This window comes from Schistosoma haematobium, chromosome 1 (genome assembly GCF_000699445.3).
Source record: "Schistosoma haematobium chromosome 1, whole genome shotgun sequence".
In the NCBI taxonomy this organism is placed as follows: Eukaryota; Metazoa; Platyhelminthes; class Trematoda; order Strigeidida; family Schistosomatidae; genus Schistosoma; species Schistosoma haematobium.
This window is the reverse complement of record NC_067196.1, coordinates 86661786-86733874: the sequence shown is the minus strand read 5'-3', so window position 1 is coordinate 86733874 and position 72089 is coordinate 86661786. Positions and strand designations below refer to the sequence as shown.

At 33.6% G+C, this 72089-nt stretch overlaps 2 protein-coding genes across 4 annotated transcripts in view; both read right to left on the bottom strand.

The window, feature by feature from the left end:
* Window positions 1-22176, bottom strand: part of RIMS2_1 (Regulating synaptic membrane exocytosis protein 2) — a 26932-nt gene extending 4756 nt beyond the window's left edge. Inside the window, exons 1-9 of the mRNA XM_051208521.1 lie at window positions 21388-22176; window positions 19878-20014; window positions 17347-17524; window positions 15216-15317; window positions 14475-14526; window positions 13023-13272; window positions 11653-12230; window positions 8087-8294; window positions 896-1241 (exon numbers count right to left, since the gene is read on the bottom strand). Coding sequence (XP_051075405.1) covers window positions 896-1241; window positions 8087-8294; window positions 11653-12230; window positions 13023-13272; window positions 14475-14526; window positions 15216-15317; window positions 17347-17524; window positions 19878-20014; window positions 21388-21465 — 1929 coding nt within the window. The 5' untranslated portion in view covers window positions 21466-22176. The remainder of the gene's footprint in view (window positions 1-895; window positions 1242-8086; window positions 8295-11652; window positions 12231-13022; window positions 13273-14474; window positions 14527-15215; window positions 15318-17346; window positions 17525-19877; window positions 20015-21387) is intronic.
* A 1819-nt stretch (window positions 22177-23995) lies between these two features.
* On the bottom strand, window positions 23996-68650 carry RIMS2_2 (Regulating synaptic membrane exocytosis protein 2). 3 transcript variants are annotated; one of them, XM_051208522.1, is made up of 9 exons: window positions 67742-68650; window positions 50025-50409; window positions 47752-47930; window positions 40390-40578; window positions 34923-35311; window positions 32677-33117; window positions 30688-30752; window positions 26727-26829; window positions 23996-24610 (listed from the first exon to the last, which is right to left on the bottom strand). In XM_051208522.1, the coding sequence occupies exons 1-9, from the start codon at window positions 67849-67851 to the stop codon at window positions 24375-24377; spliced, it is 2097 nt and encodes a 698-aa protein (XP_051075402.1). In that variant the 5' UTR covers window positions 67852-68650; the 3' UTR covers window positions 23996-24374. The 3 variants fall into 3 exon arrangements, with proteins under 3 accessions (XP_051075402.1, XP_051075403.1, XP_051075404.1); XM_051208523.1 differs by lacking the exons at window positions 30688-30752; window positions 67742-68650 and having other exon boundaries at window positions 50025-50657; XM_051208524.1 differs by lacking the exons at window positions 34923-35311; window positions 40390-40578; window positions 47752-47930; window positions 50025-50409; window positions 67742-68650 and adding an exon at window positions 33784-34308.
* Window positions 68651-72089: the final 3439 nt, after the last annotated feature.

Sequence of the window (72089 nt, the reverse complement as noted above, 5' to 3'; positions counted from 1 at the left end):
TTTTTTGTGAGCTGCGACATATTACTTATTGATAACAAGTAGTTTGAGTCATATTCAAGCTCACTTACCTACTTACGCCTGTTATTCCTAATGGAGCATAGGCCGCAGACCAGCATTCTCCAACCCACTCTGTCCTGGGCCTTCTTTTCTAGTTCCATCCAATATTCAAGCAGTCCCAGTGATTTATTGTAAACAATGATATTCACTTACCTATATACTCTTAATTCAATATCAGCTGAATTCTTGTAATTCTCTTTCCCTAAATTCGATTTAACTGTGCATAATGCCTCTTAAAACAATAACAAACCTGAAAGATTTGTTTATTTATGAAAAATAATGTTGAATTTATTTCCGTTCATTACTGATGTAACCTTCTGATTTGAATTATATGTAATTTTAGTCTTATTTACGATACATTTTCCTCTTGATTGTGCTTTACATGGCATAACTAACTTTCATGAACTTACCAATTTGAGATCGAAAAAATTCTTGATATTTACCCTGTTTTACATTACAGAACCTTACTCTTGATCATATTTTCTTGGTTAGAGGATTTATATACGAAATTCAGTCACTGAATTAGAATATTCACACTAATTCTAAATACATAGTATTAATTTCAATAGTTGAGATCATGAGTCAATTGAAGCAAGACCGCTATGGAAAACCTGGAAGCCCTGAACGGCCGTTTCGTCCTATTGTGGGACTCCTCAGCAGTCTGTACCCAATACCCCGCCTCGCGGGATTCGAACTCAGTGCTTCCAGGTTTTCCATGGTGGTCTAGCTTCAATTGATTCATAATCTCAACTATTGAAATTACTAGAATCTCCACAAAACACCTTCTGATACATGGTATTAAGTAAAAAATAATAAGAAAAGGAAATTTGTTGCTCACTTGAAGAATTTTTCCATGATAGGGAACTGAGAAACATAATTGTTGTTGATAAAGTGGATCCAATGTACGTCTTGGAGGATACATTGTTCGTAATTTTTCTACAGATTGTTTACCTTCCAATAAATGTAGTTTAACATATGGAGCTGGTAATGGCTTAGCTGTATTTTTTTGTTGTAAACCTCTAGCACGAATTACTTCAACTTCTAAATGACCTTTTCGATCATAAAAGCTTAATTGTATTTCTCCAAGACAGGGCATTCCAAGTACTTGTCGTCCAACTAATTGTCCTGGACCAAGACCTTCAACAAATTCTCCAACGTGAGATTCATTACGACCCATATAAACACTGAGGAAAAAAGAATATGTATCCAGAAAGATATTCATTTATCAACTAGTCATATCATGTAACACGGCCTATATTCAAGCGTTTTAATTTTATCACTTTATATTCAAAATAAACTAAGCTGGTTTACATTGAATGAGTAGGGAGTAGTTACTCGTGTCACGGTTGCTTAGTCATCAGTAGTGATTGAATTCTATCAATTCAGTTTAAATATGGCCACTACCGTAAGTTATTTAACATTGTATGTACTATGTTTTGATGTCGTATTTTTGGAAACCTCAGATCTAGGTTTCGTACTATTCTGCATTCGTCCTTAAGGTTTATCTGAGATCTTAATGGAATTGATGATCTATTGCTGACAAGGCCTAACTAACATGAAACGTAAGATTAAAGCTTTTTAACGATTCCCTCGAACTACTTAACCTAAAACTAAGGTAGTTTTGTATTTGTTCCTATACTACTTACAATATGTCCACTAATTCATTTACTGTACTGGTCGGTAGGTCAAACTGATTTTCATTATTACAAGTTTCCAATGCTAACAGTAAATATGTAGTCCTAAGTACTCTTAATTATTTAGATTAATAATTAATGTGATTACATAAGTGAAATAATTAATATGTAAAATGATAACACACTATTACAATCATACTTAAATAGCACACAACAATAGTTTGATATATACGTAATAAAAACATGCTAATTAGTTAACCAAAAGAAGAACAACTACCCAGGATTCAAATGTAACCCATTTTATGTTTCTTCTTAGTATGTGTAGCTTTTAAATTTTAATCAAATTAATGTTTTTCTTTAAGCAATAACTCGTGTAGCAGCAGCCTTTGCATCAGTAGGCCTCAACATACACAAAGGGAAAATCAAGGTCCACAAATACAACACGGTGAAGACTAACTCAATCACACTTGATGGAGGAGCTGTGGAACAGGTGTAAAGTTTCATGTATCTGCGTAGCATCATTAATGAGCAAGGAGAATTCGATGCAGACGGGAAGGTGAGGATTGGCAAAGAAAGGACAGTGTTCCTACGGTTGAAGAACATATGGAACTCAAAACAACTGTCAACCAATATCAAAATCAGGATCTTCGATACGAACGTCCAGACGTTTCTACTGTACGGGTGTTGGTGGGAGGCCTATGCTCCTCCATGAGGAGTAACAGACGTAAGTAAGTAAATAATAACTTAATTCCACATAGCCTTTATCCGAAATTCATCAGCTCTCTAGGTTTAGTCTATTCACAAACAATATACAACTACCAAATGTATCTGTTAAATTGTAAAGATCACTTTCGAAATATTATTATCGTGGATGCGCACGGCTGAGGAGTCCCACAATAGGATGAAACGGCCGTCTAGTGCTTCCAGGTTTTCAATGGTGATCTGACATCAATCGGTTCATGATCTCAATCAAAAACTTAAAAATCTCCACAACCCCTAAACTGATATTATTAGCAAGTAAATTTAAGGATTTATAAAATCAACAATTTTCTTATTGAACTCTTCAGTTAAGGCAGTTTTATTGTAAAAAACCATAGAGAATTATAGAAAATAAAATTTAGCGAGATTAGAATTTATGGAAAAATTAATCAGGTATAAGATAACAGGTCATGGAATTTGGCTCAAAATTCACTCATTCATTTGGTTAAATACAGTTTCAGCATTCTAGTTGATATCAGTTCGTGTTGTAAACTTTAAATCTAATTCCTAACCCTAACCATCAACTGTAAATCATAATCCTTATTCTTCAAACTGCTTTATAACCCTCATTTAACCCTGGTAAGTAGGTAGATACTTTCAAGGTCAGTCCAGAGTCGCTCAAAGGTAGTTCATAAATTATGATCTTACCGTATATTGTACTGGTGACCTTGAGCAATTTATTAACCAATCGAGAAATAGTGAGTAGTGATAAAACAATTAACAATAAAAAGTAATAAAACTACTGTGGAATAATGTTTTGGATATAAATAAATAATTCATACATGTTAAATTATTCAAATGCCCTGGTACTACCGAGGGTGGGGAGAGTCAGTTCTCCCTCTCGAAATGCTCTCACATGGCCACGTGCATACAACCACTGTCAGGGAAGTCCTATTCACTGCCCTCTCACTGCATTACTATTGTTTACGAAATTGAGAGGACGAAAAGCGAATGTCTGGCGCTTTAACTGGGTTGGTGGATATGGAGGATCCACCTAGGGAAGTTGAAAACCCTGATTCCAAACTAATGGCGCACATGGACTCCAGGATCCTGAAGGAATAAATGGCGTATGAACCAATCATTGGTCGCCAGCTACCATGACCATGGGACTGCATCTCCTTACGTTGCTCCACTGCCTGGTGGGTCAGACATTTAGGTCGAAGGCTCTGGGTATGACCCTCTAAGAAAACCACCTGCTCCAGTTTGGTCACATGGGCAGTATCACAGCGCACACACAAATCATGTTAGTTGTGTGACACATATGTACCAATATTTATGTGTTCAAATGAATAAATAAATAAAAGTTCATTATAGTAATGAAAAAAAATTAATTTTACATATTTTGACTTAGGCTAACGTTGTGAGTTAGGAATATAAACCTAGAGGGTGTTCTTCACCGAATGGAATTAAATAAAGTACGGAAAATTAGGGTTAAATAATAAGTTCATGATTTTAATGAAATTCAACAATCTTCACAACCTCAGACCTAAAATTATCATATGTTCACTAAAGACTAGCATCGAGAAGGAATTCTTAAGGTTCTAGTGAGAAGCTGTGATAAATGGAATTCAACCGTATCGGGTGGGAGGCAGTTACCCACCGAAGACAATAGAATGTGGTCGATCAATATCGTGGATTGATTGAAAGTAGACATTAACACCATTAGATGCCGGTTTAGTGGTATAGGGTTTTAACGTTCATGCGCAACTGAATGTCCTGGGTTTGGATCCCATGTGCGGGGTCGTGGATGCACACTGCTAGAGAGTCCCATACTAGTAAGAAATAGCCGTCCATTTCTTTAGTTTTCAATGGTGGTTTTATACTGATCGGTTCATGATTTCAATGAAATTAAATTATAGAAATCAAAATAGGGCTGTGTATTTGAATTACAAATCGAGTTTAGGGTACTTATCATGAACTGAAATCAGCTATAATGCAATAATGCTTTGCCACCCTTTTGTTTACAGACTTAAAAAAACTTGGGGTTGATAGTGATAGTCAAGAGACAGAACAAGAAAATGCTTACTAATTACACAAACACCCTTGATTATGCACTGAAACACACCTAGTACTTTAACACACAATCTACATCAGAACCAAGTATTTTTTATGATCTAACTCAAGCATTATTTCATATTTACTTTTTAGTTGGATTGTATATATGTTTTTTTATCAATTTCAAGAATTTTAGTGACCAACTATTAATATTTCTATTTAGTTAGTCACAACATATAAGCATGCAGAACTGTGATTTTAATTTCGCGCAGAAATATACATAGCATGGCCTTAGTTTTGATTGATTTATCCAGGGCCATTGGCATAGTGTACTTCGTAATGTCTTGACAAAATTAACCAATATCACATGCCTAGTCAATAATCAGAAATCTGATTCAGATTTGATCTATTTTAGATCCACTATTTCCTCGACCGCCTAGTGTCCCCAAATTAAGCAACAACACGCCCATTTAGCACTATTGACCTTGAGCTGACAACTATTTCCTTGTTGCTCCGTTATTAGCAAGCTTCTATCTATGTTCTGTCTTGAGTTCAAAAGTAGAAACTAGACTCCACTATATTTATATTTCAGATAGAATTGACCTATAGACAGACATACATGACTGCATCATAGAATAAAATGAAAAATAACAATTATAAGTGAACAATCCCAAAGATAGAGCGTAAGTAATAAACTGGAAGCAAATTAAGAATAGTAAACCATATGATATTAGTATAAGAATAAAAATAATAGATTTGTGGAAAAATCAAGTTTTTAGATTTTCTGACGTTTCGTAACTCAGTGTAAGTGACTTCTTCAGAGGATAAAAAAGTCAATGATTTAGTTCCGGGAATTACCATTTCAATGTTCGTTGTGATATAATAACTTTCATCATTGATCACCATTTAAGATTTGATAAATATCGTTAACAAACCACATTTCTCAAACAAATTTGATGTCAACTAAATATAATTAGTGTTATTGATATGACAAAATTAACGTAACTTCGATACACTTAGGAGATCAACATTACAAATAACAATCTGATGGTTAATTTAATTGTCAAGATATTTTTTATACGAAAACTAGGAATAAATGAATGCAGTTGACAGTGGTGGAGAATATGTTCTAATATATTTTGATGGAGTTTTGTTCTCTGAGCTGGATGGTTTGGTCGTGGAGCTTTCATCGTTCTTCTGAACGACATCATCAGCACAAACTTCAGATAGAAGTGAAGTGTTCGAATTTCTCCATATGTGTTTCACAGCTTGTTCTGTACATCTCGATGTTGATTGGTTCTTATTGACCAAACCATTTAGCTCAGAGAACAAAACTCCATCAAAATCATCCACTTGAACTACAAATCTTCTCCGCCATGTTCTAACGTAAATTAAAACTAAGGATTATAATTCTAGATAAGATTACAGTTGGAAAACAATTTGTTATAACGCTCGGTTTTACTTCGTCTAATGTTATAACGGCTGGGTTTACACGTTTACATGTATGGGACGTTAATTTACCTTAGACGAATATCTACACTAGATTCCCTCTCAGTGTCTATTCTACAGGACTTCAACACAACTCAGATGATCAAGAACATGTGATTAACCTGACCACAAAGTGAATATATTTCCACACCAAAACTCGACACAATCAATAATAAGTGAGTAATAATAATAAGGATAGGGGAATATATAACTCATCTGACACCTGTCAGACTATCTACATGTCTGAGTGAGCAGACAACCCATGATTATCATTCTCGCCTACACATCACAATTAGATTCCATTATAATACAACACCCCGTTGAAATTGGTTATGGTAATAACTTTAAACCGACCTATCTTCGCTTATATCAGTATATATGGACAACTGCGGGGATACGTTTGATAAGAAGTGTTAAAAACTTGAGTATAGACAATATAAGGAACAGAACTTTTAAAAGTTAAGCGCTCAATCCAGTCAACATATTGTAATAGATCCAACTTCTCAATCAATTAGAAAGTCGAAAGCCAGGTTAAAAAGGATGGAAGATGATCAGAATAAATATCTAGAAAATGGCTGGACAAGTGTTAATAACAACTAATCAAAACGTCCTATTAGTCACTTGTAGAGAAATTATAATACCTCACTTCTATTTGAAGTTTGTGCTAGTAGTGTCTAGGTAAACAATGAAAGCTTCACAGTTAAACCGTTCAAGCTAAGGGAATCTAAATTAACCGTAATTTTAAAACATCTTTCAAATACTTATCATGAAACTGTCCAGTTCATATTGTTAGATTTATAGAAAACCTAGTTATAGGAGTACTTTAATCCACTCCTAATGAAAGTGGTGATTTGAAAGCTTGTTATTCTTCTTAAATCATATATTCTCTTAGTTTCATTTACATTCGATCTTTCTATGTTTTCATAGACAATGTCTTGACAAGTAAATGTGTTACTAGATTGTTCAAAGTATTTAACTTCAATACAATACATTTTTTCAATTCGGATCACATAGATACTCTATTCATTTTGTATACACTATCTAAATTTACAAAATAGAAGGGATTAACCGTTTTACATTTCTTCAAAGTGAAAATCAGATTACTTCCAGTATAGTCAGTCAAGTTACTTATAATCAACACAGAGCATGGGACTAATGTGTTTTGGGTCAAATTCTCAGACTATATCAATACAATCAGATGGAAATATCAAGATTAATAATAAAGCAGTTGTTATAACATGTCGCCCTGTGCCTTATTATTATATAACCGACCGAACCAATGACGCATAGACCCGTAAGAGCAATCTAAGGTATTTATCAGTCCTTCTTCCCGACTAACTCTGCCTGCTGAGTCCAGAACACCAATCTCAGCCCCCGCAATATGAATCATGTACTTCAAACATACTGGGTTTATATATAAACCAAACACACCACATCGCACAACAAAAATGAAAACAACATTTGTACAAAATCTAGCCAAAAGTGGCTGTGAATGTGGGAGACTGTAATTAATAGACTGGGCATAACTCAGGAACATGAAATCGTATAATAATAGTCTATGAGTCAAAATGAAGCTTATAATAACAGCAACATGAATATCCATAGTTTAGTTACCTAACAATTATACAATAAAAATACATGTATGATATTAGTCTATAAATAGATCCCAACAGTTACCATTCATTATTCCCGTCGGGATACACCAGTAGTAGAATCGTGGGTAGTGATATAATGAGATTATAACAATTATCTCTGTTTACTATATTATGCTAATATAATACGTTGATATAACGAAAAACCGAGATTTTGCTAGTACTTGACTGAATACTTTATTGATACGCTATACATAGATCTGATTCCGTTATATCTGATACAAAATTCACAGTGAGACAGAAAATTAGAGGATAGGCTATCCGATAATTTGTACAGAACATTTATAAGTACTCTATACTCAGTCAGTTCAGAGCAAAAATCAATAACACAAAAGGAAATCACAAATCAAAGACTCAGTAGTGTGTATGCCAGTTTACACATAGTGAATAATCACTTTTACTAACCACAAATCAGATAGTAGTATTAGTGATAGTATCAATGATAGTAAAAAAGATTGAATATGATTTGTGAAGAAAAGATGAATTCATGAAAATATTTACCTTTCTTGATCAGTAGTATCTGAATTTGTACCATATCTAGAATTTCGACCGTCACTTTTTCCACTACTTATACTTGATTGACAATGCATCATTGATAATCTTCCATGACTAAATGATCCTTCTTGTTCTTGACCTTCAAATATAGCACCATATCCTCCAAATGGTAATACTTCTTCACTACGTTGGAAACTCGTTCTTGATTTTTTATCTAAAACCCAGGAAAGATATATGTAAACACAGAGGGTCTATGGAAATTATCTTATTTAGAGATAATTTACATCGTGAACACTGAATTTAGTTATATAACTAATAATGAATGGGAAGCAGTAAACTAGTTTTCCGCCAACATTTGTGACTCTTTAATAAATTGTACTAATGAACATTTCATTTTGGTGGAACGCCAACGTACAATCTGTCAAAAGAAATTTCACGAATACTGAGACATCTAGTAGATTCAGCCAACCACTCCATCAAATCTCCAACACAATTCCTGGACCAAATTAAGGATATTCAAATCAACAACGACGAACTCATGATATCCTTCGACTTAACAGCACTGTTCATCTCAATTGAACCACAGTTAGCAAAAGAAACTATATCCCTGTTGCTCAACAACGACACAAATCTCAATAAGTACACGAAGCTTCAAATCCAAAGTCTACTGTAACTCATCGATTTATGCCTAAAACATATTTTCAATTCAACAACAAAATCTACGAACAAACGAAAGGGACACCAATGGGATCACCAATATCAGGACTGATCGCAGAGGCAGTGATCAAGCCGAAAATTTGGGTTCGCTATGTAGACGACACCTTCGTCATCGTCAAAAAGAATGAACTGGAAAAAACTCACAAACTGATCAACAACGTTCTCAATGACATCAAGTTCAGAATGGAACAGGAGTCAAACAACCAACTAGCATTCTTGGATATATTGATCACTAGAACTGACACAGGAAAACTGGAAACTCAAGTATATAGGGAACCGACCCATACAGATCAAATCCTCAACTACAACAGCAACAACCCAAGAGCTCACACATTGTTCAAGAGGGCGAGGACACACTGGCAGCACGAAAAAATGAAGAGAAACACCTGAAGGACGTATTTCAAAAAAACAGCTACCCAACCAACTTTATCAAAAAACACCAACCGCAGCCAGTATCAGAACCCAAGCCAAGCACAAAAATCAACAAAAGGATCACCCTACCGTACATACAAGGAATATCAGAAACCGCAACGAGACTGCTGAAAACCTTCGGAATAGGTGTGGCACACAGACCGACAAAATCACTACAATCGATCCTATGCAAACCAAAGGATGAAATAACAAAAGAAAACAAATCAAACATCATCTACAAAATAAATTGTACCAACTGCGACAAACACTACATAGGACAAAGCGGACGTCTCCTCCACTTTCGCCTACACGAACATCAATTAGCGGTCAAACGCCATGATATCTCTTCACTTATATCAATACACGTAGATAACTACGGACACTCATTCGATTGGAAAAATGTGGAAATCTTAGACAGAGGAAACTCCAAAAACACCAGAGAATTTTTAGAAGCCTGGCACTCAGGTCAATCAGCAATCAACAAATATATTGAAATCAATCCAATTTATCAACCAATCAGAAAAATCATGCATAAATATAGGAACAAACATCAAACCAATGGGAGACACAATCAAAACAAAGAAGTAAACAATGATGATTTTAAGGTCAATAAGAACCAATCAACATCGAGGTTCACAGAACAAGCTGTGAAACACATATAGAGAAATTCGAACACTTCACTTCTATCTGAAGTTTGTGCTGATGATGTCGTCCAGAAGAACGATGAAAGCTCCACGACCAAACCATCCAGCTCAGAGAGCAAAACTCCACCAAAATCATCCACCTGAGCTACAAATCTTCTCCACCATCTCAATGAACATTTCAGTGGTCTAATATCGAAATTTCAGATCTCGGGATAAATCTCTTACCTTAAGTTCATTGATTTGGTATCAAGGGGTTAAATTTTTCAATCTTACACAATTCGCAATATAATGCGATGATCAACTGGTACCAGTTGGTGATACTAGTTTCATTCAAAAGATTGCTCTTTAAAACAGTTATACAATGACCTGAAGTGATGATGAAGAAACTTTTTAGTTCAGAAAGATTTTATAGATTTTGGGTTCTCTAGATTGAACAGTTTAATCGTGAATCTTTCATTACCTTTCTAGACGATATCCGACAGTTGTTTACCCAACCCAAACACTAACACTCCATACGCATAGTGAATCCCGAGTAGAAATCCATCTTTTATACATAAGAATGACCTATGTAGTCGTTTACATGGAGAAGTCTGTCGTTGCATATTGACCAATCATATTTCAGTATCACACGACACATCAATAAATTAATGAAAGAAACTGTAACAACGTAACTATATTAGTTTATAATACACTACCATAAATTTTACCCACTCTTAATTAAGTTTCTGTATGAATCCGTCAGAAGCGTATTTTATCGATAGGATATGATTGACAATTAGCACAACAAACATACACTGCAATACTATTAATGGAATTGAATTTGAGATACCACCATTTGAAGTTACTTTTGTTTATCTAATTATGCCTGGTTTAAATCGATTTTTCTTCATCATTCGAAAAACTTTAGCCACTCAGTGAATACGATTATCAAAATTTTCATCATATCCGGTGACTCAACGGCGTAGATGAGAGAAAATAGAAACCAATGTCGTGTCTTGGCAAGCATAGTAAACAATTATTACCATTTATACAACGTTTAGGTCATATTAAATATTTACTTCCTACAATCTAAGGTAACTCCGCCTGGAGTCCCTCCGGGGGCTACTGCCGGTCCCAAGCCCGGATAAAGGAGGAGGGTTGGGCATGGAGTTAGCGTCCCCATCTCGTAAAAAACTAACTCGCTAAAAAAACGCTAACCAGAAAAAAAATTATTCAAACTTAAACAATCTAAGGTGTAAGCCAATCCAAGCCACATGATGCCACTATTTACTAAAGCCAATAATCTTTACAACAAGCTTTACATGAAATATGTCTTCACTACGTAACGTTGATAAATATTGACTTGTTTTCCAAGGTATTTCTTTATTTCCATATGGTAACAATAAAATTTGTCCAACAAAATCAGCTCGCGTAGAAGTCATGTTTTTTTAATGTCAATTGACCATGTCTGTTCCACTTAACTCAATAAAATATAATCAGATATATAAATCTCATGCATGATTAGACAATAATATCATTCAATTAAGTTTGACAAGTACACAACAGTCACCTCTGTTCATTATGTTAGGAAAGTCTTACAGTAATTTGTCGTTAGGATCAATAACTAAGTGTTTTTCGTTTACAACCCTCTTGGGAAACTAACCACCAGTTTGTAGACATAACTACTTTCTTGAACTTACAGAATACTACAACTATTTATCACCCTTTTAAATCATATTATAGACAAGTGATATATTTTATAACAATAAAGATATCAACTTTTCAGTGACCAATTTATCTATAATTTAAAATCTTAATTACCTAAAGTTGATGTACTGCTACTCTTATTGGATCGGCCAAGGACATTAGAAAACTTTTGGCCTATATTCGGTCGTCTTTTCCTTCCATCCACTTGATCTCTATGAACATTTTGAGCTATTTCAAAATTAGATACTTTATTTTCTATTAAAGATCGTGAAACTTGACCACCTCCATAATCATCAGCTGATGTTATCCTTGGACTAGAACCACTTTCAAAATTTCTATTATCTTTTGCAATTAATTCATGTTGTTCTTCATCTTCAGTAGGAACAATGATATCTTTTTCTATCCTATTTGAATCTCTTCTAGCTCTTGTTGATTGTTCAACAGACGGTAGAAAATTTTCATCTAATCTATCTGGTTTTTGTACATTTCTAGAATGTCTTTCATTATAGGATTGTGTAGGAGTTTCAAATTGTTGACTTCCATTACGTGATGTTTGTATTGATTCCATACGTTGACGATCTGATTGACTTGTATGTAAACTCATTCTAGATATTTCAGAAAGATCAGAAAATTCTGAAGCATCTGATTGAATAGCATTCTCCTCTAGACCACCGTATTCAAAATTTTGAGCACTGAAAGATTAGAAGAAAGCAATCACATTATTAATAAACGTTTCCGGTAAATTAATGTAGAAATAATTGTTTTATCCACTATATACTACCTTTACAGTTAGTTAATCATAAGAACTCTATCACTTGACACATGCATGCGTTGATTCAAGTTGAAACATTATATCAACACAGAGAGATGAAATTATGTAGACAAACACCAGAGTAGTAGAAGTAGCAATAGCATCAATGGCAGTACAAGAACATTAGATACAGAAAATGTGAAATAGCTTGCCCAACCCTTTCGGGCCAGGTTTGCAGACTCTGTGGCAACGTAATTGCAGCCCACGTGTGGCCCAGGATATCTAAGGGCATTCCGCGTGCAGGACCGTGGATGTGTACTGATGAGGAGTCCCATCCTAAAACGAAACGGCTGTCCAGTTCTACCAAGTTTCCAATGATGGTCTAACATGATCGGTCTGTGGTTTTAATCAAAACAGACAATATGATTTGAGAAAAAAGAAAAAAAATACATGGAATAAAGGATATGAAATAGTCTTCGAATTAAGAATCTAAGTGAATCCAAACACTGAATCCATCTTGACCACATCACTCAACGTCTCGAACCATTGACCTTGTTAATCGACAGGATTCTAACCGATTAGTCTATATCAAACAACACCTATCTTTGTAAACTACATTTGTAGCGATGATATTAATGCTATTAATAACGATTCTTTTTTAAGAAAAAGTGGACGTAACAAAGAAAAGACAGATTTTAGGAGATTCCATTAGACAATATATGAAGTAACATACCTAGGATGTAGCCTTGAACCACGATGATGCACTTCAGTTCCATCTCTATAATATTCATGATCAGTAAATTTCCTATTCTGTCTAATAGATGCAGAAAATCTCTGTTCATCAATATCAGAATAGTTATCTCGTATGGATTTCAATTTTCTAGTATTATCATCTGGTATATCGGAATGACGATACTCAGATTTCGGTGACCATTGTTGTTCTGATTCACGATGTCTTGATTTAATTGGTCTTTCTGGGACTTCTATAGAAATTATATATATATATATATATATATATATATATATATATATATATATATATATATATAGGGAGAGAGAGAGAGAAGTAGAAATAGTAATTTATTGTGTTGTATAGTTATGGGTTGTATGCCAGTTAACATAAGTATCACTATACAATGCTAAGATAATAAATAACTTATCGTTATTTCAAAATTTATGTAATAACTATAACTGTTTTTTGCACCTCAGGGTAACAAAAATAAAGAACTACCAGATAAAATAACTATCAAGTAACAACGATACACCTCCGTGGACTAAGAATATGTGCGGCGTGGACACACGCAAATAGTCAAGTGATGAAAGTCCCACTTACCCAATGTTACATATCTTTAAACAAACCTGTATTATGAGTTGCCGAAGTGGAGAAATAATGTCAACCACAAACGAAGAGGCCATAAAATATTGCCATGAATCAACCTATCAAGCCACAACCTGACTTCGTCAAGTTAGATGGTGAGCTTACCCATTATTAGTGAGAACCATGCTTGGAGTATCATATAAATCCTACAGAAACATTGCAATCTATTAATAAGCTATAGTAAAAACGATAGGTCACGGTCCTCTATAAACTGAATCCCGAGTTGTATATGCACCTGCATATAGCCCAAGGAGAAATCTTCTCGTCCACAGCCAAAAGGCACACGTTACCCTGACCCTTCTAACCTTACCTATGCTGAATAAGTGACTAAGTAATGCTACAAGACATTGTACAATGGGGATAAGTTGGACTAATGATTCAGACCATTAGTCGGTAACCACACTCACGAAACCGATCGATGTTATAACAGTATTGTCACACATAATTTTTATAAGGCTTACATACAGAGTGGGCATGTGATGGCTATTGATTGATCACAACTCTCTCCAAGTAAACACAAAACTGACCTAATTGATTAAATAAAACAGTAACAGGCTTTCTAGAGCAGGTGATGATGATGTTTTTAGGTAGATATTGAATGAAATTACAATTAAATAAATTCAGTTCAGAAGACAAAACGTCACACGAATACTTCTCCTCAACTACAAATCTTTTTCATCAACTCAAGTGCAAATATATATATATATATATATATATATATATATATATATATATATATATATATATATATATAGAAGTTGACTGGAAAATCACAAGGCTTAATTGGATTTAGAAACAAAAACTTACGTGTAGTAGTACATGGCTGGAGATCGTATGGGGCAGAGTTGACATCAGGATTCTACAATAGATTAATAATAAAAGTGTTTAATCAAAATTCCAAAATTTCCATATTGTTCAAGAAGACAGTCAACTAATCGAACTATTGCTGTTTTAATAATCTTTATTGATAAAAATATTTCTGATACTGTGCTATAAAGTAAATACACCGGTTTCAACTAATGAACAACACTATTACGTTTAAGTTGTAAGGAGCTGATCAGAAACCATGGAATAAAATGAATTCATGTTATTCAGTTATGTTTGTATTGCTTGTTCTATTTAAATTTATTACTAAAAACACACTGTATGAAGTATTATTCTTTAGCTTGAGGTCTGTCAGCGAGATTGTAATTTATGGACGAACCAATCAGGTATAAGATAAAAAGTCTTAGAATTTGGTACAAACTTCATTCACCCATTTGGCTAAATAGAGTCTTAGCATTCTAGTTGATATCAATTCGTGTTGTAAACTTTAAATCTAATTCCTAACCCTAACCATCAACTGTAAATCATAATCCTTATTCTTCAAACTGCTTTATACTCCTCATTTAGCCCTAGTAAGTAGGTAGACACTCTCAAGGTCTCTTTAGCATCGCTCAAATGTCGTCCATAAATTATAGTCTTACCGATCTGTCTATTCAACAATTCCCATTCAAGTTTTATATTTATTTAACATTAACATATGATAACAACATTATCAAAACTTACCATATTTGATAATTCTGTTGCAGAAAAGAAACGATGAAATGATCGTATTGGATACCAATATCCAACATCTAATAAGTCAGCTACACTGAGATCAATTACAATCTGAATGACAAAATTATAGAGAATAAGAAGTATATTAGATGTGTAATTGTTTATCAAGATATTCTAAGGTATGTTAACAAGATGTTATAAGAAAAATATATTTCAGATTGTCATTAAAGTGTTGTGGAGATTGTTGAATTTTAGTGAAATCAAGAAATATATAGAGAGAAGGTTATGTAAATTATTCAGTGTTTAAATGAAAGTGGTTAAGGAAAAGTTAGTTTAGAGATAGCTATTTATTTGATGAATAATAAATAAATGAATCGTATTACCAGAAGGGGTTTTGTGGATATTATAGTAATTTTATTAGTTGAGATCATGAGCCAATTGAAGCTACATCACCATGGAAAACTTGGAAGCACTGGACGGCCGTCTCATCTTCCTGTAGGACTCTTCAGCAGGGCGCATCCACGATCCCGTCTCGCGAGATTCAAACCTAGGACCTATCAGTCTCATGCGCGAGCGCTTAACCATTAGACCACTGAGCCGGCATCCAACGGTGTTATTACATTATAACAGCTAATTAGTCATTGTAAGAAAAAAACGCAGAATTAGTGATAGCTGATCATTGAATATAGAGGGGTAGTGTTAAACTATGTTGATCCCCCTGAAAAGCCTAAAAGGTAACCTTGAAACTGGTCAATCAAATGTTAGTCTTACAAATATCAGTTAATTAGATTGCAGATTCTGAAAAGGAATTGTACATTAGGAGAAATTGGTAAAATTATAAAGAATTCAGTTCTTGAAAGCTAGCTAATTACACTTTCCTAACAAGAGCACTCCTAATCTTAATATTTTTGTCGCTAACACTCTTAACTCAATTCTAACTCCATCGTCAACAATATTTGCCAAAATAAGACATGTCATCAAAAACAGGATATCCAGTATTCCTTCCTAAGAATTGCATGAAAACTAAACAATCACTATCTTCAGTCTGACTGGATAATTTCATTTGTTTCGAGGCCTTCATTATAGTTTAGTTCCACTATCATAGAATGCAGGAAGGAGAATTAGGAATAGGGTTAAATGAGAGATCGTACATCTTGCTTTTGTATACGTGATTTGGGTTTGAATTGGTGGTTTGCTAAAGCCTTTGTACTGCATACATTTCTAATTCGTACCACTGTTGAGCCGCATCGTTTAATCATCACGCTGCACACTGTTTGGCTAATGGAAATCTAAAGGGAGAATTACAACTGGAATTCCTGTTATAGACATTGATTGAATTTCTGGAATATTGAAGAGGTAATACTTCTCTAGAAACTAGTATCACGTATCTAATTAGCAAAGACTAGCTGAGATTAATGTGTACTACAACTCTGTTACTTGATTTTGTTCGTTTCAGTCTGTTCAAGCTGCCCTACCTAAGTAAAACAAGCAACTGAAGTCTATTTAGAGATTTAGTCATTCAATTTTAACCCATTAAGAATAAATTTTCACGAGATTCAGAACATTTCAAGGCGTTTTTAATACAATTTAAATGCAGACTTCTTCATTTTCTTTGGGAAAAAGTCGACTTCTCAGGATTTACAGATGATACTGAAAGCTGATGAACGCCTCAAACTTTCACAATCTCTCTAGCATATAAGCAGTATAAAATTCATAATATTGATTATTTTACACCTGAACAATATGCTTTTTCAATCCAATTTATATTTGTGAATGAGCATTCTCATCAATAAATAAAGGCATGTCATGTATATATATCTGGCGTACCATCTGGAACTCATGACACTCTTCAATAAAGGTAAACATTCCTAGGTAATATAAATAAATTTGTATCAGATGGGGTTTTTGTGGCTATTATAGTAATTTCAATAGTGGATGCGTACTGCTGAGGAGTCCCACAATAGGACGAAACGGCCGTTTAGTGCTTCCAAGTTTTCCATGGTGGTCTAGCTTTAACTGGCTCATGATCTCAACTATTGAAATTAACTACTGAAACATAAACATACTACTATATAAAGGTGCTAAAAGAAACAATGGAAAAACAACAAACAGATCATTTAGATATAATACATTTTTGTACCTCGCCAATTTTATATTGTTCATCGGAATATTCATTACAATTCCATATTGTAATTTCTAAATGTAATTTGTTCAAATCATTATCTGTGAAATTGGTAAATCGAAAAGCTTGATTCCATACAGGATTTGTATTATTACCGCTACAAGTGACTAGTTTTGTGCATCGAGAATTGTGCTCTCTGAAAAAAAATTAATTAAACTTATTGAATTCATACGTTATTGTTATTATTAGTTTCTAGTATACAGTAGTAGCAATAATGATAATGAAATTAATATGATGGGAAAGACAGATTTATTGATTTTTTGGACCCGTGGGATTAGCCGGTAATTACAGGAGAGCGGTCCTATTGATCTGGCTCAAGTGTTGATTAGTTCTCTTGAACTGTCTATCTATTATCAATGATCTTTGGCTAACCAATAACCCAATGGCTATGAGATGACAACCGAGAACAACATTGAACAACTATCGGTCCAGAATGCAGTTCCTCACGTTCGTTTGCCCGATAGTCAAGATAGGATACAACATAGCATGTAGAAGACTCACATAATTCGAATTTATAAATTATTCAACTCTTGACCACACAACAACAGAAATTACAATGTCGGCATAACTGCACTATAAATGATGAGGAACTAAGTAATAGGTCCATAATAAACTAATAATAACTTAGGGAAAGTACAAAACAATAGCAACCGTTAATGTACCATATAAAAATACAATTACTGAAAAATAAAACAATAACTTTCAATTCTTCTTCTAGTTAAATAGTCAGCTCATGATATTACAATTTATCTTTAAATAAAACAATATCCATTTTGGAATCGTCTTAATATTGTTGTGTTGTTTGAAATAGATTGTAAAGTATTCATTGTCGTTCCGGACAACATGATCTACTTCACATAGAAGTGAGTCTCTTAGTGATAATAGTATTAATAATTATAACAATCATGTTCTCACAAGTAACTAATTCCGGCAGACAATTCTTGGTGTTCCAATGAGAAGTTATAGATAGTGGAATTCAGCCATGCAGAGTGTGAGGCAGTTATTCATATTAGAAGACGGTTTCATAATATAACAGATTGATTAAATTTATGCTTATAAACCATTAGATGCCAGTTCAGTGGTCTAAAAGTTAATCATTCTTCAGGAAGCCTAAAACTCCTTGGTTTTATTTCGTAGTTATGGATATTTGGAACTAAAGTCACTATTGGAAGATTGACTCATTGGACAGATGCTTTAACTGTATTTCAGTTGGCAACTAAGGGTAATTTAGGAAAAAATAAGATTATACTTTTATCATGTAACCTTACCACTCAAGTGTGAGGCAGTGTTGAACAGTAAAAGTGATTACTCATTCTTTATTCTAAAAAAACGACTTGTTTTTTGTTCGGAATTAATTTCATTGACATACTGAAACGTTTATACTGACTGTTTCAATACCTATATTGATTGGTCACTGTGTAATAACTAATATCATGTTTGTTTAGTCCCTACTACTGATCGAATTCCATCGATCAAGTTGTTATTTGCCCACTGACCTAAGTGAATCAGAAACTCGTGAATTATGTTTCGATGTTAGTTGGTTAGAAGTATTCATCAGAAAACTTTGGACCTATGATTTTGTGCTAGCTGGCTCTGATCAGCAAGGCAATCAAAGGGGCCTGAAGGCCCCTGGAGGATTCGAAATCGTAGTACTCAGATTCATAACACAAGACCTTACCATTGAACTATTCAGATACCAATTGATCCTATTTATGACTGAGATATTTATATCAGCCAGTCACTGAGTAGAAACTAATGTCTCGTTTCTCTAGACCTTGGTGCCGATCAACTTCTCAATCCGTGTTGGCTTAGTTATGCGTTGAGAAGTTGTATTAAGAATCAGGAATTTATAAACATCTGTCAAGAGAATTGACTTATAACGATGTATTTCAATTTACGATATGGTTACAATTCTAGTTTATGGAGGTGATGATCCAGGTGGCCTGCTTGAATATCTGGGCTACCTGTTCCTTCGATCTAGATATTTCATCAAGTTATCTGTTCTGTTGTTTGTTTCAGCACATCATTATGTCTATTGTGCTCACAATCTATTCAGGCGCGTTTATGAAAAGTTTACAACCTTTCGCTATACGAGATACTAAAAGGTACAATCAGCGACATCATGGTGGCTGGCAATATGCATTGAAACGAATGAACATTAATGAAATGTGGATTACCGAACTCCTAACATCTAACTGGTCATCATTCAAAATTGATCGTCACAATCGATCAAGATATAAGAAAAGGAAACTTGTTGAAATACTTTATGCTGAGAATTCTATGTTGTACCAAAAATATAATGTTGAATAAAGCTTCTAATAATAATAATAATTTAATTTGCCTAGCTCTATTAAATCTTACGTACATAAAAGAATTAGGCTACAAGTCAAGTACGAAAATGTCTACTTTGTAAATGCAATACAGAATGTTAAGGTTTAATGGAGCATAATTTTTGAAGAAAGAAGACTCCCTAATCATAATGAACTTACATTTGTTCTGGAAGAAGGCACAAACGACAATAAATATTACATGGCATTCTAGAAGCCTTATTTGTATTAGGTAGATTTCGAGCCTCTAGAATAGTGACAATTAATTGATGTTTAATTTCGTCGTAGAATAATTTCAACTACAAAATAACACATAAATATAAAAGGGATAGAAGTGATTTTAACATTCAATATGAAGACAATGTTAAATGTAACAGGGGAATTAGAAAGTACCATAGGAATTGTTTCATAACAAAATATACTATTCTTCTATGTTGTTATTAATAAATCATATAAGTTTAGTAAAATGAAGCAATGTTCAATCTACATTATAAAATGACTGAAATTGGAAATATTGATTGAAAAACTTTGACGGAATAAGTGAATGTTATTTCAAGAAGCATTTCCGAAGTTCTGAGAAAGATCAGTGACTTATGAAGTTAACTATTTTGAAAGTTAAGTGAATAATAGTCACACTCTATTGCCAGTCAGAAATGTACAAAACTGGACTTCTATTTATTGGTTTTTAGTTATCATACTCACTGTGATGCTCGAACTCTGTATTTGCATCTTGTATAGAGTCGTTTGTACTCCCTGGAGAGATATTTCAAAGATGCACGAAATAATTAATTGTTCTATACTTAGCGTATAGTTGATCAGCTGATAAAAAAAGCTTGGACCTAGATCTCTTGTTAGTTGATACTTATCCACAGAACCTAACTGAGATTCTCGGGTATCTGATGATGGAAGACTAATTCCATATCAGCGGTTGGATTGGTTGGAAAAGAGACTAACTTCCAGTATTACTGAAAAATCGACGCATTTTTTAAACAATTAGTAGTGACTTGTGTAATACTGTCTAATCTATAGTATCGATCGTATCCAAGAAACCGAGTTTTGCTATAGCCAGTACCCTTAGTGATACAAAGAGGCCGAAGTAGAAATAAATATTTTTGGTTAATTTTAAATGATATAGGAATGTATGATGTTGCTACGTTTTGGGAACAACTTGATTAGACAGGTTAATCTTCTATCACGTCAATCAGTACAAACCATTTAATCGCTCCTTCATTGTATTTTACATTGCTTTTAATTGTATATAAAAGGTGACATTCTTCGTAAATAACAATTCTTCAGTCACAGATGAGATCTTTGTCATCTGAAATTTCGTAACTCACTGGGATAATAAGTTCTGACAGTAATAGTAGTATTTGTTGTCGAATAATGTATCAGTCTAGATTCATTCCGATTATTGCAATGACTTCGACTCACATTACTACTTAACTTGAAATCGCCTTGGGTTATATTTGTTGTTAAGTAGTCAGAGGAAATCGATGAGGAACTCAATGTCTAGTTTTCATGCCAACGACATACTTCAATTAATGTGTGATCATGATCAGACTATTTAAGAAGTGGGCCCAAACTATGGCAATTGTGTAAATTCATACACATTTCATCAAAACAATCATATTCTTTATATATTTATATAAGAAATCCTGAAAAAGTAACATACATGTAAACTAGATTTAATATTATGCTCAACGGAATCCATTTCATTCGGATTAAGACAATCAGAACGATTCGGAACCATTAATACAAAATCATCAGTTGGTGCTAAGATAAATGCAATGTGGGGGGGGGAAATTAAAAGCAATATATAATGTATCAATTACAATAAAACAAACTAATCATATGACTTGTAATTAAATGAACCGTTAAGTTTGTTTGCATAATTTGCATATTTCTTCCAAGAGAAACAGTATAAATTGTAATTTCATCATGGATGCATATTGAAGTTTGATTTCCAACGGTTGTGTCTAAGCTAAATTCAATCTATTATAACGTGCACTACAAATTCAGTTTCATTTTCATGATAGGGAGTTAATCAACATAAACTAATCCATGTGATGGACGTAATTTCCATTATGTGCCACTGACATCAGCTGGTTAACCATTTGAAATCAAGGTCAGTATGCTAGTTGTTTTATCTTAATTCTAAACTCGTCAGTAATGTATTCCAAAGACATAATATATTCAGAAGATAGATTTGGTTATATACTGAGCTCTTCAAATGTTATCGTATATACATATGAAAGATAAATAGAGTGAAAGAATCACTGCAAGCTTCACTTTTAAATACTACTTTTTAATGAGTAAGAAGAAAAGTTCTTTTTAATCATAAGTCGAATCAACATTGCTGTAGGATTTAGTTTGTCTACAGATGCATTTTTTTTATGATAAAACTTCAAGATGGCTAAAAAGGCATCTGAAAACATGTCATCCAGAACACACCCAAAGCACACCGACAGCTGAAACACAAAACCATATGAACATATAAGACTATATAGAAACACAACTAACGAACTACACTAATGTTCATACAACTAGTGTAAAAAAAACTACCGACGGAAAAAAAAGAATGATCAATCACTGCTATGCAGTACACCAATGTTCATCGATTACTGGATAGAAAATAACACCGAAAAGCAAAAAAACAAATGTATAAACCACTATTGCGCTCCGGTAGTTGTGGCGTGCTGCCATGAATGCCTCTTCTGTAGAAAGCTTACAGGATTCATCAACTAGTTTGGCTTTAAGGGACACTGTAATCATAAATCAAATCAAATGCTTGGCGGAAGATTACGTAATGTGTAGAGTGAGATCTAAATCAAGTAAACAATAGTAGACGTGAATGCTTATTAAATATTCCCAGCATTCATAAGATTAATAATAACAGTAAGAATGACAGTAATACAAAGATATTGAGGATGAAGTTTTGAAAATGTGAACGATTGCGTAATCATATTGAACCTGTAGTTAGTCAAAGTAACAGTAAAAGTTGGATACATTTCTTTTGCACATAAAGTCCCAGTTTTTCTAATCCGAATAATGGCCCGGGATCTAACTCCAGTGAGATCGTTTCAGATTACTATTGAGATATACATATCCTCAATTCTCGTATATTATCATCGACTTAATTCACGTTAGTGAATAACGTAATTAAATAAGTCAAATACGAGAATGGATTTTGAATATGTATATTTCATTCATTTATTGATTTGGACAGGTAATCAAGGAATGAAACGAAGAGAAGAGAGTGAAGCGAAATGACGTGCAGTGTGAAATGCATGTGAGCCAACTCTCATTTAACCAAGTGTTAATCAATATTTATAGTCACACAAAATTAATCTACAAACATGTAATGAATGGGATAAGAAGGGAACACAGATGCGCTCATATAAAAACAGTCAAGGTTGATAAGTGAATAATTAACAAGGTCAAAAAGTAACTCAAGAAGAATGGATAAATTGGCTTATTCAGAAGTTAGAATAAGGTATATGGGCTTAACATAATAACCGACACTACAAAAGAACATCCTTCGTTCACATACCATCAGTGTGCTTATAATGAATAATTACAAATAATGATGATAATAATCAGAAGGATATTTTGTGGAGATTGGGAAAATTTCAATAGTTGAAATCAAGAGTCAATTGAAGCTAGATGTCCATGGAAAACCTGGAAGTACTGAACGGCCGTTTCGTCCCAGTATGGGACTCCTTGACAGTGGGCACCCATGATCCTGCCCTCTGCAAGACTCGAACTCAGGACCTACCCGTCTCGTGCGCAAGCGCTTAACCATTAGATCACTGAGCCGGCATACGACGGTTTTTATGTCTAACTTCAACCAATCCACGAAATTGCGCCATCGTACACTATTGTCTTTAGTGAGCTGATATCTCACAACAGACCTGGTTAAGCGCTTACGCGGGGGCGGGATCGTGGATGCGCACTAAACTAACATATTATTTATCACTAGTTATGAACCCATAACTAAGACTTTCATCATCTTACAATTTTATTACAATTTTAAATAAGGTGAATAGCCTACAGGTAAACATCAAATATCTTATATAGAAATTTTAATAAGCCCAAAAGTACAAAACAAAAACTGATTAAAAACTTACTGTTTGCAGGTTCACTGAATGAATGAACAGAAAAGTAATGAGAAAAAAAGGAACATATTATTCAAGTATTATAACAGTAGTTACATTGATTTCAAAATTTCATTGAATGATAGACTGATAAACAGTTATTGAATTAAATTTCTTCATTTAGGTGGAGTTTTGTTCTCTGAGCTGGTTGGTTTGGTCAAGGAGCTTTCATCTTTCTTCCAAATGACATCATCAGCACAAATTTCAGGTAGAAGGTCAACAAGAACCAATCAACATCGAGGTGTACAGGACAAGCTGTGAACCACATGTGGAGAAATTTGAACACTTCAAAATCATCCACCTAAGCTACAAATCTCCATTATCTCGAAACTGTAATATGTTAGTTAGTTAGTTACTGAGTTGGTTGCTACTAACAATTTTCTCAAGTTCGTATGATTATGAAGTACACATCTTAGTTATTAAACAACATTATATATGTATAACAATGTCATTCATTAGCCTACTTATTTACAAAATAAATGAATTTTGTTATTAAATAAAACTCTTACTTCAATTCTCTTTGAGCTAATAATTCCACTTGTAATTCATCTCTTGACTGATATATGATTTGTGAAACATCATCAGCACTAAGACCGCGTAATGGTTGTCCATTCCATTCTAAAATTTCATCACCAGATTTTAAATGCCCAATAATATCTGCTGGACTTCCTGGTTTAATTTGTGTCACAAATGCTGATAAATGTCCAGATTTGTCGAGTCGACCACCAGCTAATTTAAGACCTGATTTTTAAAAAAAATTGTATGAGAAATATAATATGATACAATTTGTAATATAGTAATAAAGAGGTGTTGAATTGTTGGTAGACCAGGGAATACTGGTGTCATTGCACGAGGTTGAAGATCGCTTTAGAATTTTGATGCACCATATTAGTCAACCAGTATTCAGGACGTAAAAGTGAAACTTAATTGTATACGGTGATATTATGTAGCTTATGACATTATAAAGGTTAATTTTTAAAAAGCACCGCTACAAAATTCAATCATCTGAAAGAAGAACAGTGTAGTCTATAGATAATCTAACGAACCATAAATATTTTACAAACGGCAAAATGATATTGGAGTACAACAAGATCGTAAGCACAGCGACGAGCTGAAAACACCATCACGACAAATCTCCAATCGTTTCTTAGTCAATCAGAAAGAAGTCCTTGTAAATGGAAAGTTTGTGGAAAATATTCCAAAATCTTTACAGATCTTACATTAAGTACCGACTAACGTTTTCTGCAGGTAAGTCTGCTTGTAGATTGGGAAAACGAACACAGATAAATTCGTCTTTGTGAACACAGATTATCCACATTCTCAAACTATTATGGAAACCTAAGATTTCTAAGAGTCCTCAAATTTTTCTTGATTAGTTTACACGTTAGGGATAAGAACTGAGGGTTAATGGTTTGAATTTCCTCACCACCAACTTACAACAGAAACAATGCAACAACACTCTGTAGCTATATGGATAAATAAATATTCAATTTGAGAGGCACTGTCTGATTTGTTCGGGGTTCAGGTTTGTTTCAGTAATAAGTATTGCAAATTAGGGATCATTGACATGGCTGCTACCTACAATCTATAGACATAGGATTGAGCCTTTGGTTTAGTTTCAATTCTCGCTATCATTTTAAATGTTTTGATCAGCATACGAAGACATATCTATTGCTTGCTATTACGTGACATTAGGTTTTTGACGTAACCGACTAAAAGTTACGTTCACGTTTCTAATTGCCTCATTCCTGTACCATGCATTTACAGGTGGATGAATACTAGTTGAAATCACTTTTTGAACTGTTAAGACCTGAAGTTAGCTATATGGATTCTGATTGATTTGATAGTATAATATGATTTGTTGTTTGATTGTGCCAAGATTATTCCTATTGGTTAAGAAGATTGATACTTTATTCTATTAGCTAATTGTAGTCATGATTGCCTTTAGCAGATTGTTGAATGAACATATAAATACAGTGAGTAGCCGAGTAAAGTCTAACAACCTTTGGAAACATCGATCTCAGTCTAATAATTATGTTGATAAACTTTATGTTATTTATTCAATGTACTCTTAACTATTTAATCAATCGAAAAATCAAATAGTGATTACAATGGTTCATTAAAATGAGTTGTGAATCTTCATCGAATGAGATCGTTGTGCCACGTGTTACGTATGCCTGAACACCGATTACCACGACAAGCAATACTAACTACTGTTGTGGATGGTTGGAAGAAAGTTAGGGGCATCAGTGCTTGAAGACACTAACTCCTAGTCTTGGCCATGTTGGTAGATGCAGACTACTTGGTTGTTGACTCTGGGTGACATGGCTCAGCATCCATCACAGTGGCGTCTGTGTATACACTCTCTGTCTTCCCTTAAACTATTAGATTAATATCGCTTCATATCTTTCTTTCTACGAACTAATTCTTTTTTCATGTACTATATCCTTATATTCAATCTTTGTTTTATATATTACCACCACTGAATTGACTACTTCTATGAATCCGGTGTTCATCTTGTTGTGGTAATTAGGTATGGCAACATGAACTGGTGCATATATGTGCCTGGTCCTACGTTGTAGCTGACTGACTCACTGACATTCAAATCAACTCATCATAGTAACAAATATGGCTAATGAACCATTAAATGAAAACCACATCTGTGTATTATGTTATCAAGGTAATAAATCTACTGATTAAAATAAGTTGATTTCTCACTAGAAATCAATCATCACAAATATGAATGAGTTTTGGGAAAGTAATTAAAGATAAAAACTGCAGGGAAAAAATCTTTTATGGTTAATTATGGATTTATTTACAAGTTGAGAAATCAACATAAAAATTTTATTTAACTTACCTAATCCAGGCTCACCAAAATGTGGATCAGTTTTCTTTTGTAAAATCATATGACCAATTAAACGTTTACCATTCTCTGAAACACTCCAAGTTACTGGTTGAGACTAATTTAAAAGTATATGATTTTGTGAAGAAAAAATGTTTTAGAAAATAAATTAAATAAATTCATTTTAGTATCAGAAGGGCTTTTGTGGATATTATAGTAATCTTAATAGTTGAGATCATGAATCAATTGAAGATAGATCACCACGGAAGACCTACAAGCACTGGACGGTCATTTCGTCCTAGTGTGGGACTCCTCAGTAGTGCGCATCCACCATCCCGCCTCATGAGATTCGAATTCAGGACCTATCTGTCTCGCGTGTGAACCCTTAGCCTCTAGACCATTGAGCTGGCATCCAACAGTGCTAATGTATAACTCCAACTAATTCACGAAATTGAGCCACGGTTCACCATTGTCTTCAGTGAGTTACTATCTCACAACAGACACTCTTGAAATCCACTGGTCACTGCTTCTCTCTAGAACTGCAGGAAATACCTCTTGAAGCCAGTCACTAGTGGGCATATTTTTTCCATGCTGGTCTAGCTTCAATTGGCTCATGATCCCAACTACTAAAATTCATTCTAACAAAGATTTTCATCACTAATTGATGTTTTTAGACGAACCAGGGGAAAACTAGAAAAAAATCAAATAATTGAACCATTCTAGTTTGGAAATCTTCTGAAGTATATGCCTATAAACCTGAAGAGAACTGAACTAAGTTGAATATATGGATTACTGGCTTCTGTCTTAGTAGTTATGTGGTATTGTTTGGGTACCTGAATCTAGGATTATAAGTCAATCACTGTTAAAGAGATCATAACTTCTAAAAAAAGAAGAATCTCTTATTTCTGAATCTCACGAGACACACTCTTTCCACTGCAAAAACCTAGAGCCAACTCTCATAAGGTCTTGGTTGATGGTTGGCTACCGACTGCCTTTGACCATCCCGACATCAATTTTTAGACAAGTTTTTATACTAACAAGGTTGAAAGCTTACAATCTAAATGACTAACGAACCTATTCAGTAGAAGAATAAAGGTTACTCTCATCAATATTTGACTTCAGTCACAGACATTTTATTAAATACAGTAGTTTACAATAATAATGTAGTTTTGAGATAGGACTAAGAGTGAATAATGTTAAAGAATAGCACTATTCAGTTACACCATTCCCCCACTAAGTTTTGGTTATTAACTGTTTTGAGGAGTGCGATTTAAATTATTAACCGTAATCATTGCCCATTTGAATTCAAAACATTTTTGTTTCTACCTTCGTTATTTGACTATTGCTCATAGATAAGATTATCCTCACAATGTAACTATGGCATAAAATCTCACCGTTTATTCAATGTCAGTATAAAATTATTTGAATTCTGATTGAACTTTATTTTTTTTGTCTCAGTGAACCGACCGAAAATTTTATCTGGGGCCCTCCTAGGATCATTGCTGGTCCTAAGCCCGGATAAAGCAGGAGGGTTGAGCACGGAATTAACAACCCCGTCCTGTAGAGAGAAGAACATGGCTAAAAGGACGCTAACCAAAAATAACCATTTTAAGCGTCTAAACTATTCCCTAAGAGTTCAAGCATTTTCATTAAGAACAGTTATAAAGCTTCACAGTGAAAGCCAAAAATCGGTGAGACCATAAATTATGGACGAACCAATCAGATTTAGGGCAGCACGTCTTGGATTTTGGCGCAAAATCCATCCATCCATCTGGCTAAATAGCGTTTTGACATCTTATCTGATGTCTATTCGTGATGAAAACCCTAAATCTAATTCCTAGCTCCAATCATCATAATCCTAATTGCTTCTATTGCTTTATAACCCTCATTTAACACTAGTAAGGACGTGGACATTTCAAGGTCACTTTGACGTCGCTCGAAGGTCCTTCATAAATTATAGTCACACCCGCAAATCTTCAGAATTCACCAGGTCGATGCCGATTATCACAACAAGAGTAACATGGAATGCCTGGAAAATGTGGGGAACCCGAATAGTCACTCAAACAGTATCGAAAATGCGAAGATATAACATGAGTCATTTTGTGGTAAGTGAAATTCATCGGAAAAAATCTAGGTGAAAATGACTATCTTCACAAGACGTACTGTTGTATTATGATAATGAAAAATCGCAGCCCCTCCAATTACACAAGGAGCTAAACTGGTGAACTTTAAGGAGACGCGTATAGCACTTATAGGTGGTATGGAACCTCATGAACCAAGGATCATCAAAGTATCCTTCAAACCAATTGAGGAAGTGATTACGGCGAATGTTACCCAGTCCAGCTCACCCAACGATGATGGGGATGAAAATGATAAATATCAGTTTTATGAGAGACCGCAGTTCATTACAGAGAACTGCTCAGAAAAAGACCTGACCATCTTGATGGAAGACCCAAACCCTAAGGTCGGAATAGACAAGACTACAGAAAACGGGATCGATCAAATTCACTAGATTCATGGGAGCGACAAAGACGACAAACCAACTACTGGTTAACAAAACAAGGGTAGCATTTATACAATTGAAGAACAAATGGAAATTAAAACAAATGTCAACGAATATCAAAGTCAGAATCTTCAATACGAACCTCAAGACAGTTCCACTGTACGGAGCTGAAACGTGCAGAACTACTAAAACCATCATAAAAATTGCACAAGTAATAATAAAAAGTAGTCTACTCAAGCTACTCAATGTTTGTTGGTCGAATACCATATGCAACAACCTACTGTGAGACAGAACAAATCAACTTTCAGTTAAAGAGGAAATTAGTAAAGCTCTGGAGGTGGATAGGATGTACATTAAGAAAATCACCAATCGCTTTCAAAAAAAGCTGTAGATTGGAATCCTGATGGGAAAAGGAAAAGAGGAAGATCAAGAAACACACTGCGTCTAGAATCGGAGGTAGATATAAGAAGAATGAACAACAAATGGAAACAACTGTCATGGATTGCCCAGGACAGAGTTAGTTGGAGAATCCTGGTCGTTAGCATATGCATCACGAGGGGTAGGAGGATTAATTGAGTAAGGACCAAAGAATATTTGGGTACTTATGATATTTACTTCAATATGTCTCGAAAATCTTTTTTCAGTCAGTAATATGTAATAAAGATAATATTACGATGTCTCAACATGTGACCTTTTAAAAACCAGAGAAAGTCCATCTGCTTAATCATTCAATTTACACTAAAGGGAGTATAACATATATGTAAGCCCATTTACTCAGTTGCTTTATGAAGATTTTAACAGCCTGCTGTGGGAGAAAACAAACCAACTTCCAGCCGAGGAGGAAATTATGAAAAGACGTTGGAAGTGGATAGGACAAATATTGAAGAGATCATCAAACGGCATCACGTGACTAGCGCTAACTTGCAATTCTGAAGTGAAAAGGAAAAAAAGAAGACCAAAGAACACACTGTGTCCGGAATTGGAAGCAGACATGATAAGAATGAATAGCAAATGGAAACAATTGGAAAGGATTGTCCAGGACAAAGTTGGATGAAGAATGCTGCTGTTGGGCCTATGCTACTCCATGAGATGTATCAAGCTTAAGTAAATAAGTAAGTTATGAAGATTTTGATAATTTTATGTTAAATTTCGTCACAACTGGAAATCTAACGAAAAGTAGAATTCATTTTTCACTTTGGATTAGGACTCTTCAGTAGTGGGTATCGCTTCAATGAAAAATATCCTTTAACTCTACATAACTTTCCATATATCAACTCAGTACACGATAGCCATATACTCAATGACAGTGACTTGGAAAGTGTTTTTTTAATGTTCTAATTAGATAGGGCAAGGGTTGAAAACGTGGCTGACCGAGTCAAGAAAGTCACTATTGAGGCTGTGACTCATTAAGGAAACTAATACAAATATTTACCATAAATACATTTATAGACATTATTAATATGATCAACCTACTGATGAAATATTCGGTGGTAACCTTTTTGTAACAACTGTTCCATCTTTATGGTTATATTGAACATCTAGCGATAATGTAAAAAAATAATAAACAAATCCAATAAAAGCATAATATAATGAACGGAGATAGATAATGGCTAGCAGTGGAATCCAGGATGCGCGTTTCTTCCTACTTGAGACTCGTCATCTGGATGTACCTGCATCCCAGAGTTGATGTTCACTCTGTGACTCGAACCTAGTACCGTTCAATTCAAATGCCATCGCGTTACCCACTATTAGCCAACATCCATCTCTGATTATAATGCTTGTGAATTAAGGCAATATCAAGGCAATCCGCACAGGATGTACATATGCCAATACGAAACTGATCAATTGCAGTCTTTAAACTCAATGGGAATATTCAAACAACCAACAAAAAAAGTCAATTAGTATATAAGAAATTTCGAAAAGAAGAATGCAGCTTGATAACGTAGCTCCATCAGTTAAAAATCCTTTTTATTTTAATGTAGTGAAAATCCGTAAAGATTGAAAACCTTCGTACATGAACATTCATTACTTTTCTCTCGATAATTAGTCGTCTAACTTAGCCAACAAATAACATCAACTCAAAAAACCGTCATTTGTTAATCGGTCCTGTCGGAGGATCGAGAGACGGCCGCCGGTGAACACAAGGGAACTCTTAGAAGCTCAGAAAGAGCTGAAGAAATTCTGTCCAATCATCTTCTGAATGATTATTCCAGAACTTCAACTTGTAGCTTCCCGATTGGAGAAATTCACAATATTTGATACTGTGTGAAATAAGATTCCTTCTCACTGATCTTCTGTCGTCTAACTTGCGACTTGAAGGGTTCGCGTGTTCCGGTACTAAAGTTGTACGCGGTATAGCAGGAATACAAGTCCCAGATAAAACAACAGGTTTGTAAATTTATTAGTTAAGGCTATTGTAAATTCTTTTGTAAATCTTATACCTCATGAAAAGAAGTTAGGCTGTGTTTTTCTTTAAGTTCTTAGAATTTTCAATTGATAGCTATTGTGTTGAATAGCATAACTTCTTGTTCAATGTTATATTGGACATTCAACAACATTCATTTCTCCAATGATTATGAGTCAATGTATTTCTGTACATGTAACCAAAGATTTATGTTCACTCGACATTTTCAGTACACTTTAATATTTGTACCCACAATTATACTTGACTTGTTCAATTAAGTTACAAGATGAGCTAATTAATGTTTTAGAGTAACGTAACAAAAACCTTAAAAGTAACAAAATGTTTAATCTATTGCAGAGAATGAATCTTTATTTTCAAGTGGATTAGATGTTTCGGAGGAGATCATAAAGAATATAAAGACGATAAAATCCCAACATAAACATCAATCTCTTTTATGTGGATGAATACATCGAATATATGAAATCACCCGTGCTTTTTTTAATCGCTGATTTACTATTTAGATGATTAATGACGAACTGAAGTTGGGTAAATCTGGTTTAAGTATATGATTTTAGCAAAACATCTAGCGCAACGAAAACATAGAAACTATGAGGCAACTCACATTACGCCGGGAAATGGAGATAGACATGAGAAAAATGAACAGAATTGGATGGAACTAGAAAAGAAAGCACAGGACAGAGTGGGTTGGAGAATGTTGGTCGGCGGCCTATGCTCCATTGGGGGTAACAGGCGTAAGTAAGTAAGTAAGTAAGTAAGTAAGTAAGTATGAGGCAACTAAATAGCCTAACTCCTGAGAACTTTTAACTTAACTTTGAACAATGAAAACGAAGACTGAACAGATTTATTGTCACGAGGGCTGGTTTGAAGAGGGTAATACTGATTTTGAATATCAAACGTTATGAAATAACGTTTTTTGTGATCTCATTTCGTGTATTTGTTGAACAGTCTAATGCTTATTCATACTTCTCTACATGAATAATGAATAAAAATCCCATTTATTTTTCATCTTATTTTAAATATTACTAAATAAAACTGACCTTTTTGATATCCCATAGATCTATTCTCAGGTAGTTGTCTATGATATACAGGTTGAGCTTCATCACTGTACGCATATCTTACTGGTGGTTCATCACATAAAGATAATGCTTTATCTTGATCCCATACAGTTGGTTTTAACTGTCTATCATAATATGGTGTAGTTGAACGTTTACTAATATAAAATTGACTAGCTGGATCATCATCATCTGTAACAGTTCCTTGAGAATATGGTGAATTTTTTCTTTCAAAATTTGTCGGTAATAATCGACGTCTTGGTTCTTGATATAGTACTGAGCCATCATCAACAACACTGAAATCTTCTCCATCTGAACTACTAAATGAAAGATGATGTAACTGATGATGGCGTAATTGGTCACGATATCTTGGTGGTACAGCACCATAACGATAAGTTTCCCAATTTGGTTTATTTCGTCGTTGTGCTAATTATTAAAACAAAAATGGAAACTATGAAAGTTAAAAATAATTTTTGATGCTTAATATTCAATATATATAATTATCCTTGTAAATACTCTTAAGTGCTAAATCAGGCGTTAAGCTAAATACGTATTAGGAATTTGTCAGAGGCTTCCCCAATTCTATGAACCACCTATTTTCCGACTGTTCAATAAGTTCTCCATTTCTGAACTTCGTTCAGCCAATTAGTTATGTAATTTAACCATATAGGTTGTTGAAAGCCCTCAAGTATTTCATGAACAAGTCTCCAAAAGTTGATGAAATGCTCGAAAATATTTCATCCAATCAGCCTTTAATAGAAAAATCTCAGAGTTAAAGAAGAGAGACGAATTATACGTTATTTCCTGACTGACCGGCGTTGTTACTAATTTTAGCATGTTTCAAGAAGCTACTACAGCATCAAAATCATACACAAACTCATAAATATCCTTATTTTCTGTAATAAATCAACCCTAAAAGCGAAATATATTTCCCATTCTTCTGGTTGGGGTTCAAATGAGAGAGACTTTTGGAACATCGGGAATCAGTTCCGAAGTCATTTCCAAGAGTTCAAAACATAATACTTAGCATAATGCACTCATAAATTTTTACGAAGCAGGTTACTATTTATCCCAAAATTCAAATGAAATTACCATAGCAGTTCATATATCTTCCCTATTGTTTGTTCTTTAACTGAACCGGAAAACATTAAATTTGATACTTGTTCAATACAAACTTATTGCATATTTTGTGCCAAGAATTATTTACTGTAACCAAGCTGTGAACCACATTTGGAGAAATTTGAAAACTTCACTTCTATCTGAAGTTTGTGCTGATGATGTCGTTCAGAAGAACGATGAAAGCTGCACGGTCAAACCATCCAGTTCAGAGAACAAAACTCCATCAAGAATTACTGTAACCAATTATCGACACATTTCAGTAAGTTTAACAAATTGACTGTACAAAAATATACTAATTGGGAAACTTTCATTTTTGAATTCACTATAACTAAGATGTGATAATAGAACAGAGTGATAAGAGAATTGGCTTATGGTATTGATCTTGAAATGTCAAATGATCAGTTATCGGATGATAAAATCATTGTCTAAATGGATGACTGTTATTTAGTAATTACCTGTATAATATAGATCTAAAAAATATTTGAACAAAATAGTTAGACTTATTGTGCAACATATGGCTAAAATGAAGGTGGCGAAATAACTAACAGTTCTTTGATTCTTCTCACCTTATCGTTCGCTGTTTAAAGAATAAACTGTAGTCGATTATGCCGAACAATTGATCGTAATTTAGAATTAATTTAGGGAAATTGTACAAATCGTAGTTTAAATCACGGACTGAATTAAGTTAGACAACCGTTGAAAACCAGAAAGCAATAAAAGGCTGTTATATTTTAGTATTGGATTTATCAGTAATGTGCACCTCAAGATCACTCCACGATCCAAACCGAGATTCTTCTAGCTCTTCGGATTGTCTTTAATCCTCAGACCATTAATTTACCATTCACTAGTCCACATTTTATAACATCAATCGGTTGGATGCTAGCTCACTAGTCTTAGGGTTAAGCACTCTCTGAGAGGCCTAAAGTCTCTGAGTCCAATCTTTTAAATGGTAATGAATCCGCGTTGCCCAGTAGTTTTATAGCAGAATGAAACAATTGTAAAGTGTTTCCTGATTTTTAATAGTTTACTATTTTAACTAAATCCATAATGTAAACTACAAAATGAACACAATTGTTATTATGCATTAAAATTATGTAAATCAATTAACTTACCACTAAAAGGACTAGATGAATAGTTTTGTTTGTAATATGGTGATTGAGAAGGAAAATTTTGATCACTTCTATATCTGATTTCTTGGTGTCTGCCAAATTCATGCGCTGGACCTTTTCCATAAGACAAACCATATTTTGTACTACTATCACCACCACCACTTTGACATGGTGAATCCGATGGATCAGAAGGGAATGAATCACCTGGATATGTAGAATCCAAATAGGTATTACCATGTAATCGGGGATCATTAGGGGGACAACGATTATTCACTTCTCTGTATGAAGTGATTTCATCTGATGGATAATATGCACCGGATGTATGCCTAGATCTTGCACTATGACCATATTCACCAGGAATTTGATCATATTTTTTAAATTTATCACCAAATCTAAAATATGTAAAATAAAAGAGGAGTTAGTCTAAACTGAGGGGAGTTTGTTTAATGAATCCTTGAGTGACATTAAGGAAGTAAAGGGGATTTTGAGCGAATAAGAATGCCGATCATATAAATGAATAATTTATTACATTAAACTCAAAGATGTTAAACGTTTTGTTCGAGAATTTAGGTTTATGTTTAAGGGTTAGGAGTCGGGCCTGAGTCCGTGGCTATGGTTAAGTGTTAAGAATTTAGATTTGGTTGTTTGGGTTTAACTTAGAAATTAGAGTTACAGTTAGAATATAGCTTTAAGAGTCGGAAGTAACGATTAACAACTGAGTGGGAGAATTCTCTGTAGACTCACATGGATAAATATTTGTATGGCTAGTTGCTTGATTTTCAAGTTTAAAAGCCTTTAAGTAATCATTAACATGTATGAACCATGATATTGTTTCCTTAATTTCCCCATGTTTATCATTTCTAAACATTTAAGAAACTGAGTGTCAGTAGTATTTACTTAGCTTCTAATAAGATATTAACTATCCTCCAATCATTTTCAGATTTTGAGCAGAGGTACAAGAGCTCCTATCTTATCATCTGTTTGGGTCATAAGTATAGTATGATTTTAAGGATTTATCGTTTTTGAAATCAATTTTCATTACAAAATGATATTAACTGAATAGGTACTGAAAAATGAAAGCTACAAACAGACAATTTTGGAAAGAGCAAGAACAAACATTTTAGCAGAATAGCTTGAATTCATTTTGATTTCGTTGATTCTCGTCAGCTGCTTACAACCTGTGATATTTAAGAGTCATAATTACACAATCGGTTTAAATTACTTACATGAAAGAGTTTGATTGGAAGTTATATTGAAGACATATTCGTATAGTATAGCAAGGATGTAAATAAATTGAATAGACTGAATATTGTAAATATATACCTTATGTGATGAAAGAACATTGTGACAACAGTTCAAACGGCTAGAAACAAGTAGACATTGATAAGAATGAAATGAGTAGAGTTCAGTTGATAAATTCTGTATAAAACAACATGTTCAATAACTCAATCAAAGGTTGATAAGCATCCTTTTCATGTTACCGCCAATTGTATTTATAAATTTACGTGTACCTGCCAAAGCAGCTACATTGGTCGAACAGAAAGGAGGGCATATCTCAGATTTTTTGAACATGTTCCAAAAAGCCTCAGAACAAGAGAAAGAAAGACTCTAAATAGTGCAATCACCAAACATCTTGATACAGGACATCAAGTCGATACCTTGCAATCATTCAAGGTGATTAGTAAGCAGCCAAACTCCAGTCTTCTGAATTTTGCTGAGGCAGTTGCTATCAGACGCCAGAATCCTAATTTATGTGTTCAAAAGGAGATGGTTATTAATCTTTCTTTGCCTTGGTGACTAATATTTCTTCATTGTATCTTAAATTTTTTTTTCTTTAAACTCTTTCTTGAACTTATCATATCATTGAGTTTTATTCCAACTATCTTCCAAATTAATAATCTTATTCTATCGACTGAACTCTACTCATTTCATTCTTATCAATGTCTACTTGTTTCTAGCCGTTTGAACTGTTGTCACAATGTTCTTTCATCACATAAGGTATATATTTACAATATTCAGTCTATTCAATTTATTTACATCCTTGCTATACTATACGAATATGTCTTCAATATAACTTCCAATCAAACTCTTTCATGTAAGTAATTTAAACCGATTGTGTAATTATGACTCTTAAATATCACAGGTTGTAAGCAGCTGACGAGAATCAACGAAATCAAAATGAATTCAAGCTATTCTGCTAAAATGTTTGTTCTTGCTCTTTTCAAAATGATAAAGGGAACTATGTGTATGAAACAGACAATTGTTACATTCTAACATGTGTATCCTCCAGAGTAGTTTATAACTATAACTTTGAATGAGATAATAAGTAATACAGAAACTTAAAAGTGATATTCATTAAAAATTTCTTAACATTAAATATAGAATATGAGTTTGATGATTGAATACTACCATGCTCAACATGAAACCTCTTATCATTCTAGTGTAAAGTCGTAGTTACACTATATCAAACAGTTTAAAACTTGGACAAAATAAATGTTCGATACCTATCAGGTTTACAATGATTTTACATGGTTAAAATTATCTTTACCTTGAAAGACAGATAATATTTGTTAAAAAAAGAAAGTATTTAAATTTACTTGGCATTGTTTACCTGAATCTTCCCATTGATGTTTAGGACTTCAATTGATCAGTTTCTTATTAGCATATGTACGTACTGTGTGGATTGCTTCGATATTGCCTTAATTCATAAGTATTATAAGCAAATGTGGATAGTGGCTAGCAGATTCAAGTAAACAATACCAAGTGAATTTAAACTTCACCACATTGCACAAGCAAGTGGCTATCAGGATTCGGTGGCTAAGTGGATAACGCGATGGAGTTTGAAGCAAACGGTACTGAGTTCGAGTAACAACGTGGACATCAATTTCGAGATGCAGGTACATACAGCTGACTAGTCTCAAATAGGACGGAACGCACATCCTGGATTCCACTGCTAGCCTTTATCCATGTTTCCTTATAAAGAAAGTACTTATTACATCTCCTACCCTTGAATTCTTTATTTCTCTCATAAATTATTAAAATCTATCAGTAATACAATTAAATAAATTTGCCTATGACCTTCATTTGTACTTTTATTACTGTAAATTGATTGTAAAATTAAGGTATTTTAAAGAGTTGATTTTTTTCTCCTCATTTATTCATTCCTTTTTTCCTTCTTTTAGAAAGCCATATTAAAATGATGATAAACTTGATTTCTAATATTTATCTCATCCAAACGTTTCAATTAAATAACAGTAGTCATTCTAATGACTCTGCCTGGAGTCCCTCTGGGAGCTACTGCCGGTCCCAAGCCCGGATAAAGGAAGAGGGTTGGGCATGGGGTTAGCGACCCCATTACGTAGAAAACTAACTCGCTAAAAGAACGCTAACCAGTCATTCTAATGGATAAGTAAATATATTTCATCCAACAATCATTATAGTTCAGTAGAAAGATTCAAAAATGGAAGATGGTCGCGCAATTTCGTGGATTGGTTGAGATTAGACATTAACACCGTTGGATGCCGGCTCAATGGTCTCGATGTTAAGCGTTCGCGCGCGAGACCCATAGGTCCTGGGTTTGAATCTCGTGAGGCGGGATCGTGGATGCGCACTGTTGAGGAGTCCCACAATAGGACGAGACAGCCGTCCAGTACTTCTAGGTTTTCAATGGTGGTTTGAAATCAATCGGTTCATGATCTCAATCTAATAATATTACATCAATACACTTCTGTGATGTCTATTGTTATATGAAAGGTCAAGCATAGTGAGTAATTAGAGTTCTCGGTTGATTAAATGTAGATGAGTAATAGAGAAATATCGTGGTTCTTCATTATGTTTTTTCGAATTGCTTAAAGACAAAATGTGAGTGTTGTATTTAGTTGATTAGTTTACGATTTGAGGATGAATCTATCGTCCTATTATTTATATTCGCAATTAACAGCGTTCACTAGTATCTCGAGTAAATTGAGAGAAAATAATCAGCATCCAGATACAGATATGAATACCAAATTATAAAGCAACAACTTTATACGGTGAGACGATAATTTATGAACGACCTTTGAGCGACGCTAAAGTGATCTTGAAAGTGTCTACCTACTTACTAGGGCTAAATGAGGCTTATAAAGCAGTTTGAAGAATAACGATTATGATTTACAGTTGATGGTTAGGGTTACGAATTAGATTTAAGGTTTTCATCATGAACTGACATCAGCTATAATGCCAAGACTATATTTAACCAAATGAGTAAATGAATCTAAGACCTGTTAACCTCAATCTGATTGGTTTGTCCATAAATTACAATCTCGCTGACAGACCTCAAGCTAAAGAATAATACTTCATACAGTGTGTTTTTAGTAATAAATTTAAATAGAACAAGCAATACAAACATAACTGAATAACATGAATTCATTTTATTCCATGGTTTCTGATCAGCTCCTTACAACTTAAACGTAATAGTGTTGTTCATTAGTTGAAACCGGTGTATTTACTTTATAGCACAGTATCAGAAATATTTTTATCAATAAAGATTATTAAAACAGCAATAGTTCGATTATCGGAATGGGTTTTGTGGAGATTTTTGGAAATTTCACTGGTTGAAATCATGAGTCAATTAAAGATAGACCACTATGGAAAACCTGGAAGCACTGGACGGCCGTTTCTTCCTAGCATTGGACTCCTCAGCAGTGGGCATCCACTATTCCGCCCCCCGCGAGATTTGAATCCAGGACCTATCGGTCTCGCACCAGGCGCTTAACCAAAGAAATTTCTAAAAATCTTCACAAAACCCATTCTGATAATAATCACCTGCTCACTACTAACTGACTTCAAGAGATACTCCTGGAGTTCTAGTGAGAAGTCGTTACCAGTGGAGTTCAACCAGGTCTGTTTTGAGATAGGAACTCACTGAAGACAATGGTTCACCGTGGCGCTACTTCGTGGATTGGTTGAAGTTAGACATTAACACTGTTGGATGCCGGCTCAGTGGTATAGTTGGTTAAGCGCCTGGCGCGGGACTGATAGGTCCTGGGTTCGAATAGTTCGATTAGTTGACTGTCTTTTTGTTAAACAATATGGAAATTTCGGAATTTTGATTTAATACTCTTTTATTATTATTATGCGCGAATTATCTCGATATTGCCATTAAATCACAAGCATGATAACCCACCATCCAACTCTGGTTATAACGTTTGTGACAATATTGAGGTAATTTGTACATAATGCACATAAACCAAAAGAGACTGATCAATCGCAGCCTTAAACATCAATGGGCAAATTCAAACAACCAACACAAATGAATTATTCAGTTAACTTCAGGTTAAATAGCCAAGTACTTAAATCACATAAACATATAGACACTTAAAGTGTGGTTTAGGGCAGGGTGCATCAACTTGCACTTGGGTAAATAAGTTATTTCCAGTACTGTCCACAAAAAGATGTTCTTAAATATGCATGAATATTTATTCAAACTTACGGTCTCTGTTGATCAACATGGTACACAGAATGATCTGGGCTAATATAGGCCGTTTTATCTGCATCTAAACTATTTGATCGATTCATTGCTAGAGTACGACCTGAATTTCTATGTTGTATTGTTTGTCCTCTGGATCCATCGGAAATATATGGTACATTTTGATTTTTTACATTCAATTGGGGTAATTGCCTGGGGAAAAAGATTTGATAATTTATTTTCCAGTTTTCTCAAAATATTTCAAACTTTCATACAAGATAACTGATTGATTTATGATATACTCTATCTCTCTTAGCAATTAACAAAATGAATTAAAAATGGAATATTATACGAGAAACAGAGGTGTATAAAAAGAAACTCCGTTGAAAAGCACAATGTCATACAGTAGAAGATGAGTGGTATATTATAAGTAAGCAAATAATTTAACAGTCCAATGTCACCACATACATATCGGCAACTTATGTTCACGTATAAGTATTATGTCTTATTATACAGCTTCGGTAAAGATTTCTACAAAGTTTTCATTTCCTCTCTCCTTATATAGAGGTCTTCAAGAGTCTGGAAGTTTACATTAAGGATTAAATAAAAACACAGAATATAACACTTCACTTTCGAAGAATATTTACACAGTTTTAATATTTGAATACTGCTAAAACACTTCTTAGCATCAAATATGCAATATGAAAACAGTTTCCCATCTTATATCTACTGTACATGTGAATATTTAAAAAAACCCGAGTAATTCTGAGCAATTTTTTTCTCTTATGATACCCATTGCTGTCCCATAATATATTTGATTCATGGATTCTAATATAAGTGTCAATTCTCTAAGGAACAGCTGTAAAGAGAAAGATACTAATCACTATGGTGAATCTAAATGAATTTTGAAGTAATTAACTTCACGATACCTTGTAATCTTTTTAGTAAGGGCGCATTGAGTACAGTATGCAGTTAACATATATCAATTATTCAGTTGAAAAAAATTCACAACAGGAAACTTATTGTAACATTAATGAGATTATATTACTCATATACTTCATCTTATAGTAGTAAGATATTGTCAAAAATTATATGGCCGATTTTCCTTATGATGAAATTAATTATGCAAACGATTTTCTCTGTGAACAAAATAAATATCCTTAATGCTTAGTCATATGAATATATAATAAAATAGACAATCTATTCTTAATCCTTCAGCTAATTCATAAGAAATATTTGATGACATAATGGTACGGAGCTGAAACTTGGAGAACTACTACAACTATCATCAAGAAGGTACAAGTATTTATAAATAGTTGTCTACGCGAGATACTCAACATCCATTGACCGGATACCATCAGCGACAGCCTTCTGTGGGAGAGAACAAACCAGCTTCCAGCTAAAGAGGGAATTAGGGAAAGACAATGGAAATGGATAATATATAGATTACGCAAACCAACAAACTGCATCACGAAACAAGCCCTAACTTGGAATCCTGAAGGGAAACGGAAAAGAGGAAGGCTAAAGAATACATTACGTCAAGAAATAGAAGCAGATATGAAAAGGATGAATAGGAACTGGAAGGAGCTGGAACGGATTGCCCAGGACAGGGTTGGATGGAGAATGCTGGTAAGCGACCTATGCTCCTTCACGAGGAGTAACAGGCGTAAGGAAGTAAGTAAGTAATTGATGACATTAAAGTATACCAGGGCAAAACGAGTTCCAGTGGTCCTGAGTTTTCAATAATACCTTAATCTATGATGAAAATCCAAGTTATGAATTAGGAATTCAGTCTCAAATGGTAGTAACATAATAGACTTAGTTTTATACTAAATTACAGAAAATAATTAACAGAAAGCTCTAGTAAACCTGCATAGTTATATCTTTGTTGAAAAATCCCATCAAGTGGAAAACAAACATAGTTGAACAAATCAACTTAGCTAAGAAAACACGTTTTTATTATACTTTTCATTACAAAATTATTCATTTAAAGTGATAATGAAAATTAGCATTGTCATGTCACTACTTACTATCTTAATTATGAGTTATTTTATCGCTTAGTTAAGGAAAGAACATATAATAACTAGCCGGACTTAAAGTCACAACGGATTGCTTTGATTAATTACTCAAACCATTGTTTAACTAATTTTTTTTCGTGGATTGGTTGATGTTAGAAACTAACACTATTGGATGCCGGCTCAGTGGTCTAGTTGGTTAAGCGCCTGGCGCGAGACCGATAGGTCCTGGGTTCGAATCTCGCAGGGAGCGGGATCGTGGATGCGCACTGCTGAAGAGTCCCATACTAGGACGAAACGGCCGTCCAGTGCTTCCAGGTTTCCAACGGTGGTCTAACATCAATTGATTCATGATCTCAATCAAAAAAATAATTTTCTAGATTTTTCTCAAGTTTTAATTAAAATCAGTTCACATAACTGGAGCAAAGTCTGTAATTATTTTATAGTTAAATAAGTTATGGAGGTTATGTCAATTTGAAATCAACACTTAATAAACTTTGAAGATAGAAACGACCTAAATGTTTGATCTCAGTCACAGTTGTATTTATGTGTTATAACTTGTGGTCTGTGTGCCCTGTTTATGTTTAACGTAACGATACCGCCAATTAGAGAGCAGTGAATTATCGATCGGATCAGTGACGCATAAAGCCCGAATGAGTAGTTTAGAGTCCTTACTGGTCCTGCTTTCCTCCAAGTCCAGCCATTTAAGTCCAGAACACCAATCTCAGCCTCTGCAACATGAATCATTTATTTCAAGCATACTGGGTTTATATACCAACCAGACAGACTACAAGGTACCATAGAATATGAAATAACATTTGTACAAGAATGAGTCAAATGTGACTGTGAATGAGGGAGGTAGTAATTGATAGACTATAACTCAAGAATGACAAATCGTATAATAATAGTTCATAGGTCAAAATAAAGCTTATGATAAGAGAGACATGAATACGAATAGTTTAGTTGATTAACAATTATACGATAAAAATATAAGTATAGTATCGGTCAACAAATGGATCCTAAAAATTACCATTCATTATGCTTATCGGGACCTAACATTATGAAACTTTCGTCCAAAATCACTAGATTACCTCAAATTATTAGCAATCTCACTACTTAATATGAAAGGAATTGTTACGAAATTCCATAGTTTTACATCATGGATTCAACTTAGACAACCACTGGAAATCTAGAAGCATTAAATAGCTATTTAGTCTTAGTATGGGACTCCTCAATCGTAAGTAAATACGAGAAATTATACCGAAAACCTTGAGGTTTCACAGTAGTCACTTAACTTTTAGACTACTGAGTTAGTAGCTAATAGTACACGTTACTGCTTTTAGTTAAATCACGATACTTTTTGATTATTATTCATTGATACGAGTGGTATTTATATCACAACCGACATGGATAAACTCCACTGGGACATGGTATCTCACTAAGACTGAGAATTGGATTTTGAAATTAGTCACCAAATGTTACAGTTGAATTTTGTAGGTTTCTATCGCCTATTCATCTTAGACAACTATTACCAACCGAGAATCGAAACTAACCAACCAGTATACAAATTCACAACAAAAATTCTAAGTAAAATGATAGTAATCATTCAACCATGTTAGCATCAATTCCTTCTAAGTTTCATCTAATTACAACCTATAATATTAAAATATTAGAAATATGAACTTATAATATAATTCCATAAAATTGATGTCAGTTACTAGCTAGTGTTAGAGATCAGTTCAACTACATTAGTCATTCCATCATTTTAACAATATCGATTGAGTGGTGATGATTTTTAACAGACCCTTCAACGGTCAGCAAATAACTTTGAGATCTGATTATATAATATGAAACTAAAACTATGCTATGGCAGTAAGGGTACCATATCAAAGGAAATGGTATGTTTACTCGATCACTTCGGATTTACTGTCTTACTTTCCCTGATACATCGATTAATTATTTCGTTTGGTAAAAAGTAACAAAATGTATCAACGGTAGTACTGGTGTATTGCTTTAAATTGAGACTCTACATAATGTATAGAATGACGTCTACAAATATCCAGCCGATAAATCCTCAGGTAAATCCTGACGGTTATTTTAATATAGGTATGAATATATGGTAAAAAGATTGCCTAATGTATCTAATATCGATTGCATTTTGGCAGAAAGCTATATGTCCTTCAAACTATGTCAACTTTTGACATCTGAATTAAGTTAAATCCTATTTAACCTTGAAATCATCATATACAGATAATATTCACACACACACACACCCATACCAGTTCTCTTTGGGTCCATTGAGTAAGATAGAAAAAGCGTAGGTGTCAAAATAGAGAGAACCATTCCGTAATTTGCCTAAATTAATCGACCCAGTATAAAATCAATTGAATGAGAGACTAACTGGAAAAGTGATCGTCTAACAGACTGTTATATAACTCTTTCCCTCTTTCCATATATATATGAGCATGAATACACATAACATACTAAAGTAGATAAATTGATCAATATACATGAAGTAATTGAGCTCATATTGACATAGTTGATGCGTATAGATAGATAGATAGACAAACTGGTGCTTCTGGTTCATTGACTGGGTCAATTTTTGAAAAGCTTCTTTTTATTCGATTTCCTCTACATCATGCTGCAATGAATTACAACTTAATGATTGAATTGTTTGTTTCGTTTGTGTTCGAGATAGATGATATTTAAAGGATAGAAATATCATCAGATAAACTGCTTCACAGTTAATGGGAAAGTACACCATCAGCATTAATGTAGAATATAAACAAGTTGGAAGTATCCTAATAGGTAGATTTTATAATTCCTGTATTCAATTTGATTCTAAGACCTTACAACAATAAAACCAATAATAAGAAGCACTGATAGATTCTAATAACTAATATTTGTTAAAAGGTTTAATGTTGAGGGAATGATGAATACTCTGTACATTTTCCCATGACTTGAAGCATGTATGATTGGTTTGATGAACCACAAGAGATCCATTTGAGCAGTTAGCTTAAGAGTTTCAGCAGTTCTTGAGTTTTAAGGGCTATTCAATTAAGGTTGCCTTATGAAAGCTACACTCAAAAATCGAAGATGTCATGTATGTTGATTTGGAACTGATAAAGTTGACAGTAAATTAACATCTGTCTTCGACTGGTAAGCTAATAAACACATGTCATCAGCCTGTAAACTTCACCCATCTTGTAAATGAAAGGCAATATTTTAAAATGAACGATCTGTCCTTTCATGAGTCTCCTAGGTTAATGATATGTATATTACGTGTATAGATGATCCAGCAGGTTGAATCCAACATATTTGTAGTTGCTGGTATTTTCTTGAGATGACAAATGTGCTTCATTAGTATCCGATTCTCTTTATACCAAAATGAATGAATTGTGTGTTTTTTTGTCTACTATGACGTAATGACATTAGTTAAGCAAACATAGAAAACATGGGACCACGTTGAAATCCAATAGGCTTGTTCATTCATCTGTTTTTCACTCAACCAGTTCTCTAAACCTGTGTAAATTCTTCCAATTTTGTAAGATAACCAATCTTTCCAGTCCTATACAATTACCATCCCATCTTGATAGGTCTTCTATGCTTATTTTCGAATGGTTTGAAGTTTATTGAAACTTTTTAGATCATCTGGAATTATCACGAAATTTATTTTACCGGTATCCGAACTACACATAATTAATACCTCAGTCCTTATGTTTTTTTGAATTCCATCTTCAAATGGCTTCAGATTTGTTTATTCATTTTAAATCTTTCCATCATGAAAATTCACTAACCCATATTATATCATACCTCTATGTTATATTTTAATATGAATACGGTTGCAAGCAGCTGATAAGAAATCACCAAATAAAATGAATTCATATTATTCTACCTTAACTTCAGTTTAGGCTTCATTTAAACCTTGTCTCAACTTAAAACATTTCGGCAACATGAACACACACATGATTAAACAGTTCACCTTCAGGAGTGAAGTTTCTTCACAAATCATTGAATTTGGGATTTGATGTTCCACATTGCATGATTTAGTTAATATGTGATATTACACCATGATTATTCACTGCCATTCATTGGTTTTATGTAATTTTACTTTAGACACGTTTCAGTTCCTGTTATATCCCGATAAGAATAATGAATAGTAACTTTTGAACCCATTTATGGACCAATATGCGGAGAAGCAGGTTCGCTAAATACTCTAGACTGCTAGTACTGGTTTTATTCGTCATTGGTCCAGTCGATAATTCACTGTCCTCTAATTGGCGGTATCATTACGTTATACATTAATAGGGCACAGGGCCAAATTATAACAGTTTCATAGGACATTTTACGGTTTTTTATTTAATAAAATTCAAGGAATCCATCTTGTTTCTGGGCCTTGATGAGTTATTTACACGAATAGAATACCCGGGATTATTTCTTAATTGTTTGATTTGTAGTCAATGAACTTAAATCCATTGCTGAAGGAAGATTGACCATTATAAAACACTGAATTGTATACCGAAAGACTGGAAGTTCAATGTAGTCATCCCATACCGTAGTGAAACATCGGAAGAAATCAAAAGGATTTTAAACAAACATGATATAAAAGTGTATTTTCAGGTTTGTGACACCATAAGATCAGCATTAGTGAAAGTTGAGGATAGGTTCCCAAAGGAAGAACAACAGAATATTGTTTATGAGATCAACTATTATGATTGTAATGCAGATTATCTGGGAGAAACTTCCAGACAGTTGAATGTGAGGTTGAAGGAACACAAACAATGTTTGGAAAATGTTCCTAAATCCTCTGTTGATCTAAAGAAATTTGAGAATAGGTCGGCGATAGCGTTACATGCATGGGAAACAGGACACACGATCAATTTTGAAAGGAGAAAAATACTTCAGAAAGGTTTTAACACTCATAAAGAAATATTAATAGCAGAAGCGCTGTATATATGGGCGAATAAGCACAGTCTGAACAAAATGGATGGTATTCAACTAGCAACTACATGGAAAATATACGTTTAATGACTTCTCTATACTCGTCACCCAATTTTTGTCAAATTATTCGTTCTAATATTCACGAATATTTGGGATCGTGGGTGCGCACTGTTGAGTAGACCAATGCTTCCAAGTTTTCCATGGTGGTCTAGCTTCAATTGACTCATGATTTCAACTATTAAAATTACTATAATATCCACAAAAACCCCTTTTGATATTAAAACTCAATCCATCTAAAAAGCCATAGAAATCAATCACTATGCATGAAGCTTTTCTACATGTGCTTTACTTCAATACTATTAAATAAATAGTATTCATTTAAACAAAAAATAAGACAAAATAACAATTAAAAAAGCGAGTACAACTATACCTTTTAACATCTGATGATTTCGGTTTGGAAATAAAATCCTTAATACTTTCACCCAAACGTCCAGTAATACTACTATTTATTGAAGATTCCATATGATGAGGTAAATTCCCACCAGATGTCGTTACTATTTGTCTATCTGATGTGAGATTTTGTGCGCATTGCTTACAGACCCAGTGAACCTTGAAAAAAGGAACCAAGATTTAAATATACATGTTTTCAACTGTCATATATAATTAATTTGAAAATGAATTTTTGCCACTAACTGATACAAACTAGTCCCTAGTTGTAAACTAAACAAAGATGGGGAAGCTACTACTCATCTGGATACAACCAGTATTATATATGTGAAGTTATAAACAACAAGGTTATCGTTTTCTAGTTCCTATTAGGATTTTATTAGTTTTTTGTTAGTACCAGTTCTTCAAGAAATTCAATTCCGAATCGTATAGATTGTATCTTTCCAAAATCGAATAAGTTTATTCTTATTCGCGTTTTCAATTATCCGTTGTTGATACACTGGGATATTAAACAAAGATGGATGGTGGCTAGCAGCGGAATCCAAATTATGCACTTCATCCTATTTCAGACTAGTCAGCTGGATGTACCTGCATCCCAGAGTTGAAGTTCATTCCGGGACTCGAACTCAGTACCGTTCACTTCGAACTCCATCGCGTTGTCAACTTACCTACTGAGTCCTGATAGCCACTTTCCTAAGTAATGGGACGAAATTTAAATTCATTTGGTATTGTTTTTTTGAATATTCCCATTGATATTTAGGACTGCAATTGATCAGTTGCATATTAGGAATATTAGTTGCTCAATCGCTTTGGAATATGTATATCGCGTCCAGATGGCCTTCATATTGTTACTTAGTCAAGAATTTCAAATTAAGGCTGGACAGTGGGTAACAGTGGAATCCAGGAGGTGTGCTTCATTCAATTTGAAATTTGTCAGTTGGAAGTGCATGTATCTCAATCCTGATATTCGCATAAGAACTCAAACTCAGCATCCTTCGTTCTAAACACCTAACTCGTCACCTACTGAGCCATATACATAGACGAGGGATATTTCCGGACTCCCAAAAACTTAGTAGACGTTTTTACTAATTAATTATGTATTTATAACAATTCACAAGCGTTATAAGCAAAGATGGATAGTAGCTAGCAGTGGAATACAGTACGCGCGTTTCGTCCTATACCAATACCAAGTGAATTTCAACGTCACACCATTCCACAAGCAGGTGTCTATCAGGACACAGTAGGTAAGTGGATAACGCGATGGAGTTTGAAGCGAACGGTACTACATTCGAGTCCCAGAGTGAACATCAATTTTGAGATGCAGGTAAATCCGGCTGACTATTCCCAAACAGGATGAAACGCGTATCCTGGATTCCACTGCTAGCCACTATCCATCTTTGTTTATATTGTTCGTCCATTAATTAAATTAACTTTTAGGATATTCATCGATCGGTTGTTAATTGTGACTAAGTTACCATCTTTAAGAGATGATCACGCTTGCATTATTGTTACAGTCAAATCAAACTTTACTAGATAGAACATTTTTTCTTGTAAGTATTACTAAGCCAGTCAATTAGAGGATGATAAGTAAAACAAAACAGACTTTATAATTACAGACTGCAATTCAGTATTATGGTGGTAATAAAGTATTTTCCATAGATCAATCTACTGAATTTCTAGCATTCATCCTTTCCTATGGATAAAATAACTGTTTAGAAAGATGATCAGTCTAAAAAAATGTCAAATCATCTCTTATCATGTCAACTTCTAGTTACTAAAATAAGGTTATCGAAAACGTTGGAATCTAGTTGATACTTTCGCCTTTTTTCAACTGTGTGTATCAGTAATGAATCTTGTACTCTTATAGATGATAGCATTGAAAACCGAAATTTTAAAAACTTTTCTTCTCAAGGAAGAAATTGATGAAAACTCTTTTTAATATTTTTGAATTTTAATAGTTGAGATCATAAGTCGATTGAAGATAGGTCACCATGGAAAACCTGGAAGCACTGGACGACCGTTTCGTCCTATTGTGGGACTCCTTAGCAGTGCGCATTTCTTAGTAAAAAGAAACATGCTTTGAAGACCAAAGAACTTGTGATTCACATTTATATGGACCTTTTAAAAGACAGCTGTTTGTTTTGTTGAATAAATTAGGGGATAAATATACATATTTACTATATTTAGAGATATCCTTGTTTACTTGAATACAATTTTTGAAATTTTACAATATTTCAATTTGTATTCTAAACTTACTATATTCGGTTTGATTTCCATGTGACCTCCACATCTGGTGCACGTCCTACGTTTGCAATAAATACATGGATTTCCAGAAACGTCAGCAAATTTAGTTTTATGGCATGACTCACATACATTCACTGAATGACCAGCACTAAAACCACCAGTGGTTCCTGTACTGCCTCCAGTAACAGCGTGTGCAGCTTCAGCCATTAAATTGACTACTGTATTACCAAACGGTAATGAGGTATTTGTGTTGCTTGATGAGGATAGTTTAGTCACATTCTTACCATTAACTGTGGCAATATTGATTGGAGATTTTTCACTGGGATTAGTTATATGTGTTGAGCGTGAAGTGATGATTGGATCTCTGATACTTTGATTTCCTACAGGTATGGCTTTGCTGTAGAGGAAAAAAACAAACAAGAAACAAACTTTTGAGAAAGTTAGTTTTTTGTCTTAAAAATTTTGTAAAGTGACTATATCCTAATAAAATGATACACTTACTAATGTAAATATCAGTCCATTATTCTCTACAGTCTTTTGCTTATTGAAGCTAAGCAACTTAAACTTAAAGATTCAGATAGTATCTCCAATGAACATGCGAACCGAACTTTTTATGTTATTAGCTGGTTAAGTTACTGAGCTTCTTAAAAACTTTGCGTTTCCTTAAAAGAGTTGTCAATGTTTATGGATTATGGTTTTACGAGTATGACATTGTTGTACAACAAAACTGAACACTATTTTCTTCATGATGGTTATCAAAAGCTTGTAGAATGGTGTGTCGTGAGCCATCCAGTTCGTATGAGGCTAGTCTATGAGAGCTGTATCACAGCAATGACCTCACGAAGTCGGTAGAGATTATAAGCTGATGTTTGAAGAGTAAGTCGATCACAAGTTGTGTTACCATCTTTTCTTATCAGAATCAGTCGACTTGTGCTTAAAATGCACTGTAGTCTTGATATAACAGCGTGGAACGATGTTGAAATGTGAAAAAATCAAATGATATGGTTAGTGGAGAGGTTGACTTTTAGAGAATTCCATAAATCTGTGTTAAAAAGATCTTTTGGTAAATTTTAGAATAGGACAGTACAATCAGTGGAGTCAATCAAGTCATGAGTAAGACAGCAATATATATATATATATATATATATATATATATATATATATATATATATATATATATATATGAAGAAAGACGAAAGTACAAAGGATGTGGGAAATAGTCATAATAATGGAAATACTAGTGATAACTATTAGTAAAGGAATCAGGAAGAGGCACTGCAAGTGAATAGGACACACATTGAGGAAAGCACACAACTGCGTCACAAGACAAACCCTCACATGGAATCCTCAAGGTAAAAGGAGGAGAGGAATGCCAAAGAACACATTACGCTGAGTAATGGAGACAGACATGAGAAGAATGAACAACAATTGGATAGAACTAGAAAGGAAAGCCGAAGACAGAGTGGATTGTAGATTGCTGGTAGGCGGCCTATGCTCGATTGAGGGTAACAGGCGTAAGTAAGTGAGTAAACTCGCTTTTAAAGTTTATTCTCCCAAGGAAGGGTTAGGAGTGTTAATATCTTAATATATATGTAGGAATATCTATATTTGTGTGAAAAAAATCTTAAATATATTTTTACTTGTTCACCTTTCTTTATTCATATTGTTTTAATTTACATGAAAATAAGTGAAAAGTTTAATCGTGATTTAAAGTTTATACTGTTAGCGAAAGAAAAAAACAGCAATAAGTTTACTTTAAGGACATATATATATATATATATATATATATATATATATATATATCACTTCCATTCATCTTAGTGATATTTTTGATTGAGATGCAAACAATAATACTGACATATAATCAATTTCATTCGTTGAGATCATGAATCAATTGAAGCTAGACGTCCATGGGAAACTTGGAAGTACTGGACGGCCGTTTCGTGCTATTTTAGGACTTCTCAGCAGTGCGCATCCACGACCCTGCTTCATGAGATTCGAATCCAGGACCTGTGTGTCTCGTGAGCGAACGCTTAACCTATAGACCACTGAGCCATCATTTAACGGTGTAAATGTCTAACTTCAACTAATCCACAAAATCGAGCAACACATCCACCATTGTCTTCAGTGAGTTACTATCTCACAACAGACCCTGTTGAACTCCACTAGTCACTACTTCTCACTAGAACTCCATGAAATACCTCTTGAAGCCAGTCAATAGTGAGCATATGTGAGATCGTGAATTTGCACTGCTGAGGAGTCTCGCAATGGGATGAAATGTCCGTCCAGTGCTTCCAGTTTTTCCATGATTGTCTAGCTTCAATCGACTCATGATCTCAACTATTAAAATTACGATAATATCCATAAATACCCCTTCTGATATAATCAATTGTATATTGACGAAAAAGAAATTAAACCGAAATAAATTTGTAATTTCCTATTTACGAACAGTTTTTTTACAATTCCACTGATTATTACAACGTGATCATCCATATATATAAAGTATTACGAGATGGTGGTCAACTCAAACTTCTGAATTATTTAATATACAATTTGAAAAATACTTTCAGGAATTTTTTTAGTGTTTACATTTATTTGAACTGACTAAATGGTGGTATATTTAAATGGTTGAATGTACTCAAGAACAAATCAATAAGCCAGATATTACAAAATTCAAGAGGATACACCATGGTGGTTGATTTAACTTCATCCTTACTTGTATTTGGAAGAGACGAGAAGAGATTAGACTGAGGTTTATAAATCAAATATATATGTTGGAGTGAAAAAAATATCATATGAGAAAGCTAGTTATAGATTATTATTAGGATTATCAACAATTTGCCTAATGCTCAATTTATTTCAAATTATCCAGTGTCACCTTTGCAACTGTATCTACGAAAACTAGTCGAATAAGTTTTGTGGATGAATATATATATATATATAATGGGTTGTTATAGTCTCTACAGTGCATAAGTCATAAGTTTGTGTTCGTTTCGAAACAAATCGTATGACTGTACAGATGATTTTAAAGAACTTATCAAGTGAGGTAGTTCCGTTGTAACTTATGGTAGTATATGATACAGGTCGTAGAATTTAAATGACTATCAAGATAACCATTAAGACGATTATATCACTTGTTAACGACGGAGAAGCTTTGGAAGATGTAAAAATATTTGCAAATCTAGGCAGCATCACTGATGAAAACGGTGGATTTGATGCAGATGTGAAGGTGCAGATCAGTAAAGCAAAAGCAGCATATTTACAACTGAGGAACATCTGGAACTCAAAACAACTGCTAACCAATACCAAGGTCATAATTCTCAATACAAATGTCAAGACTATTCTACTGTATGGGGCTGAAACTTGGAGAACTATGAAAGCCATTGGCCAGACACTATCAGCAACAATCTACTGTGGGAGTGAACAAACCAGATTCCAGCAGAGGAAGAACTCAGAAAGAATTGCTGAAAGTGGATAGGACACACATTGAGGAAAGTACACAAGTGCCTCACAAGGCAAGCCCTCACTTGGAATCCTCAAGACCAAAGGGGGAGGAGGAGAAGGAGGAGAGGAAGACTAGAGAACACATTGCGCCGATTAATGGAGATAGACATGAGAAGAATGAACAACAATTGGATATAATAAGAAAAGAAGGCCCAGGACAGAGTGGGTTGGAGAATACTGGTCGACGGTCTATGCTCGATTGGGGGTAACAGGCGTAAATAAGTAAGTAAGTAACATAGTTTCGCTCATCTCAATTCATGTAGACAACTGTGGACATGAGTTCGATTGGGAAAATGTCAAAATATTGCTCAGAAGAAGGACAAAAAAACCCAGAAAATTTTCAGAGGTTTGGCACTTCAATCATGCATCCATTATTTGACATATTGAAATTAACCAAATCTATCAGCTAATAAGAAAAAGGATTAACACGTACAAAGTTAGAGTTCAGGTTAGGTTACCTACATATTGAATAACTTTTTTTCTCTCTCTCTCTCTCTCTCTCTCTATGTAATAAGTCTTTCTTTCAGGATTAACTTATTCAAAATGTTTAACTAAACCAACTGCTTATAAATTTTGTGATTGAATAAAAAGGACAATAACAGTAGTGTTATGACAAGATAATTATGCAACAACAAAAAGAACTTAGAATAGTCAAAATGTTTTACATTTTAACCATATTTTTTCTCTTTCTTTTTCTCTAACCAATTCAGTGTTAAACATAAAAAGTAAAGTTTTCATAATTTCTAGATTTCAAATGGTTGTTGATAAACAAACAAAGTTTTAATAAAGCAGATAGTAACAACCAATTAAAATGAAAAACAAAACAAACCAACAAAACTTCCGGTTTGTTAATAAGTTGTATTACAGATAATTACATAGAATCAAATTCATTTTAATATAATTAAGTTAGAAAACATTGAATATAAGTAATGATAATAAGTATATGAAATTGAATTATAATTATGTTAAATGATTAAATAAACATCGGTTACATTAAAAGATCTTTCATCTTTGACTGAGATCATGAATTGACCAGTGTTAGACCACCATTGAAAACTTGGAAGCACTAGACAGCCATTTCGTCCTAGTAAGGGACTATTCAACAATACCCATCCACGATCCTGCAATTGGGATTCAAACCTGAGGTCTTTGATCTTGCACACGAACTCTTAACCTCTAAATCACTGAACCGCTATCCAACGGTGATAATGTCTAACTTCAATCAGTCCACGATATTGCGCAACCATCTCCCGATACGGCTTAACCCCACTGGTCAGGGCTTCTTACTAGAACTCTGAGAATAACTTTTTGAACCTAGTCACGAATGAGCAAATTGATCGGTTCATGGTCTCAATCAAAATTCAACAATCTCCACAACTCTATACTGATATCTTTCAATTTATTGGTCATGAAGAATTAACCAACTAGCCATGACCAGTGGAGCTAATCCATGTCGGGTAGAGACAGGTATCTACCTCAGTATAATGGTAAGACGCTACTGTGGTTGGATGCAGGCTCAGTGGCTTAGAGGTTACGCGTCCGAATCCCGCGAGCAGGATCGTGGGAGGATTGCCACAATAGGACGAAACGGCCGCCCAGTGCTTCCAGGTTTTTAATGGTGGTCTAACATCAATCTCTTCATGATCTCAATGATTAACTAACTTTTGATAGTTTAATGAAATGGTTGCGTCCCAGGTAAAAATCCTCAGTAATATACACAGATTAATCACTGGATAGAAACTAATGTTACGTATTTTGTTATTACAAGCAATGTTCTGAACTAAGATACTGAGTGATATGGACTCGAATCACACGATTATTATTAGTCTCATTGAAGTTCTAGATGCTACCTACACAAATCCTACATTCATAATTTTTTTTACCGAAAAGAAATTCAACCTCTACTTTATATTTTTAAACAATCTGTATTATATTAAAGTTGATATTTTATAAAAAACTGTTGTGGTGTGTGCTACTGATGTCGGCAGATATATTTAGTATACATCATCAATGGAAAGTGAAGTACCTGGCTGCATAAGGTTAAGAAGATCGAAGAAAAGAGAACGAGAACAGAGAGTGGTTGATATGGAAATAAAAGAACAATGAAATCTTAGATAATTGATTGACATTTTGCAAATGAAGTATTTATTGTATGGTTCTCAGATTTTACTTAGAGATTCTGTAATTTTATATTCAAATACATTCGACTGTCCTCACTCGTATTCTCGTTCACTACACTATCATCAGTTGAAAAGTAATTAAATAAAGATAGATGCAATGTGGGATTCCTCGCCAGTTTACTCAATTTGGTAAAAGTGAGAGTTCAAATTAGGATGTTAAATTCTTGAGTCGAGTACAATATCCTTAGATTACTAAGTTAGAAATCCTAGTAAACCAAAAAATAGGCTATCAGGTCAAAAAATGTATGAAATAGATATCGATGGACAACGTTAAGTGAAAATCGATTTACATCACAAAATGTTCTTTCAAACTCTGTCGACCTTTTATTCAAAAATTATTGATTCATATTTCTATATTCTTTCTGATTATGTTAAATTTTCAAATTTTTATCTCTAAGTGATATTTACTGAAGTATGACTACATTTCGGGTACCGTTAAACACCAGATGGTATTGAATCAGTATAAGACTTCTCAACAGTGTACACCTATTAAGTCGTGATTAATGGAGTTCAGTCATGTCTGGAGTGAAATGATGATTATCAGTAGAAAGAGATAAAAATCAAACTATACCATGAATTGATTTTCATTTGATATGTATGCATCTGGATGACGAATTAGTTGTCTGATTACTGAGGGTTTGATGAGAGACCGGAAAATCTTAGGTTCAATCGATTACAAAGCTGTGGGTGTGTAACAGTGAGTCGTCTCATACTAAAAAGAAAACATCTGTCATGTATTCTCTAGTGTTCAGTTGTACTTCAATTAATGCCAATCAATTAAAAATACCACAAACAAATTCCGTTTGCGGCCTGTTCTAATGTATAGTCACATATTTCATAGTTTTAATCCTTTTTATTCTGTTTGTTACTATTATTATTATTATTCACTCATACAAACTTCCAGTGTTTTGACTAGAAGTTTTGGAACTGTTCATAGTCTGCCGATTGTGTGACAGATACAAAAATGAAGTTAATGAACTTAAGGGTAGTGACGTTAGAAGTTAGTCACTAATCTCACGTAGAGTATTATAAGTTTACATTATTATTCGTATGGTATTCATAAACAGTTGTCTACGAGAGATACTCAATGTTCGTTGGTCGGATACCATCAATAACAGTCTACTGTAGGAGACAAAAAACCAGCTTTCATCTGAAGAGGAAATTAGGAAAAGACGATGGAGGTGGATAGGACATACATTACGGAAATCATCAAATTGCATCACGAGACAAGCGCTAACTTGAAATTATGAAGGGAAAAGGAAAGAGGAAGATTAAAGAACACACTGTGTCGAGAATTGGAAGCAGACATGAAAAGGATGAATGACAACTGGAAATAAATGAAAAGAACTACCTGAAACAGATATGAATAGAGAATGGTGGTGGTTGGCCTATGCTCCTCGACGGGGGATAACAGGCATCAGTAAGTACGTAAGTAAGTATGTATGTTTATAAAGTGTTGAATATCCGTTTTAGTTTGTATTTACTTCCTTTGTAAATTCATGGATAAATGTGTTTTTTTAAAAAAAAGGAATAAATACACGCTTATTCAACTACTCAAAACACGGAAAATATTTAAATTAAATTTATTTACACGTAAACACACACACACACAAATTCAAGCAGAATGTAGTTTCGAGTCTCGTTCAGTATATATCGACATATTGATGTTAATAATAATAATAATAAAGTTGATATTGTTAGTAATTTTCCTTTATCATTTGCGTGCATCATTCAAATTACAAGTGAGTATCTTCAACCTCTCCCTCTTCATTTCTTAATTTGCTCTTTTTGTACCCAGCAACAACAACGACAACAACAACAACAACAAAAACACTCAGAAAACTTTTGGTGTAATAAATGATGAAACCAATAATTAAATTTCAAATAGATTTTTTAAGTTCTTTCCTTCTCTTTTCTTTAGACATAGAAAAAAGTTCCAAAACAAAAATGATAACAAGATAACAATCATTGTGTTGTGTTTATCCTTAACACACACACACACACACAAAAAGAGGAAGAAATTAGTTTCTGTCGGCATCAATTATGTATTTTTTTTCTCCCTTCCCTTCTCAACTCTCCTTCATGAATAATTAAATGACAACTAAGAAATGTTTAATTAACATTTAAAGAAGGAAAAAACATAAAAAGAAGTGTATCTGTAGAATGTAATGAGTGTATTCATTGAATCATGGAATGTCTAGTCCTTTGGTAGTTGATTGACTACAATCGATCAAGTTGTAATGTAAATATTAAGCTATAATATTTTAACAATATAGTGTGCATAATGTTTATTGTATAATAGTTGGAGAAGGATTTAGGGAAGAATAATTTCATCGACTGGTTGTTTATTGAAATGATGAAACCAAAATAGATATTCTAAGCAAAGATGGATAGTGGCAAACAGTAGAATCCAGAATATACGTTTCGTCCTATTTAGGATTCGTTCGCTGAATGTACCTGCAAATCAGAAGTGATGTTCATTCAGGGACTCGAACCCATTGCATTATCCACTTACCTACTGTGTCCTGATAGCCACTAGCTTTTGGAATGAGGTGATGTCTAAATTCACTTGGTGTTGTTTATTTGAATCCTCCCATTGTTATTTAAGACTGCAATTGATCAGTCTCTTATTAGCATATGTGCATGCCGTGCGTATTGCCTCGATATTTTAAGTGACACGAAACACATCAATTTTATTAAACATTATTATTTACGAAAATAACCCCTAAATAAATGTTCTTTGCAAATTTTCCTTAAATTATTGCCCGTTTACAATATCGAGACAATACACACAGTATGCATATATGCCAATAAGAGATTGGTCAATTGTAGTCCTAAGTATCAATGAGAGGATTCAAATAAACAATACCAAGTGAATTCAAAGTAGATGTTGTTAACAAGATATATCTATAATGTTGAAGGAACTAATGTGTTGAAGATATCTCAGCTGTACTGTCCATTGTGATAATGAGTGGTGTAAGTTCATATTCTTTCAAGTGTATTAGCTACCTCAAGATCATAAATAATCCACCAACTATTATGGAACCTTGACTAAGTAATCTTTCTTATTCATTGCCTCTAATTATTTTTATTAACTACAAGCAACTTATTATTTTACAACAAATAACGTAATAGTGATTAAACAAAACAATATAATTGATTTATAAAATGTTAAATAATGATAATAATAATAATCCAGAACGATAGTAAACGAGCTAATCGAAGCAGAAAATTTAGCACGTAAGCAAAACACATTACAAACAATATTAGTTACAATAACTTAAAACTCATTAAATAAAATGCTTATTATCAGAAGGGATTTTGTGGGGATTGTAGTAGTTTGAATAGTTGAGATCATGAGTCAATTAAAGATAGACAGCTATGGAAAACTTGGAAGTACTGGATGGCCGTTTCATGCTATTTTAGGACTTCTCAGCGATACGCACCCACGACCCTGCTTCATGAGATTCGAATCCAGGACCTGTGTGTCTCGTGAGCGAACGCTTAACCTATAGACCACTGAGCCATCATTTAACGGTGTAAATGTCTAACTTCAACTAATCCACAAAATCGAGCAACACATCCACCATTGTCTTCAGTGAGTTACTATCTCACAACAGACCCTGTTGAACTCCACTAGTCACTACTTCTCACTAGAACTCCATGAAATACCTCTTGAAGCCAGTCACTAGTGAGCATATGCTGAATAATATCAGATGGTAACTCACTGAAGACAATGGTGGATGTGTCGCTCAATTTCGTGGATTAGTAGAGGTTAAGCATTCGCGCTCGAGACCAAAGGCCCTGGGTTCGGATCTTGTGAGGCGGGTTCGTGGAAGCGCACTGTTGAGGAGTCCCACAATAGGGCGAAATAGCCGTCCAGGTTTGCGGGTCTTCAACAGTGACCTAACATCGATCGGTCCACGATCTCAATCAAAACACTTTTTAAATTTTTTATTAGCCATTTAATGAATAGGCATCATTCATCTTATAACCATTTTCATTTTAACAGTTTTCAATCAAGTTTAATTAATGCCATACGCAAACTGTCTATGATACGGATGTAACTATGAACAATTCCTTGTTTAATTATAGACTGTGAAACTCAAGAACACAATAAGATGGTGGAGAAGATTTGTAGCTCAGGTGGATGATTTTGATGGAGTTTTGTTCTCTGAGATGGATGGTTTGGTCGTGGAGCACAAACTTCTAAAGTTTGTGCACCTCGACGTTGACTGGTTCTTATTGACCTTAAATTTGTCATTGTTTACTTCTTTGTTTTGGGAGACAACCAAGCTGTGAAACGCATATGGAGAAATTCTAACACTTCATTTCTATCTGAAGTTTGTGCTGATGATGTCGTTCAGAAGAACGATGAAAGCTCCATAACTAAACCATCCAGTTCAGAGAATAAAACTCCATCAAAATCAAGAACACAATATTTTGGTTATTTTTAACACCTACTTTAAGTGATACGAAACACATCGATTTTATTAAACATTATTATTTACAAAAATAACCCCCCTAAATAAATGTTCTTTGCACGTTTTCCTTAAATTATTATTCATTTACAAACGTGTAAACTGTTAATTATTCACCAATGTTAGACTCAATAAACATTTATCATTGATACCATCTACATTATTTTACCATGACGATTTATTCATATGTTGCAACACATAAGGCAATACTTACCGGCTTAAGTGATATGTTAAAATAATTCATTGGAATAGTTACACAGAAAATCATTTTCCCCTTGATCGATTTTAAGTTTGTTAGTTTCCAGGTAAAATAATCCACGATAGTTATCACATGCTCAATAGTGACTAGCTATGAGAAGGAATTCTCGGAGTTCCAAAGAGAATGTATATCCACTGAAGTTAAATCGTGTCGGGTGTGAGGGAGCTACTCACCGAAGACAATGTAAGATGGTTGAGCAATATCGTGGACTGGTTGAAGTTAGACATTAAAATTGTTGGATTTCAGGTCAGTGGTTTAGAACTTAGTAGTTTGCGCATGAGAATGAACATCCTACGTTCGAGTATCACGCGGTGAATCGTGGATGTGTACTGCTGAGAACTCCTACACTTTGACGAAACGGCCGTCTAATGTTTCTAGATGTTCGATGATGATCTACTATTGATCGGTTTTTGATCTCATTAAAAACTCGACAATCTCTATAATCTGAATTGTATCATAATAGGGACTGAGACATGGAATGACTTATTATGTCGTTACTCTTGTTAGATATAGAGAGCGATTAATTGGTAAAGGTATAACATTCAAAACTATTCCACAAAGAGTTATTAGATGTATAGTTTTATGTATTTATTCAGTTAATTTATTAAATTTTGATATATCATAATTTACAGTGAATTAATTTTGTACCTTTAATTAGATTTTGTAACATATATGACCTAGCTATGCACAAATTGTGATTTCTTATTTTTGGTGTGGTTCTATGCGTTCCTTTAATTGATAAACATAAATATGTGTGTTGAGTTATAGAACAATATAATGATAAATCGGTTTGGTGATTTCGTGTTTCGATTAGCCATTAGTAAAGGAGGTGATGGATAGAACAATAAAAGTTAGGATTTCCGTTCGTTTGTATTATTGGTTGGAGGAGATCATTAGAGTGATTGACGTAAAGAGAAGTTATCATTGATGGACTCTATCATCTTGTGATTTGATTTACTGGGCAATATAAAACGTTGAGTATCACAACAACTCTAGTGTATTACTAATGTTATATTGTGCTTCGATAAACTTATCAAATAGTTGTAAGATGAAACTGATATCATTTCAAAACAATAAATGTCATCAACAAGATGACCAAGTTTTTCTCTAGAACCTGTTGATTAGAGTTAGTAATATGAACCATTTGATATCAAATCACATGTCGAAAAGCAACCCTATCACCTTGAGAGCCAAAACCATTGGATTCAGTCTCTATTGGTATCATATCTGTGGTTTGTAAGGACATCTCAAGTTAGCATGAAGACGTTTTTCAATCCTTCTTGATTTTTGACGGTCAATTCGTGATTCAAACTATCATAAAGCGATGGAAAAATAATGAAATTATTCTATTTTAGTAGAAAATATTGTGTTGTAAACCCAATGTGATAATCTATTTTAGGAACACAAAGAAAATGCATACTCTTCGGTTGAAAGTATTAGTATTAATAGTAGTAGTATTAGTATAAATTGAATGTTTCTTATCACGGATTGACATCAATCCGCAAACTTTTAAAAATCAATAAACACTGGACGCTTGTTTCCTTTTGGCATAAGACTACTCATCGGTGTACATTCACGATCCAGCTAGGCCAACAGAGTTGGTTCATGCTTACAATTTCAATCGTTACATCAGCCATATATATAAACATACCTTTATAATCGTCCACAGTGTATCGATTTGATCGTTTACGTAATTTTTAATGCTTCAAATAGAACAAATAAAAAAGTAACCTGGGATACTAGACACTCAAAATATAACTAGATAATCTTTTAAGTACCATAATTATTCTTATCTAAATTAGTAGAGGTTGAGTTATCTTTGTTTGTAGTTTCAATAAAATATCATACAAGCACTCATTCTGATACTACTCAGTTTAATGTAATAGAATCATATTAGATACGTTTTTATTCAGATAAAAGTACACTTATTCAGTAATGTTCTTCTAAAAATGTCAACGCCTGAAATCATTTAAACAGTATTCTTTTAAAACATGAAATTAAGTGAATGACCTAATTCATTACAATATTATCGTGTTAAGTGTTAAAAAGTGTTTCTGTCCATAAAAATTTTTGATCCTTTGTAAGGGATCTATTTAAGAGAAGATCAATTGTGTTTGGACATTTTTATGTTGTTCAGTATTGTAAACTCTAAATTACAACTACAAAACTGTACCGTTTCTAAGCAGTGCATAAGGTGATTAATCAGAATAGAATTATTTGGATATTGGTTCTTTGAAAGAAGATTTAAACGATGAAACAATGCACGATCAAAATTTCCGCTATATATATATATATATATATATATATATATATGCACTGGCAAATTATCTAATCTATTCTAAATTAAGTCCTCCTTTCAGCAGATCTCAACTGACGTTTAAGGCGGATAAAGTCAATGATATCCCATCGGATCATACTTCAAAATTGATCGTTATATGAGTTACAAATATAACTACGATAATGAATTAATTCTGATCAGTAGACGATCGTATAAATCAGCATTTTATAAGCCATCATTTTTCAGTTCACTTGAATAGCATAAATAGAATGTTGACCCAGTCAGTAATTTTATCGAATCATATAGCCCTTTAAACGATTAATGCAATAGAAACATCAACAATATTTGCGAACTTGGTACATTTTTATCCATAAAAAAGTCTATTGAGCTTTTGAGAAAGTTAATAATCAGTAACAAATTTGAGTGTAGATAGTAATAAACTATAGATGTTTACAAGTAAGTATACATTGAAATACTATCATTCTCTTAGGTCGTTCAAGGTCACGTTAAACAGCCTAAGGGGCATTTTATTTTCTCAAACCCAGTATGTAGTTCAAATCAGTGCCCAAATAAGTGATCTTTGGAGGCACGAACAGCTTAAGCATTTTTGTTCTATTTCATTTTGATGGAAAAACATATTTTCACTTTACATACTACTTATTTTACACTAATAAAGGTTAGTAATGTAATTCATGTAATTCACCAATCATAGGTTAATAAGAGATATGAGTAACCCAAAATAGAATAGTTCTAACCAATCTCAAAGGATCAAATGATGGCAATTTCTTTGAATTAAATTGTGCTATTTAGTATATTATTGTGTTTAGTCTGTTTGCTTTTCTGACTAGAAGTAAATTATGATTGAAAATGAGACGAAACGGAGTTATATGTGGTTTCAACAGACTATTCATAGGAATATGACAGTAATTATTTCACTAAAAACAAATGTGTTCTCTTTTACAATGAACCACACTTTGCAATAGTTTAGGATGATGTTTACCTTTATGAGAGAAAAACTACAATGTTTTCAACACTGTTCAGAAAATATCCTCATTATAACGGTGAGTTATTAAATTTTACTAAAAAAAGACTTGAACTGAAGACTTCATAAATGCTACTTATTTTGTCCATAAACAAATCTTTATAGAAGCACTGTGGCTATAGCTACGTTTAACCATGATTATTTTTCTGCTTAATATATTTTAATTATTTACCCCCTGCCTCTAGTGTTGACCGAAGCGTTTTTTTAAAAGTTAGATATATATCACTACTGAATGCAAACAAACTTAGACTCAAGGATTCCCACTTATTTTCTCCGAGCGTCCAATGAAACGAATTGGGCAACTGATTGGTTATTGAATTAATTATTTTGTGTGATAGATATATATCAATTAACTGGGTATTTCGAAAAGAAACACGTCGATCTATTCGTATTTGTTATTTACTCGAAGGTTGTTGGTAGTAAACAGAAAACGTTAGATTTATGTTTAGAGTTAATAAACGCTCATATGGAAAGTTTTTTTGTCAATTTTGAATGAACCGATGATTGTCGAGCAAACGGAATTCTAGTCAATCTATGTCACCCTGTGTCAATTAACCAATAAGCAAGATGGATCACAATTTTGTATCATTTCTCCTTATAAACTTGTCTCATGAAATTCAACGATTATTGAAGCTTAGACATAATGAAATTGTTTTTGATTGAGATCATGAATCGGTTGGTATTAGACCACCATTGAAAACCTGGGAGTACTAGATGGCCGTTTCGTCCTATTAGTAATTACCATGTGCTCACTAATGACTAGCTTCGTGAGAGAATTCTCGGAGTCCTAATGAGAAGCAGTGACCAGTGGAGCTGATCCATGTCGGGTAGAGACAAGTATCTACCTCAGTACAATGGAAGTTGGTCGCTCAACTTCGTGGATTGGTTGAGGTAAGACATTACCGAGGTTGAATGCCGGCTCAATGGTCTAGAGGTTAAGCGTTCGCGCACGAGACCAAAGTACCTGGGTTCGAGTCCCGCGGGCGGGATCGTAAAAAATGTCAGTGGACAGAAAAGGTTTTTTATTTACACTAAAGCAGTGACTTACATCAAGTCACGAAACGATAGAAATACAATTTTCTACTCATTGGGATATGACAAATAGTATGTTTATTAAAAAACAATGTGTATTTGAGTCAGTATTTCAATAAATGTCAATACATTGATGATGAGTAAAAGTATGAAATTGTCGTTTCTTACTTTGAGGATAATGAAAAATTTAACTAATTTTAATAATATTTATTTTCAATGTAACTATTGAATGGGAAGTGATATCAACTAGAGTTGTTAAACATGATGAAATACTGGACAGCTTTCCTCCCATAGTTTAGGATTCTTCACCATTTAGGATAGATGACCCCATTCTGGACATTTATGTTTTGCAGCAAGCAATGTGTCCTCAGGACACTGAGCCGGAATCCAGTGATTCAATCAATTCGTATTACTGTAAAACATTGTCGGGAGACAACACTTGCCTAACGTATGAAACGGTTGAACACCACAAATCATGGTTTCTCTCTAGAACTTAAGAACTACCTTTCGAATTTAATCATGAGTGAGAAAATGATTGGTATTAGTGTAAGAGTTTTAGTGTAGGTTGTTTAATATGTTGTTTACTTCATACAATGATCTTATTTGAACCTATCGAAAACCAGGAAGCTGGTAAACACCTATAATCTGATCAACAGTTTTTTTTATGACATTAAGTTCACGATGGAACAGGAGTCAAACAACAAACTACCGTTCTTGAATGTATTAATTACCAAAACTGACACAGGAAAATTGGAGACTCAAGCGTAGCGGAAGCCGACCTACACAGACTGAATTCTCAGTTGCAGTAGGAACAGAATTAACTGCGTACAAACTTTGTTCAAGAGGGCCAAGACACCTGCAAAACACTTGCAGCGCGTAAAAATTAAGGAAAATATCTAAAGACTATCTTTCAAAAGAACGGCTACCCAATCAACAGCGAAAAAAAACCAACCAGACGAGTCAGCAGAAACAAAATCAAGTACAGAAACCAACAAACAGATCACCCTACCATATGTAAAAGGCGATATCAGAAATTACAACGAAATTGTTGAAGCCGTTTGGAATACATATAGCATACCAACCAGAAAAATCACTTCAGTCAACCCTATGCGAACCAAAGGACAAAATGACAAAAGAAGAGAAACCGAACTTCATCTAGAAAATAAATTGTTCGAACTAAGAAAAACACTACATCGGACAAGGCGGACTCTCTCATCATCTTTGTCTGCACGAATATCACAAGGCATGCCCTGAAATGGAGTCCTCAAGACAAAATCAAAAGAGGCAGACCAAAGAACACGTGGAACCAATGATTGAAGGTAGATGTAAAATTTAACTGTTAATCACTGCAAATAAAATATAATAATCATTATATTCAGATGTAGCTTAGATCTACTTTTGGTTTTTAGTAAATTTTCGTCTCGCAGCTATGCCCTCTCCTTCGCATCGAGTAATATCAGTTTTCGTTCAGTTAAAACAAATTAAAATTACTAAACGAAAAACATAATAATGCTGTAATTAAAAGCTATATTTTAAGTAGTGGCTAACAGTAGAAACAAGGATGTGTATTACATTTTATTTGAAACTTTTCAATAGCAAGACTATAATTTATGAACGAACCAATCAAATATAAAATAACAAGTCTTGGATTTTGGCGCGAAATTCATTCATACATCTGGTTAAATAATTTTTTAGCATTATAGATAGTGTCAGTTTGTTATGAAAACCATAAATCTAATTCCTAACCATAACCATCGACTGTAATTCATAATTCTAGTTCCTCAGATCGGTTTGGTACTCTTAATTATTCCTAGTAAATAGGTGGACATTTTCTAGGTCACTCTGGTGTTACTCAAAGGTCGTTCATAGTGTTACCTACTAAACTACTGAGTGATCTAAAACGAATATTTCTGCGATGTACGTTTCATATACTTCTTAATAAAGTATTTCGTCTTAAAAACGTTTAAGTTACTATTTGATGGATTAAGCATAAAAATTTTGGTCTTGAAAATATTTCACAGACGTTTTGAATAATTCACATCTAGTTTATTCTATTAAACATAATTGAATAACTCTATGTACTGGTACAACATGTCGTCTCAAATGGAAGAGACATTTTCTCCCAGATAGTCTTATTTTTGAAAGCGGTATAATTTGTTCATATAAAATTATCTTGCCTGTCGCAAGCCCGGGTAAAGGAGGAGGGTTGGGCGTGGGGTCGGCAACTTCATCCCATAGAAAACAACCTTGCTAAGAAAATATTGACCAAGTAAGCTTATTACAAATCTATTGGTCACTATGAATGTAAGCACAAATTCCTTGTAAAGAGAATATTTTCTTCAAATTATTTCACTTTATGTAAATAGATAAGGTTAACTATAACACCGTAATGTGTTGCAAACTCTTGTACTTGGCTTATTAATTGTTTTCCGCATGAGAACCAGTGATACTAACCTTGAATACTCAAAATGATGTCATGGTGACTGAATTCAAATTGTTGATCCTTTAATTCATTTTGTATTGTATGTTTGAATTTTCTCGTTTGTGTTTAGGACTGCAGTTGATCAGTCTCTTATTAGCATATGTACCAAACAATTGCAGTCCTAAACATCAATGCAAAGTTTCAAACAGACAATACAAAATGAATTTAAACTTCACTACATTTCACAAGCTAGTAGCTATCAGAGCCCAGTAGCTAAGTAGATAATGCGATAGTGATTGAGTTGAAAGATACTGGATTCGAGTCCAGCAATGAAGATCAACTTTGGGATGCATGTATATCCGAATAGAACGAAACGCATCTTCCAGATTCCATTTCTAGCCATCATCCATCTTTGCTTATATGAATCCATCAGTTATAAAATTCATTATTTTAATCCACTAAGTTACTCATTTCATTAGAAATTATAAATAATTCATATAGTTTAATAATATATAATATATAATAACATACCTAACTAGTTGTGAATCTTTAGCCTCCTCTTGTTTTTGTCTATTCATTACATCTTCAATAATTTTTCTTTCTTCTGGAGTTAAATGTGATAGATCTGGTATATTATCCATTTTATATATTATTGTTATCAATCAATCAATCTATCTATCTATCTCTATATAATATAAGGATGGGATAATTTATGAATAGATATATTTACATGTAAATGGTGAAAAATTAAGAGTAGGAATTTTCATTGCATAATCATACGAATTAATTCATGTAGTCTCCACAGATTTCATTGAAAATTCATTATATAATAGAATAATTGGCTTATAATTAATTAATAATGATATATTCATCATTATTTTAACAAGTTATACATCCAAAGAATGAAATACTGATAATAGTAGTAATGATGTATAGTTATTGCTTAGATTATGTAATGAATGTACAGACTGTATATTAAATAAAAAAAGATATCTTTGTAGAGTTTATGTGTTTTTGGGGTGGGGTGGGCTGGGGTGGTGTTATGAGAATCGAGCTATATCCATTTGGCAAAAACTGCTAATTAATTCCTTTAAATTTACAAACTTCTGATATTTGTTATTTATATTGATAGTTTAGGGCGTAGTTACGGGATTCTGTAATATAATCTAAGTATATTATTATTATTATTATCATTATAAAGGAAAAGAGCATACATTTAGACGAATAGTAATGCTAATCATCGCATTTATAAACATGTTTTGATTCTCCCATTGGTTACTCTAATGGATAATTCATGCATGAGATGAATTAAAACATTTCTCTTTTGACAAAATCATTAAACTTTACTATTATTATTATTATTATTATTATTATTATTATAAATAATTATGATGACCTTGACAGTAATATCAATGATAATGAAAATGAATTGAATTGTATAATGTTTTAACTTATTAGATGATTAAAGAAAATATGAGACAGAACATAAACTATTGACCATAATATGAGTACAATCGATCAATTTTTTTCCTGTATTCTTCTGAAATTTTTCTTTTTTTTTGTTTTCTATTTTCTCTATTTTATTTATTTATTTTATAATATTGTTTCTCTGAGCTCTAGATAGTTAGTTAGTTGATAAGTTGTTAGTTCTATCTATTTCGCCTACCCTCAAAAGAATACGGACGCACAGAATGTATATATGAAGTGATATTACATACAAGCAAATCTATTTGTTTACTCGATATGATTAGTTATTTATTACTCTTTCTCCCTCTCTCTCTCTCTCACTCACACACACACACACACGTTCTATTCATCCACCTACACATCGTCATATTTTACCAATGAGAAAGATGGGAAGAAAATGAACAAACAGGCATTGATAGAAATAGGGTAACATATTCTATACAAACAACAATGAGAATGTATCCAATACATATATATATATATATATATATATATATTATGTAATAATATAATAGACAAATCAATTATTCTAATCTATTCCCTTTAGTTGTATATTTTTTTGTTTGTTTGATGGAATCGTTTTGTCATTTATTCCTTTTCTTATAAATTGTCGTTATGCAGTGCATTTTTCACATGTCTTTTGTTTCCCTCATTTCGGTTCTGGCAAAAAGTACAATTTAGTTACTGACTCTTTCTAATCAATTTTTAATCAATCAATCAATCAATGAATTAATCAATAAATCTGAAAGAAATGTTTGAGCATTTTGTAATGATTTTATCAATTTATTCCAATCATTTAACAGATAAATATTTTGATAATAAATCACTTTTTTAGAATATGGGATGTTTCACTTGGATACGTAGTAATTAGTTTTGAGTAGGCAGTAGAATCCTCATTACTGCAATAAGTTTAGGGATATCAAAGTATAATTATTAACAAACAGAATGAAAGAACTGCACATTTCATCTTAAATGATATTGGCTACAAAGTTTACTGTTTGTTATGAACACTATGAAGCTTAGCTAATATGAAATAAACTTTTTACTTTGAACATAAATCTTACTACTGATCATATCATAAATGACCCGAATTAACATCCTGTATTCAGTCAGTCATCAGTTATAAACAATGTAGAGCCTGGCTCAAATATGTATCAGTACAAGTTAACATGATATATTAGTAAGACTAAATGAAATTCACAAGACAAACACCAAACGGGTCGTAATAATTTAGTAGTTATTGTTATGAGAATGACTAAACATTGAGAACAAAGTTAGAAAGGCACTGAGCAAGATAAGAAATACTGGGGCTTTTGTTTTATAAGGAGATCAAAAGTGTACCTGTGGCATTGTGATTGATTTTAAGTTACATCACACAACATTTTCAACCACTCACTGAGATTATCTTGCGGAAAGCATCTAAGTAGCCTCAGTCTGGCAACACTTCTCTGACCGAAAACCTATAATTTCTTGGACTAATACCACTTTGGGATATGGTCTCCTCTAGTCTGTTTCTGACATACTCCTATATCAGCTAAGGAAGTGCATCGAGATTGACTGTAGTTAAGTAGGCATCATACCACCTCAGATGATGAAGATTCAGTGCTTTATTGATTGATTTGTCACTTTTGCCCGGCAAACCATATTTAAGTTCCACTTTATACATCCGGTCGTTCCATGATACAAGAGCAATACTTTAAAGACATTTATGGTCAAAAACCTGAAGCTTACGCACGTCTACTTTCACGGACAATGTTTTATAGAAAGAACAACTGCTCTTCCTTTGGTTGGAAGGTAGATATCTTGCCTATACCAAAAGTGATGGAAGTTGGTAAAGGCCTCATGAGCTTTCTGAATCCATATCGAGATTTCGTTCGACACCAGCCCATCAGGAGTGATGCGACTTCTAAGATAAGTGAAGTAGTTGACAAACTCAACTATTTCACTCCCGATCATTCATCAGTTGAAGTGTTGACACTGTTATTAACAATATGAGTTCTAACTACAATATTGTTCCGGTAAGTGAAATCCTCTCACATTCATGGCCATACACTTAATATTATCTCTCATTCACATAATTTTCCTATTACACTTACGTATCACTTGTTTTTTAAGTGTAATTAAGTTATGAACAATGAGAAATCATTTGATTTTTTTATTTTTTCAAAAGCTCAGATTCCTTTAACTATATCACGCTGATTGATCGTATCAACACTTCATGTGTATACTTTGAACTGAGTGTTGTTAGCCTGGATAGTAGGTTATTACTAAAACTAGTCCTAGCTACTCCTTGTGATTATCAACAAAACATAAGTGACGATCTTCAAATATCCAAATAGGCTCTCATATACTGATGTTAATTCCTTATAACTCTATTAGATTGTTCACTACTTGAAAATAACATATCTGTCAAAAGTTGTCTGAATAGTAAATGTCAACTGAAATTTAAAAAACCCTAGATCATGGTTACATGTTAATTAATTTCAGTTACTTAATAACATACATTTTCTGAATAAATTGCATACGGTGACCAGTGGAGTTCAATAGGGTCTGTTGAGAGATAATAACTCACTGATGACAATGGTGGATGTGTCGCTCAATTTCGTGGATTAGTTGTAGTTAACTATTAACACCGTTGGATGCCGGCTCAGTGGTTTGGGGGTTAAGCGTTCACTCGCCAGACTGATAAGTCTTCGGCTCGAACCTCGCAGGACGAGGCCGTAGATGCGCATTGCTGAAGAGTCCCACAATTGGACGAAAAGGCCATCCAGTGCTTCCAGATTTTCCATGGTGCTCTATCTTCAATTGACTCGTGATATCTACTGTTGAAATTACTAAATTTATTCATTAAACATTATCCAATAGTAATAATAAGGTACATATACAAATATACTTTCTCCTTCGTACTGTGAAAGTGTTTACACCTTACTGATTTATTATTTTACCTACTAAAATCACCATCTGAATATGATTGAATAAATGTTTAGTGTAGATTTGAATGTTAAACCTTATAGATTCTTTGATAATTTTGATTTTGATCATTACCCTAAAGAAGTTCAAACAAGATTGCTGGATGAAAATTTGAAATCATTAATATCTCAGTCTTTGAGATTATTAATCTAGAAATAATTAACACAAATAATGTCTTCCATATAGTCGGTAACCAATTTCCGTCAAACTAGTTATTCAAATATTGTTCGACCATGTAGTGGTTACTCATAAGTAATATAAACAGATTAAGTAAATAATGAAGGAATCATTTAACAATAAATATGAGGCTTATTCGTCTAATTTAATCGTATCTGCATTACTAATAAATTAAACTTTAAGTTTATAAGATCAATGAATGGTGGGAAATATTTTTCGTCAATAATGCCACACTCTAATATGATGTCACTGCTTTTTGTGTATT

Bases quoted from the DNA above. Each gene is read 5' to 3' on its own strand.
- RIMS2_2 (XM_051208522.1), bottom strand. From the start codon at position 67,851: ATGGATAATATACCAGATCTATCACATTTAACTCCAGAAGAAAGAAAA. The intron at 33,118-34,922 runs GTAAGTTAATTG...TTTAATAATTAG, and splicing joins TTCATCTAGTCCTTTTAGTG to CACAACGACGAAATAAACCA. The intron at 30,753-32,676 runs GTCAGTTTTATT...CATTATCGCTAG, and splicing joins ATCTATGGGATATCAAAAAG to ATGTTCAATATAACCATAAA.